This window comes from Microtus oregoni, unplaced genomic scaffold, assembly GCF_018167655.1.
Source record: "Microtus oregoni isolate MIOR12 unplaced genomic scaffold, Mior012 000025F_ref0000491, whole genome shotgun sequence".
In the NCBI taxonomy this organism is placed as follows: Eukaryota; Metazoa; Chordata; class Mammalia; order Rodentia; family Cricetidae; genus Microtus; species Microtus oregoni.
The window spans coordinates 14,762,063-14,832,793 of record NW_024543084.1 but is presented as its reverse complement, the minus strand read 5'-3'; the positions used below and the strand labels follow the sequence as shown (position 1 = coordinate 14,832,793).

General features: G+C 52.0%; 2 protein-coding genes across 2 annotated transcripts in view; one reads left to right on the top strand and one right to left on the bottom strand.

Annotated features, from left to right (window-relative positions):
• Ptges (prostaglandin E synthase) overlaps nucleotides 1-7,920 on the top strand; it is a 14,559-nt gene extending 6,639 nt beyond the window's left edge. The window contains exon 3 of the mRNA XM_041674849.1: nucleotides 5,062-7,920. Coding sequence (XP_041530783.1) covers nucleotides 5,062-5,311 — 250 coding nt within the window. The 3' untranslated portion in view covers nucleotides 5,312-7,920. The remainder of the gene's footprint in view (nucleotides 1-5,061) is intronic.
• Nucleotides 7,921-18,031: 10,111 nt separating this feature from the next.
• Nucleotides 18,032-55,155, bottom strand: Prrx2 (paired related homeobox 2). The gene is made up of 4 exons (XM_041675092.1): nucleotides 54,788-55,155; nucleotides 21,238-21,425; nucleotides 19,878-20,056; nucleotides 18,032-18,474 (listed from the first exon to the last, which is right to left on the bottom strand). Exons 1-4 carry the CDS (start codon nucleotides 55,029-55,031, stop codon nucleotides 18,339-18,341), a joined length of 747 nt encoding a protein of 248 aa, XP_041531026.1. The 5' UTR covers nucleotides 55,032-55,155; the 3' UTR covers nucleotides 18,032-18,338.
• Between the last annotated feature and the right edge of the window lie 15,576 nt (nucleotides 55,156-70,731).

Below are 70,731 nucleotides of genomic sequence, written 5' to 3'. Positions count from 1 at the left end.
TGAGGAGGTGGGGGCGGCAGGATCAGGAGTTCGAGGCCAGCCTTAGCTGTACAGTATACCATAGAGGCTTGCACAGCCAACATGAGACAGGAAGGGTTAGTGAAGGAGGCCCTGAGTGAACATGTATTGTTGACATGGGCATGACCATGCCAAAGGCTTTAGCCTCAGACCCATGAGGATGACAAAACCTTCCTCAGGTGAGGCCCGGGGATGGGCAAAGCCTTCCTTTGGTCCCAGTGCGAACGTTGGCAGGATGTATAAAGACTAGCAACTGTAGCCTCCTCAAGGGTTTACAGGCAGAGACTGATCTGCTACACAGACCTCCTGACCCCTCCCCTGTTCTGTAAGCATCCAGTGGCGAGCAAGTGGCCCGCTGACCCCAGCTTTTCTGTGTCTCTTCTTCCTTTCATTCCCTTGCTGCCCCAGGCGGGGTTGTTGGGCAGGTGCCAGCCACATTCTCGTCCCCGGACACCTGCCCACACTTGCAAATGGAAATGTGTTCACCTGCAGCTGTGTGTCAATTCGCACACAGGACTGTTCCCCCTGGGGGGACACCTGACCCAAATTTTATCTGTTTCTTACCGTTTGGGCTTTTAGCCTAAAGAAAGAAGCAGTTTGCCAAGAGATTTGGCCCCCGGGTGCCGACTTCCTATGTTCTGAAAATGATATCCCGCCTGTCCATTTATCAGTAGGGGACACGGACTCAAGAGAGGAAGGGACACCTGCCTGTGGGCTCAGTTCCTTGGTAGCAGCCAGAGTTGGGGACCTCTGGCGGAAGCCCTATTCCTCACTAGGGTTAGGTAGGGTGGGCATAGGTCCAGGTTGTCATTTTGAGATAGTTCCATGGCACTGCCTGGCCTCTGGGTAGAATCTAGAGGATCATCAAGGCTTCTGGTGACTTTGCTTGGGCCAGGTGACCACGGTAGGTGGGGGGAAAGCAGAGTTGTCAGCCCAAGGAGAATGAGGAGCAGTCACGGTTGTGTCCAGGCCAGGGCTGAGATTTGGGGGTGGCGACGATGAGGGTGGTGGTAACAAATTTAAGGCTGCTTTTCCTTATTTTCTGGGTACCAACACCCACAGCACCCCAGCACTCCGAGGAGAGTGTTGTTATCTATAGAGATGGAAGGGTGTGCCGAGGTCTGGCCCTGAGGCTGTAACGCCTTCTGTCAGGAGGTAAAGCTTCAACCCCGGCCTCAGCCCCCACCCCTTACCGATTTCCCTTCCCTTTGCCTATGGCACCGAGCAGCTGTCCTCCTTGCACCCTGAGCTCATGTACCTGTGCAGCATGGGTGACGAGCTGGGAGAGAGGTAACTTGTTACCGCCAGCTGCTGTCACTGCCCTGACCCGGGGTCACCAGAGGTCTCTCCCCACTGAGCAGTAAGACAGCTCTGTTACAGAGGGAGGGTGAGGGGCAGGCCCGAAGCCACAGGGGGCTGTGCAAGTCTCGTCTGGTGGGAACTGGTTTTGGGTGACTTTTGCCTCAGAATGTCATTACTGAAATGACACATTTCTCCCTGCCTCCCAGTACGTGACGCCTTCCACGCCTCTGTTTGGAGACTGTAGCAGGGGAGGAGAGGTGAGCCTTATTTTTTCAACATCCGGATTTCCCCATTCTTCCCTGCCCCAGGCACCGCTGCCGTGGCATTGTGGGGCCCATTGTAGCTTCTAACAGATGAGGGAGGGAGGCCCTGGGTGGGAGCTCCCAGCCACCTTTCCCACGTGGGCCACCCCTTTGCTGCCTGGTGAGGAATCAAGGAGGTGGCCCGCCTCCCCAACCAGGGACCTGCCACAGAGCAGGGGTCACTCCTGTCCCTGATCTTCAGGTTTGGTCACATTTGTTCTCAACCTGGTTTGGTTTGGTTTTTGAGATAGAGTCCCCCGTAGCCCAGGCTGGCCTCTGACTCTCCAGCTGAAGGTAACCTTGGACTTCTGCCCCTCCTGGCTCTACCTCCTAAGTGCTAGAAATAGAGGCTTGTGTCACCACCTCTGGTTTATGTGCTGCTGGGGACTGAAACCAGGACCTTTTAATTGCTAAGGCAAATGTTATACCAGCTAAGTCATATACCAAGACTTTTTTAAAAAAATCATTATTTTTCTTTATGTGTATAGGTGTTTTATATTATATACCTGCAGTGCCCAAAGAGACCAGAAGAGGGCGTCAGATCCCCTGTAACTGGCATTACAGACAGTTGGGAGTCACCATGCAGATCCTCTGCAAGAGCAGTCTATGCTCCCAATCGCTGAGCCATCATCTTCTGACATTTCTTCAGGATAGGGCCTTTCGTAGCTCCAGACTGACTAGGGTGTTGAGGCTGACTTTGAATTCCTGACTCATGGTAAACCTCCTGCCTCAGCCTTCCAAGTGCAGAATACAGGGAGGTTCAAGAGAGGGTGTCTCTCTGTGTAACCCTGGCTGTCCTGGAACTCACTCTGTAGACCAGGCTGGCCTTGAACTCACAGAGATCCACCTGTCTCTCCCTTCTGGGATTAAAGGCGAGCACCACCACCACCACCACCACCTGGCCTTGACTCTCACTCAACACACCTTGCTTGTACACTTGTGTGAGCCCAGGGGCCAGCCTCGGCTGCCATTTCTCAGGTGCTGTCCCACTGGTTTTTGAGACAGCTTCATAACTTGGAACTAGGTTAGCCCATGGGGCTTCCTGTCTCCACTCCTCTGAGCTGGGATTGCAGGTGGGTACAGGAACACATAGTTTTTCATGTGGCTTCTGGGGTTTGAACTTGGTTCTCCATGCTTACACAGCTGACCCTTTACAGATGGAGCCGTCTCCCCAGTCCTCAGCTCCCATGTCTTAAGGAGCAGACAGTCTGGCACCCGAGCCCCTCCCCTCGAGCGTTCCCCGGCACTGTGACAATCATCCCATAGGCCCTGTGGAGGCAGAGCTCATCTGCAGGCATCTTTCTGCAATGGACTTTCAAGGTGTTCCCATAACTAAGACACAGAGGCTGTGTAGATACTGCTCCGTGTCATAGGGTGCTGTGATCTGAGGGAAACCTGCCCCATCTCTGGTGACCCATGTGATGAGAAGGAACTGTCTTGCGTGGGGAGTCACCATGGCTTCCGCTCTTAGGTTTCCCACCCTTCCCTGTCATCAGCCCCCAGAGTCCATCCAGGCCCATCACCGGTGCCATGCATCCCTGTGGTCTATCCCCCAGCAAGCTGAGAGCTGATCTTACCAGCCATACAGACCTGCTTTCCCTGTGTCCAGTCACAAGTTCATGATCACGGTGAGGAGAAGGAAGGGCATAGGGATGGGTCTCAAGGGGAGAGAGGCTGACTGCCATACCTGAGAAAGTTCCAGGCCCTGCTGGAAAAAGGGTGTGTGTGTGTGTGTGTGTGGCGTCTGTGTGTACAGAATCATGTGGGGGGTGCTGTGGTGTTGGTTTATGGGTATGTCTGGTGTGTGTGTGTGTGTGTGTGTGTGTGTGTATGTGAGAGAGAGAGAGAGAGAGAGAGAGAGAGAGAGAGAGAGACTTATACAGCCCAGGCCTGCCTCAACTCACTAGCCTAGTATGACCAAGATTTATTTGTTTTTATTTTACATGTGCTTACTTGCATGTATGTATGTGTGCACCATGTGTGTGCCTGGTACCTGGTACCCTCAGAAGCCAGAGGAGGGCATCAGATCCCCTGGAACTGGAGTCACACATGGTTGTGACCCACTCTGTGGGTGCTGAGATTCGAGCCTGACACCACCAGCTCTCCAAGCCCTGACCTTGAACCCTTGACCGTAGTTATTTTTCCCACCACACCTTATTCTAAGCAAAGCTGGGGATAAGCAATCCACCTGCTAAACTACATTCCCCCCCCCCCCCCCGCCCTTCTTAAGAATTTTTATGCCCTTGGCTGAATTTCTTTTCCTCCGGTTACCAGGCCTCTCTCCTGCTCACCTGCTCACTTCCCTCAGCAAACAGGTCAATTCTGAATTCTTGTGCTGTTCTTACCACAGGGCCTTTGTGTATGCTGGGTACTTCCCAAGAAGGTTCTTCCTCTGCCTGGCCAGCTTCTCATCATTTAGGCTCTAACACATCTCTCCAGCCCTGACTACTGCCCCCGTCCCCTGCCACCCCACCCCCACCCCCGCAGCATTGGGGCGCTGGGTGCTCCAGGCCTCTACTGGGCTCTACCTCTATTGCCCTTCACTCAGTAAGCTGCTGGTGGCTCTTGCTAAGACTCATTTTCCAGTGGGAAAAGAAGGCCTCCGTAGTGGTTCACCACAGCCGCGCTGGGGCCAGGCTGGGCTTGCCAGTGGCCTGGTGCCGCTGGTCAGATGGGCTGCAGCTGGAAGCCGGAGTCCTCAGACTGAGTGATGGAGCCTGTCCTGGGGAAGGTCATGGCTCGGCCATTGTTTATCTAAGCGGTCATCGATGGCTCCAGGCATTCGCTGTCCCTAGTTCACGGGCTTTGACTGCCTGGTTCATTTTTAAATGAGGCAGTATAAACAGGGCCGTGGAAATTGAGTGACAGCCAGTGAGAGATTTCTTCCTTGGTTATTATTTATGGTAAGGTTGGATGCAGCCTTCCTGCCACACGCTTATGAAAGAGTGGGATAGCACGCGTGAAGCAGGGAAGACTGGCCAGAGTCCTGTGCTTAACTGGGCTGGTGAATGGAAGAATCCTATGGTTAGCCCGGCAAAGATGATGCTTAGTCCGCTGTTGGGGCGGAAAGGGACAGAGGCAGCACCAGGCAGGGTCCCAATCCTGCATTCAGAGGGCAGGCATGTCTCAGCCCTGTCTCAGGGAATCCCTGTCACTCACCCAACCCTATCCTCTGAGTCCTCCTCCCTTGGTGTCAGAAGGGACAGTGTGGGGAAGGTGGGATGGACTGGGCCCATAGGAGCCCCGTTACCCCAGCTGTTAACTGGGCTTTGAGCCTCAGCCACATCTGGGTAAAAGCTCAGCATCACTGCCCCTCTTGGCCCTACACATTCTAGCTTATGGGCCAGCAAGGGATTGGGTATCTGGCAGCCTCAAGAGTTCCCTGGTGGATTGGGAGTCCCAGAACTAAGCCTGCTGACTGTACCCCTCTGCCCCCCAGAGCCCACCGCAACGACATGGAGACTATCTACCCCTTCCTCTTCCTGGGCTTCGTCTACTCCTTCCTGGGACCTGAACCTTTGATCGCCTGGATCCATTTCCTTGTTGTCCTCACAGGCCGTGTGGTGCACACGGTAGCCTACCTGGGCAAGCTGAACCCACGTGTCCGCTCTGGAGCCTATGTCCTGGCCCAGTTCGCCTGTGTCTCCATGGCCCTACAGATCCTCTGGGAAGTGGCCCATCACATGTGACCAGTGGCTGGAACCTCTTCATCTACCACACTGTGGACAGAAGCCACCGAGGCTGAGCCTGGCGACTTGGTGTCCCTTCTAAAAGAGGGATGGGCTCAGGTCCCGGGTTCCTGGCCACCTAGGTGTGTTGGATCCCTGAGCCCAGTGTGTGTGCGTGTGTTTCTTAGCCTCTTGGGGTCTGGATGCCCAACTAGAACCACTTACAGATGAACTGTCAAGATGGACAGAATGTCCTTGACCCTTAAACATTACCCACACCCCCTCGTGCCTCGTGGTGGTGCACGCCTTCCATCCCAGTACTGGGGAGGTGGAGGCAGGCGGAGCTCTGTGAGTTCCAGGGCAGCCTGGTCTACAGAGCGAGTTCCAGGACAGCCAGGGCTACACAGAGAAACCCTGTCTCAAAAAACCAACCAAACAAAACAAAACAAAAAAAAAAAATCGAAAGGACAGAGGATTCTCTAACAAAGCCATCATTCCGTCCAGGGCTAAAAATGAAGACTTCTCAAACCTACCCACAACTCTGGCCAGCCCAAAGAGAGACACCTGGCTGGTATGTGTCCTCACAAGAGACCCAGCGGCGGCCAGATCCCTCTCAGACTGCGCAGCTGGGGTGCTTGCTATTTTTCAGAGGTGGGCAGGTCTGCACGTCCCTGTTGACAACTCTCCGTTCTTTGTTCCGAGTGCCTTAGTACAGGCTGAGGAATGGTGAGTGCCATACAGTAAGCTCTGCCTGCCTGCTCAAGGCCTTCGCTCCTCCGAAAGGCAGTCGGTGATGGGCTTCCGCCGGCCAGCTACGGAAAGTGAACTTTGGGCTTGTTCAGTATCTATGAGGTTTGAAGATACCAGACGTCTACCCCTGTGGAAAACCTCACGTGTGTGTGTGTGTGTGTGTGTGTGTGTGTGTGTGTGTGGTGTCCCAGAGTCCTCCTGAGACCTGTTCAGGGTTAGTCATTAAACAGCAATGTGTGACCTGTGAATGCCCCGTGTTTCCTATTTCCAGTGTCCTTGCTGTCCCAGCTGGCCTGGTGCCTGCTGGGAATTTTTAGGGTTCTGGTGTTTGTATGTTTTGCTTGTTTGAGACTGGTTTCACTTAGCCCAAGTTGGCCTCAAACTTACAATGTAGCCGAGGACAAGCTTGAACTAACAGCCTGCCTGTACCTCCGAAGTGCTGGGATTATAGACCTGCACACCACGATGGGTTCGTTTCTGGCACCCAGACAGCACAGACGGCCTATTTGTGGAAATCACACACCATCAGGCTGCTCCAGCGAAGTCCTTTTCTTCAGCGGATCCCTGGTAACGTGGCCTTTGGCTTGGGATCCAGAGATGTCCAAATCCTGTCCTGCCTATAGCTTCCCTATAGCTCTGCCACCTGGATGCTGTTTTCCTGCTCCACCGGTGGAGACACAGGAGTGGCCGCCTGGAAGCTCAGGGGGCTGCCCCAGTGGGTCCCATGCCCCTCCGTGGTGAGATTTGCTTAGTGAGACCTAAGGAAAGGCCAGCTAGCCTAGGCTTCAGTCCCACCGGGCCACAGCGCCGTAGTGGACAGCACTGCCCTCTTGTGGTGAGGTGAGACCTTTGGTCTTGGAGTGCTCGTCTAAGGAAAACAAAAACCATAGATGGGTTCTCTGCCCCAACTCCCCTCCCTGCACTCCCACCCCTATTTTGAGTGAGCATTAGGCTGGATGTACCTTCATAGGTCATTGTCCCCCTCACCACCCCACTTGATACTTGAAATAATTTTAAGAAGGAGGCATTCCAGCATTTTAGACAAGATTAGGGGCGTTTAGATGGTATGTCCGAAGACTTGGTTCCTGCGTTTTCATTTTATGCATATGGGTGTTTTGTATGAAGGCATGTCTGTGTCTTATGTGTGCCTGGTGCCCATGGAAGCCAGAAGAGGGTGTTGGATCCCCGGAAGCTGGAGTTACAGACAGTTGTGAGGCACTATGTGGGTGCTGGAAATGGATCTGGGTTCCCAGAAGAGCAGCCGCTGCTCTTAAACACTGAGCCATCTCTCCAGGCCCATTTTAGCATTTTAGCCGAGGGATTCAGGGTCCAAGAAGAGAGATGACTTACTCTGAATTCCTGGGCTAGGACAGGAGAGAACTCAGCAGGGTAGGGCCCAGGGTGGATAGAGGCTTGAGAGGCCAAAGCTGGGCAAATGAACATCTGTCCATTTCTGTGTTTTTCCTCTTGAGGAAGGTGGGCTTGTGACTGCCAGGTGTTCTAGTAAGGACCTGCCAGCGGCCTGGTGCAGGAACATGTATCACCCACGACGATTGCATGATCTGGGGTCTGTGTGATGGAGCCGGCCCCCTTGGGGGGAGGGGTCTGGGTGATGGAGCCGGCCCCTCGGAGGGGACTGGGTGATGGAGCTGGCCCCCTCAGAGGCCCTGAGGGTCCACTCCTGCAGTACTTCCTCAGTCCTGCCCCTTAGCACTGCAGTGGGAAAGACAGCATGTCAAGGGACAGTGACGGCCCCCCTTGCAGTAAGGCTGAGAGCACTGATCAGGGGTCCTGTGACCCCAGCTGCCATAGTGACACTGACATTGGTCGGAAACTGGAAGGAAATTCAAGTGGCTGGGTGTGACAGAGCACACCTTTAATCCTAGCACACAGGAGACAGAGGCAGGGGGATCTCTGAGTTGGAGACCAGCCTGGTCTACAAAGCGAGACCTTCTCATAAAAGAAAGCCAAGAAATCCAACTGTGAGGGTGGGAAGAAGTCAGTCCCGGTGTGCTATGGTGTGAAGCTGGGGCTGGTGGGAAATCAGGGTAAGAGGCCCCAAGGGTGGCCAGGGAGAACACAGGGTGGGGTGGATACCTAAGCAAGTGACCCGGTGGGCCACATATGACCCTTACTCTTCAAGTGCCTTGGACAGTGGACAGCTATGCTCATGAGTAAGAGAGAGGTGGGGACAGTGGCTCCAGCGTGGTGCCACTGGGCAACTGGCAGGAACCGGGAGACAGGACCTCGAGACCTGTTCTTTTCCAGCCCTCACGGTAGGGAATGCAGGGAGTGGCCTCTTGACTGCGAACCTGGGCTCAAGATAGGCAGCAGCGTGGCTCCAGCCCACAGCACAGGGTAGAGCAGGTGCACTGCCCAGGGAGGCAGCTTGGCCAGTACCATCTGCTGAGCCAGCCAGAGGTGGCGGCACACAGTGCCTGAAGCTCCCTCCAGTCCTGGTACTACACCAGCAACTCTTGCCTTCTCTTCCTGGCCTGGTCTCTTGTCTTGTCCATTCCCCAAACTCCACCCAGACAGGACCAGTCCCTCCTCACCTAGGATCAGACACAGGGAAGGGTGTAGCTGGGCTTGGAGTCCTGGGGTGGAAGCAGCAGCCTGGAGCCTTAGAGTCCTAGACTTAGGAGCAGGGCAAGGACTTAATGGGGCCTCTAGGAGCCTGGGAAGCTGGAGCTGTCTAAAGTTGGTGCCCAGGGTCTTGGGAACATGCCCTAACCTCTGAGTGAGCAGGGGAGGCCAGGGCCAAGATGGGGTTCATACAAACCCAAGGGACAGTAGTCAACTGTAATATTTTTTTTTTTAACTAGCTCTGTAGACCAGGCTGGCCTCAAACTCACAGAGATCCGCCTGCCTCTGCCTCCCGAGTGCTGGGATTAAAGGCGTGCGCCACCATTGCCCGGCTCAACTGTAATATTTTTTTAAAAAAGTCTGTCTGTATTCTTTGTGTGTATGTGGGTACATGTGTCATGCATGGTACATATGTGGAGGCCAGAGGACAACCTGAAATCAGTGCTCTTCTACCTTGTGGGCCCAGGGATTGAACTGAGATCCTTAGGCAACAAGGCCCCGCTTCGGTCTCTCAGGCCTCCATCCACCCTGGGCCCTACCCTGCCGAGTTCTCTCCTGTCTCAGTCCAGGAATTCAGAGCAAGAGCCTTTACCTGCTGAGTTATCTTGCTGGCCCTTGCAACCTGTGTCTCCCACTCGGTAGACGAGGCTGGCCGTGGATTTGCCTGAGGTCTGGGGTTATTGACATGTGGCAATGACCCTGCCACTCCACCTTCCTGGACACCTCACCATTCAGTCAGCCAGCTCTGGGTGTTGGGTAATTAATTTCCCAGGGTGCACTGCATGTGCTTGCCCAGGTATCTTCACACATCAATCCCTGCTGGAGCCACAGGTTAGTGCCCCCCACACCAGCTCACATAGATGTCTTTTTGGTCTCATCTTGTAGCCCAGGGTAGCCCTGTAACTCACCACGTTGCCTATGTAAGCCTAGAACTCAGTGTGGGCCAGGCTGGCCTCAAAATCAAACAGCCAGGCATGGTGGTGCACACCTTCAATCCCAGCACTCAGGAGGCTGAGGCAGGTGGATCACTGTATCAAACAAACAAAAACGGAATAGTTTCATTTTTTTTTAGCCTAAGCTTGCCTCCAGATTTAGGCAATCCACCTGCCTCAGCCCCCTACATTTGAAAATCACAAGCGTGTGAGGTTTTCTTTTTTTAAAAAAAAATTATTCCATGTGTTATGAGTGTTTTACCTATAGGATGGATGTGTATTAGGGGTGGCCTGGTGACCTCGAATACCTGAAGGCATCGGGTCCCCTGGGACTGAAGTTTCAGGTGGTTGTAAGCCACTATGTGGCACCAAATTTGGGTCCTCTGCAAGAGCAGCCAGTACTTTTAACCATCGAACTGTCTCTCTAGTCCCAGAAATGTTTGTTGTTGGTGTGTTTTGTGTTTTTATCGTTTGTTTGTTGTTTTTAAACCAAAGGTAATTAGCGAAGCAAGGTCTCACATTCCTAAACCTCCCTTCCCCAGTCTCTTCGAAGAGATTAGCCAATCACATCAGATCGCGAAGTCCCGCCCTCCCACCAATGGGATGAGCCACTGCCTCCATGGGGGGATAAAGGAAGCCTTACTGGCCCAGTTGTGTTGATAGCCTGGTTTTTGTTGCAGCCCATTCTTTTTGCAGAATGAACTGCTTGGCTGAATACTTTGGTTTTATTTGTGTGCGTTCCTTTGTGCTGTTTCTTTGTGATTATTTCTAATGCAGGCAAGAGTCATCATGCCCAAGTTTCTAAAGTTTGTGAGGCTTGCGGTACCTACAAGCACTCTCTGAAAAGATGGTGTTAATTTGGATAGGATACATATTTTTGAAGTCTTGTTCATTTTTGTCTCAGGGTAATTTACAAGGGAAATACAGAAAGGAGGAGACCACACATGGCCTGCCATTCAGAGGAAAGAGCTGATCATGTGATGGTTTTTGACTTTCCTTTTTTTATTTTCTTTTGGGGGTGGTGATTTTCTTTTTCTTTTTCTTTTTTTTCTTTTTTTTTTTTTTTTTTTTTTTGGTTTTTCGAGACAGGGTTTTTCTGTGGCTTTGGAGCCTGTCCTGGAACTAGCTCTGTAGACCAGGCTGGTCTCGAACTCACAGATATCCGCCTGCCTCTGCCTCCCGAGTGCTGGGATTAAAGGCGTGCGCCACCATCGCCCGGCTTGGGGTTGGTGATTTTCAAGACAGGGCTTATCTCTGTAGCTTTGGGGCCTGTCCTACAACTCTGTAGACCAGGCTGGCCTCGAACTCACAGAGATCCACCTGCGTGCCACCACCGCCTGGCTTTTTTAAAAAAATTATTGAGGCTGGAGAGATGGCTCAGCAGTTAAGAGCACTGGCTGCTCTTCCAAAGGTCCTGAGTTCAATTCCCAGCAACCCTATGGTGGCTCACAGCCATCTGTAGTGAGATTTGTCGACCTCTTCTGGCGTGAGGGCATACATGGAGGCAGAATGTTGTATACATAATAATTTAAAAAAATTTATTGAAAAATTTAAGCACATTCTGGAATGTAACAGACAGGTTGTGTAAGACAGTGGCCCAGGCTTCGGGGCCCACTGGCCTCTCCTTAAAGCACACGCTCCCTTTGGCACGATTTCCATTGTTGCTGCTGTAGCCTGGTACACAATGTCGGTAGCTCACTAGCTGCAGATTTGACCAACTTCATCTTGCGAAGTTAGGATGAAGAAAATAATAAGGAGGGGCTGGAGAGATGGCTCAGTGGTTAAGAGCACTGGCTGCTCTTCCAGAGGTCCTGAGTTCAATTTCCAGCAACCACATGGTAGCTCACAGCCATCTCTAATGAGATCAGGTGCCTTCTTCTGGTCAGCAAGCATACAGACAGACAGAACACTGTGTACATAATTAATAAATAAATCTTAAAAAAAATAATAAGGAGTCTCTATGAGATAATGTTGTTTTTGCTGACTTGACTAAAAGTGAGGGTCTTCTGGGAAGAGGGTACCTCAGTTGAAGAAAATGCCTCCATCAAGTTGGCCCGAAGGGGATTTCCTTCACTGATGACTGACTGTGGAGGGTCCAGCCCACCGTGGGCGGTGCCACCCCCTGGGCTGTCTAAGAACAGCCAATAAGCAGAGTTCCTCCATGGCCTCTGCTCCAGGCTCCTGCCTTGAGTTCCTGCCCTGGCATCCTTTCTTGCTGGACTGTGAGCTGTAAGGTGATAAAATCCCTTTCTTCCCCAGGTCCATTTGGTCAGGTGTTTATGCAGGAGCTTTTAGCAGGAGAAAGCAAAGCAGGGCCCTTCCCCTTTCTGTTTACCAAACAGAAACTCACAATGTGGAATCATTCTGGGGTTTTGTTGTTGTTTGGCTGGTTTGGTTTTTCCAGACAAGATTTCTCTGTAACTTTGGCTGTTCTGGAACTCACAGAGATCGACCTGCCTCTGCCTTGCAAGTGCCGGGATTAAAGGAGTGCGCCATACCACCCAGTCATCTTGTCTTTTATTTTTGCTTTATTTGTTGACAGGCTAGAACTTGGCTGTTTTTTTTTTTTGTTTGTTTGTTGTTTTTTTTTTTTTTTTTTTTTTTTTTAGTTTTTCGAGACAGGGTTTCTCTGTAGCTTTGGAGCCTGTCCTGGCACTAGCTCTTGTAGACCAGGCTGGCCTCGAACTCACAGAGATCCGCCTGCCTCTGCCTCCCGAGTGCTGGGATTAAAGGCGTGCGCCACCACCGCCCGGCTTGGCTGTTTTTTTAACACACTACTTTATTCCTAACTCTTCCCAGATCCACCCCGCCTCCCTATTCTTCTTCCTCTTCCTCCTCTTCCTCCTTCTTCTTCCTCTTGATAAAAACCCACCATCCCTGAACCAGGTGTGAGAAGCCAAGCTCTCTAGACAGGGTAGCTCATTCCCTTGTCCAGTAGGAGTATCCTTCCTTCCTCCTTCCCTCCCTCCCTCCCTTCCTTCCTTCCTTCCTTCCTTTTCTTCTCTCTGCCCCCTCAAGACAGGGTCTCTCAATATAGCCTACCTGTCTTGAAACTCATTATGTAGACCATCCTGGCCTCAAACTCACAAAGATCTGCCTGCACCTACCTCCCAAGTGCTTGGATTAAAACTGTGGGCTACCATGCCTGGCAGGAAAAGTTTTTCAAGATTTATTTATTTTTTTTTGAGATTGTTATTTTATGTGTGTGTTTGCCTGCATGTGTGTCTGTGTAGCACGTGTGTGCACTGCCCATAGAGGCCAGAAGAGAGCAACAGAATGAGGTCTCCTTTGACCCAGGCCTGGAGTGGCAGACAGTTGAGAGCCATCATGTAGACACTGGGATTGAACTCACGTCCTCTGGAAGAGCAGCAGTTGCTCTTAAGTGCTGAACCCACTCTCCAGTCCCTAAAGATTTATTTTTATTTTTAGATATAAATAAATATATATATATATATATATATATATATAGCCAGGAATGGTTGCACACTCCTTTAGTTCCAACACTAGGGAGACAGAAGAAGGTGGATCACCACGTTTGAGGCCAGCCTGGTCTACAGAGTGAGTTCCAGGACAATCAGGGGCCCACAGAGAAACCCTGCCTCAAAAACAAAACAACAACCAACAATGTTATGCATATTTCTATGTATGTCTGTGTGTGTGCACGTGCCTCTGCATTAGAGAGCATCAGATCCCCTAGAGCTGGAGCTGGTTGTTGGACCTGAACTTGGGTCCTCTGCTAGAGCAGCAGCGCCGTGCTGTCTTTCCAGTCCCATAGGGGGAGCATTTGGACTTCTTTGTCTCTCCTCACTCTGCTCCTCCGCAGTAAAGACTGCTGGATGTGTGGCTCAGCTGGGAGGGTACTTGCCTAGTTAGCATGAGCAAAGCCCCACGTTCCATCCCCAGCACCACATAGACCAGCTGGGAGGAGGCCTGAAGTGCCTTGCTCAAGGCCCTGAGCCACAAACTGTGGTCTTTCGCTGATATTATTTTCAACTCTTTGTCTCTGTCTGTCTGTCTGTCTGTCTGTGTCTGTTGTGAGAAATAAAAGCAGACACAATGCCCCCCTTCCTTTGGTCTAATAAGCAAAACCAAGGGAGAATGGAGTCCAAGTCCTCCTGGGCTAGGCTGGGGCCTCAGGTGCCGCGGCTGCATAGAAAGATGACAGCCTGGGACGAGTGCCCAGGAAGCTGCTCGCACGCGGCTCTGCAGCCAGGCTCAGCAGGATGGTGGTGTTTAACGGCCTCCACTTCGCTGAGAGGCGGGTCGCCCTCTCTCAGCTTCCTAGCACAGCATGTGCAAACCATTAAGTTGGTTTATTTTTTCTAGAGTGCCAGAGTGGAAGTGACACAGACAGTCTCACGGTCACCCGTGGGAACATGACCTCCAGCATTTTCCGAAGCTGGCATTTCTGGGGCCCACCTTCCAGGGCCCCCTCAGTGGAACCCCGTGTCGACAGCCGTCAATCTTCAGTTCTTTGTGGTACTTTGCTTTGGGGGACCTATAGAGTAGAAGTGGGCAGGGCTAGGAGTAGAGTGGGGTGGAGGGATGGTTCCATGTTAAGGAGATCTGTTGTTCTTGCAGAAGACCCAGCTTTGGTTCCCAGTGCCCACATCAGGGAGCTCAGGACTGCCTGTCACTCCAGTTCCAGGGGATCTGACGCCCTCTTCTGGCCTCCACAGGCACCTGCAGGTCCGTGGTGTGTACACACACACACACACACACACACACAAGTACATACATATAAATAAAAATAGATTTAAAAAATTTTAAATAGAAGGATGGGATGTGTCTCCAGTCAACTCTGGCTCCCTGACTTGGTACCCGGGAAGCCTGTTTCCACATCCACTCATGTTAAGCGAGGGGGAAAAAGGGTATCTCTGCAGCCTGTGAGTTGGACTATTGCTGATACAAGTCCTCAGGTAAAGGGAGAAGTGAACACTGTGTGCTGCAGACCAGTTAGGCATAGCCAGCTTCTAGAAACTTGCTCGAGGCAGGTCCTATATTCAGGTCTCTCATCTCGGGTATCCTTGGCATTCAAGCCTCCCTTTGTTCCTCAGCCACCTAGTCATCCACTCAGGCCTGTCCCGCTTCTATGGCATCTTCCAATTTGCCCATACTGCCTCCATATGGTTCAAACCGCTGCCCAGGAGGAGGCCTGGACATCTGCCTCAGTTTCTGACGAAGGCCAGAGGGCATGTTCCTCCTCCCAGCACCCCACTCCTCTGAACCAGCCTTGGCCCAAAGAGAAGCCTCTGAACTGCCTCAAGGTCTGTTGTGCTCGCTGGGCCCCTGAGGCACTCCTTCATAGTCTTAGGCTAATGGTGTGCTCACTCCCGTAGCGGATCACCCCCAGGGTTGCGGAGAATCCCCTGCTCTCTGCCCTAAACCCTTACTCCCCATCCAGAAGCTGGAGCCTATGTTGAGTGCGGTCGTAGACTCAGCGAATGAGTGACAGAGGCCCAGGGAATGCACACCCAGAGCAGAAGACATGGCTCCGGGGTCTGGGACACAGTGCAGCATGCAGAGAGCCCCGCATTCGACCTCCAGAACCATATAAACCTGGCACTGGCAAATCCCTGTCATCTCTGTACCTGGGAGACAGAGCCTGGAGAATCAGGAGTGTTGGGGACTGCGGACCGCCGGACCCTGAATTTCTTGTAAACAACTTGTTTCCCTCTGCTCTGAGCAGCCTGCAGCTGCTCTGAGCACGAGACCCTGAGGGCAGTTCTGATGAGTCTGCAGCTGAACTATCCGGGAGTTGGGCGTGGCCAGAGCCCTATAGAAGCTTCCCCCAGCACAATAAAGTGGGCATTCTTGGCACTTTTGTCTCAAGGATGTCTCTATGGCCCCGTCTGTCTGTCTGTCTCTGTCTGTGTTTGTATGTTTTTAAATCTTAGTGCATAGTGTGAAGATGGAACGGAACCGGTGTAGTTTTATACAGGAGTTCAAGGCCAACCTGGAACTCCATAACACCCTGTCTCAAAACACAAAACATGGACATAACTGCTCATGCCCCAGCCCAGAGCACAGGCCTCCTCTGGCTTTGGCTGGGTCCTTACCTTCAGATGGGCTGTAAGACAGCAGCAGAATGCCCATTTCTCTGCCTTCAGTCCCAAACAAGCCCATATGACTGAGGTCCCTGTTGCCAAGGAAGTAAGTCCCACCACATCCAGGATTCCACCCTTCCCGGGAGTGCTGCACCTCAAAAGACCATAAACCCACAAGGGCAAGGTCTTTGTGCCGGGATTCCAGGGGGGGTAGAGAAGAAAGCCGAGGGCTGTAATGAAGAGGGTGGAGTCTGAACCCTCACTTCACCCGGAACCTCCGCTCCAACCTTCAGAGGCATTTCCTATAGCCCAGGCTGGCCTCCAACTCACTGTAGCCAAGGACGACTTTGAACTTCTGATCCTTCAGCCTTTCTCAACTGCTGGGATTCAGGTGTGCACTGCTATGTCTACTTTTAGGTGGTGTTGGGAGTGGAGTCCTGGACTTTGTGCATGCTGGGCAAGCACTTTATCAGCAAAGCTACGCCCCCAGCCTTCTAGAGAAACACTGATGCCCAGGGGCTGAAGGGATGGCTTAGTGGTTAAGAGTGCTTGCTGCTCTTTCAGATGGATGGATGTTTGGTTCCTAGCACCCATATCTAGGCAATTCTCTGCATATAACTCCAACGCCAGGTGATCTGATGCCCTCTTCTGGCCTCTTTGGGAACTGCACTACATATGTATCTCGTGTGTCTCACTCTCTGTCTCTGTCTCTCTGTCTCTGTCTCTGTCTCTCTCTCTCTCACACACACACACACATACACACACAATGATGCCCATCTGAGTGTGGTGGTCCATGGCCATCACTCAGGAAGTGGAGTCTGGAGGACCAGGAGTTCAAGGTCATTCTGATTTACAGTATGTCCTGGGTATAAGAATAGCGTGTTTTAGGCTGTCTCAAGTGCCACACTTCATGGAATATGAGCTAGAGGGGCAGATATGGGAAAGTTATCCCACTGCACTAACCATATCTAGCTAGGCTATGCCAGCATTCTGAGGGGTCCCTCTCACCTGCCACTCCTGGAACAAGTCATCATGGTGACTAGGGGCTGTCTTGGGATTTCTGTTGACTGAAAAGCTGTACTCTCCCGGGGCTGGGGAGTCTCTGTCCCCCTCTCATTGCCTGCGAACCTCCTCGATGATGACACTGGCTGGTAGCACATGGCCCCTGTCATCCCACTTCGGCCTGGAAGGGAGGAAGGGGTAGACCTCATGGCCTCAGCTCTCAGCACTGTGTCAGGAGTCTGTCTAGGACCTCAGGGCTGGGCCCGTCTGTGATTTTTTTTTTTCGAGACAGGGTTTCTCTGTAGCTTTGGGGCCTGTCCTAGAACTAGCTCTTGTAGACCAGGCTGGCCTCAAACTCACAGAGATCCGCCTGCCTCTGCCTCCCAAGTGCTGGGATTAAAGGCGTGCGCCACCACTGCCCAGTGTGATTTTTTTTTTAAGGTTAAAAACGTTTTTTAATGTATAACAATGTATGTCTGTGTGTGTACCAAATGGGAGCCCACAGAAGCCAGAGGAGGATACTGGATCTCCTAGAGCTGGAGTTACGGAAGCAGCTTACTGTGTGTTCTGTGAACTGAACTCAGGTCCTCTGGAAGAGCAGCAAGTGCTCTTAGCCACTAAGCCATCTCTGCGGCCCTGTGATGATTAGCTTTAATTGTCATTTCAGCACAACATGGAGTCACCCCATGAAGAAAGTCTCAGTGAGGGCTGTCTGAGTCAAGCTGGCTATGGCCATGCCTGTGGCAGGCCGTCTTGATTACATAAATTGATGCAGGAAGACCCGTCCATTGTGGGCAGCTCCTGAACTACGGAAGCCGAGAGAGGGAGTCAAGCAATAACATATATATTCACTGCTCTTGACTACGGGTGTTACCAGCCACTTCAAGGTCCTCGGCTTCGTCACAGTGGTGGATGTACCTGGAATTATGAGCTGAGGTAATTCCTTTCTCCCTTAAGCTTCTCTTTGCCAGTGTATTTTGTCCCAGCAATTGGAAAGGAAACTAGGGTTCTCTCAATGGCCAAATGACCAGAGGATGCCACACTTCTGCACATGCTCAGTGGAAAGAATTTAAACCTAGCATCAGTCCCCACACTCTAGGCGTGGCCATACCAAAAAGAGATGTCCCCTGGCCATTCACCCAGCAAGACTCCTCCAGAGCTTCCAGGTGTCCCCACGGGTCTCAGAATAGGAGATGAAGCCTGGGGCAGGTTCTGCCTTCTGCCCCCTCTCCCTTCTGGGGACCCTGTGGGGTGACAGCGCAGGCAGTGAGCCCCACCGAAGCTGCTGTATGAGCCAGTCCAGGCCCAGTGCCACCCGCAAACTGCTACCTGTCGGGAGGGCTGTGATCCAGCCAGCCAAGCGCTGGCACCCTCTGCGAGCACCCACTGTGCCCTTCTGAAGTCTCGTGGAGCTTAAGAAAAATGGTTTTATTCCTTAAAGACAAAAGCTTTTTGGTTTTAATACATAAGTGAGTTCCTTGGCGGACTCCTGTTCCGCCCTCCGGCCAGGCCACTCCAGGGACCTCAGGCCACAGTCTCGGCCACCATAGGCAGAGAGATGTTCACCGGCGCTTCTAGCACCCAGCAGGCCTCTGGAACTCAGGAAGCTGGGGTGAAGAGAAGGCACAGGAGAGGCTGCCCAGTCTCCCTGGGGACAGACGCAGACAAGGCCACTTCCATTGGTGCTGTCTGTCACTGGGTCAGGAAGGAGGCTCGACCCAGTGCACACTGTCAGTTCACTGTGGGCACCTGGCTGTGGTGCAGGCTGAACTCTTTGGCCTTGAGGCGCAGGCTGGCGATGCTGTTGGCCATGTTGACCCCAGGGGTGGCAGGACTTGAGCCTCCGGGGCTGTAGGGAGGCACAGAGCTGGGAAGACAGGAAACACAGGAACCCATTGGTGCATCTGGCTAGTCCTATTTCCTTTGATGAGTTCAGGGTGGCTCCCGCCAGGGTGGCAGGGTCAGGGGAGGAGACAAGCATCCAGAGGTAGGACTGGGTCAAAGGAGCCTGCCTAGCCCAATGCAGTGGCTCACACCACTATAACCCTAATATCTGGGGTGCTGAGGCGAGAGGATGGCCTAGGCTACGGCATGAGACCATCACCTTTTATTTGTTGGCATTTCTCTCTACATGGAGACCCTCCTGAGAGTGGGACGCGTGCTCTCTGTCCCATGGCACAGCTCTGGGTGAGGATGGACCAGGGAGGGAGGCTGGAGACCCAGGAGCCACACAAACTAACGCACAGGTGAGGGGATGGAGCTGTGGGATATGACGGCCTGACTCCTAGCACCCACTCCTTTCCACCTGACCATCTTGGAGGGAGCCATTTTAAAAAAGACTTATTTTCCTTTTTATTTATGTATATGAGTGTCTGCCTATATGTATGTATTACACCATATGCTTGCCTCCATGTATGTTATTACAGCATATGATTGCCTGCATGTATGTTCTACACCATATGATTGTCTGCATGTATGTCATTACACCATATGATTGCCTGCATGTCATTATACCATACGATTGCATATGACTACATGTATGTCATTACACCATATGATTGCCTCCATGTGTCATCACACCATGATTGCCTACATGTATGTCATTACACCATATGATTGCCTGCAGGTTTGTCATTACACCATATGATTGCCTGCATGTATGTCACTACACCATATGATTGCATATGACTACATGTATGTTATTACACCAAATGAGTGTCTTGTCCCGGTGGAGTGTAAAAGGTATCAGATCACCTGTACCTGGAGTTACAGACGGCTGTAAGCTACCACATGAGTGCTGGGAACTGAACCCAGGGCCTCTGTGAGAGTAGCCAGCACTCTTAACCTCTGAAGCCATCTTTCTAGCCCAAAGAAGGAGTTTATTTTATTTGTTTGTTTGTTTGTTTTAAGCAACAAAGCCACTCCTCTATATGGCTCTAGACCCAGCCAGGATTACAGGACGGGAAAACTTGCCCTCAGCGTTCCCAGACTGTCTCCCGCCTGGAGGATGGACACAGGCGTGGGTCTAGCTACCCTCAGGGTAGAGCCCACACTTTGCTCTCCTCCAGGCAGGTCTGGCTTCTCCTCTCTCCACACGCAGGTGCATATATACGTGCACATCAATGCTTGTGTGGACACACGCATGCTCATAATCCTGTGCATACCTGAGCACTCACGCAGGCTCCGTAAACACTCACACGTATGCACACGCATCCATACACCATGCAAGCTCTCCCCAGAAAGGTGGCCCCAAAGAGCCCCCAGTCTCACCTGTAGGGAGATGATGCTGGCCAAGACAGATAATCCGGGTTCAGCGCCGTAGGTCGGGGGGCCACCGGCTGCTCAATGGCGGTCTCCTGGCCATAAGACTTGAGCAGCGAGGCAGAGCGGGTAGCCAGCATGGCACGTTCGTTCCGGCGAAACTTGGCACGGCGGTTCTGGAACCAGACCTGAGAGGGAGAGCGTGGCAGGTGGGGTCCAGCAGATTTTGAGGGGAACTACATCCTTGTGGATCTGGGCACATAATGTGCTGTCCCAGCCCTGAGCTGGTGGCTTCATTCTCTGACCTTTGGACTCCTGCTCTAGAATGGGGGTGATCAACAGTGCCTGCATCATAAACCGGGAGCAGGACATGTGAAAAAGAAATCAGTGTGTGGGGGGGTGAGCCCTTGGGTCCTGGGATAACGTGGGCTCCCAGGTGGGCACCCAGGACAGAGCTGGCAAAGGACAGCTGAAAAGTCAATAATTTCTTCTTTTACTGTTTTTTAAGACAGGGTTTCTCTGTGTACCCTTGGCTGCTCATCTCTCTCTCTCTCTCTCTCTCTCTCTCTGTGTGTGTGTGTGTGTGTGTGTGTGTGTGTGTTTGTGTGTGTAGGTCTGTGGTCAATGACCACTATTGCATCTCTATTCTGCTCCACGATTTTCTTTTTCTTTCTATTTGTTTGTTTATTGAGACACGGTCTCCCGCTGAGCCTGGGCTTGCCTGGTCTAGACTGGCTCCGATGATCCCCCAGGGTCCTCCTGTCTCCACCTCCCCATGGCGTTACAGGTGTACAGTGTCCCTCCCAGCTCTTTAGGGTGCTGGGTATCTGCGCTCGGGTCCTCATGCCACGGCAGGCACTTTGTCTGCTGAGCCGTCTTCCCACCCCAGCTCTGCGTTTTGTTTTTTGTTTTTTTTTTTCTCTTTTTTTCTTTTTTTTTTTGGTTTTTCGAGACAGGGTTTCTCTGTGGCTTTGGAGCCTGTCCTGGAACTAGCTCTGTAGACCAGGCTGGTCTCGAACTCACAGAGATCCGCCTGCCTCTGCCTCCCGAGTGCTGGGATTAAAGGCGTGCGCCACCATCGCCCAGCTCCCGCTCTGCATTTTTACACAAGCGTCGGCTCCCTGAATGGTAACAGCCTGCACTCTTTCTAGGTGCATTTTCAGGGAGAAACTGATCGGGGTTGGACATCTCTCTCCTTCCACGTCACCAACTGTAGCGAGGCTTTCATCTGAACTTCATTCTCCTGGCTCGGGATGCTCCGAGCTCACCCCCACCTCCCCAGGCAAGTACCTACCCCCCTGGCCCATCAGTGGCCAACGGTCTGGATGGCCATTCCTTTTCTGGGAGCCTCTGGATGGGTCCCACTTACCTGGACACGTGCCTCGCTGAGGTTGACGCGCCGGGCCAGCTCCTCACGCACAAAGGCGTCGGGGTAGTGCGTGCGCTCAAACACTCTCTCCAGTGCCTGCAGCTGGCTACTGTTGAACGTGGTTCGGTTCCGGCGCTGCTTCTTCTTTCTCTTGGTGGCACTGTCTCGGCCCGGGCTGGGACACTCACCTAAGGAAAGATGGAGGGTCAGCAGACTGGCTGCACGGTGCCCACAATGTCCCTAGTGACATATGGGGTCCCGTGGCCCTGTCCGGGGATGTCCACAGTATCAGCAATCTGTTCCTCTTACACTGGCTTTCCTGTGTCTACTCTGCAGATGGCCTCAGACCTGAGGGGTGGGACATATCCTGCTACCTTTTGCTTATGTTCACATATCACTCACCCACCTATTAGTGGTATGAATGAACTACCCATTCACACACCCATCACCCATATATCATCCATCCATCCATCCATCCATCCATCCATCCATATACCCATCTACATATCCATCTACCCGCCTGTCAATTCATCCATCCATCCCCCCACCCATCCATCTATCCACCTCTCCATATATACATCCATCCCTTATCCATTTGTCCATTCATCCATATATCAACCCATCCACCCATCCACATATCCATTCATCTACTTGCCAGTCCATCCACCCACCCACCCACTCATCCATCCATCCATCCCTCCATCCATCCATCATTCCCTCATCTAGCCATATATCAATCCATCTGCCTGTCCACCATCCATCCATCCACTCCCTCATCTAGCCATATATCAATCCATTTGCCCATCCATCCATCCATCCATCCATCCATCCATTATTCACTTCTTTGAGACAGTGTCTCTCTAGATAGACTTTGTGGTCAGCAAGCTCCCCAGGATCTGCCTATCTATGCCCCCACCCTGGTGCTGCAGTTACAGGTACCCAGGATTTTCACAGAGATGCTGGGGACCTGCAAGCTTACATAGCAAGCATGTTGCCTACTGAGCTACCTCCCAGCTCCTAAAATGTGTGCTTTAATAGCCAAGAAACATCGTCTACCACAGTGCCATGTCCAGCCAACACAGGAGCCCCAGCTTCTCCATCCTGTGCCCATGGTTCACACGACTGCAACACACAACCTTAAAGGCTAATACGCATGCTGCCATGCCATATGTGTGGGGCTCTGACTGGGTTGTTTTATTTACTAATATTCTGGAACCTTCCATCTCTGCACACTTGATTCTGTTTTCCCTCTTGTTCCTCCTTCTATTTGCAGGAGCCAGTTTTTTAATGAGCTTTTTTATATTGTATTTTGTGTACATTGGTGTTTTGCCTGAGTGTATGTCTGTGTGAGGGTGTTAGATCCCCTTGAACTAGAACTACAGACAGGTGTGGGCTGCCATGTAGGTGCTAGGAATTGAACCCGGGTCCTCTGGAAGAGCAGATCTTAACCACTGAGCTGTATCTGTAGCCCTTTAGTTTCTGCCCCATCCCCCCAGTATTGTTCTTGCTTTTCAAGTATAATAAAATATGTGTAGTAGAGGAAGTGTCGTTTGCACTGATCATGCATCCCAATAAGCCTTCCTGGGGCAGTTGGTGAACGGGACCGTCTTCTTGCTTCTCTTCACGGCTGCATGCTATTTACCCCTTATGCAACTATGCTGTAGCTTGTTCACAGGGTCCTCACAATAGACACTTGGTGTGTTTCCAATCTTTTAAAGCTAAAAGAATATTATAGCCGGGCGGTGGTGGCGCACACCTTTAATCCCAGCACTCAGGAGGCAGAGGCAGGTGGATCTCTGTGAGTTCGAGGAGAGCCTGTTCTACAAGAGTGAGTTCCGTGACAGGCTCCAAAGCTACAGAGAAACCCTGTCTTGAAAAACTAAAGGTGATATCACAATGAATCCCCCATGCAAACAGAAGCATCTGTTTTCGTTGTGCATCTTGGCTACACATGTTTAGAGGTGGGAGTAGTGGCCAGTGTGCAGGTGTGGCCCAGTACCCTATAGTCTGTCCCGTTCCTTTCCTCATCACTACTGCTTGGGAGGCCTTGGTGTCTGCTGCTCAGTCATCAGAGCCTGCTGTCAGGCCATCTTTGGGACTTTGATCCATACTTTGTACTTTGTTTCTTTAATGACACATTCCTCCCTGGATTTGATACTCAAAGAAAACTCCGTAGCTCATAGCTTGGGAGCAGAGCTCTTGCCTGGCAGGGGGAGGCTCTGGGTTTTGTCCCTAGCACTGCAGAAGAGAGTGAGTGTGTTCCTTGAGGGAGAGGGAAATGAAGAAAGGCCATCAGGATGGTTCAGTGGCCAAGGGCACTTGCAGACAAGCCTGACTGCCTGAGTTCAATCTCCAGGACCTGGTAGAAGGCGAGAACTGAACTGACTCCTGTGAAAAATGTCCCCCGACCTCCACGGGAACACTAGGGCATACGGATCCCCCACCCAACTATCCACACACTCACAAAACAAACAAAAATGTAATTTTTCCTTTTGAGACATGGTTTCTCTGTATAGCTGTAGCTGTCCTGGAACTCAATTGGTAGACCATGGTGGCCTCTAACTCACAGCGATTCTCAGGCCTCTGACTCCTGAGTGCTGGGATTAGAGACCACTATGTGCATCCCCTGATCCATTTACTTATTTTCAATACTGGGGGTGGAACCAGGGTCTCGTGCTCGACACGGAGCTACAGTCAAGCCCTGCAGACAGTTTTGTTTATCAGGGGTGCTAGTGTGACTAACAGCCAGTCAGGGTGCCCAGCACGCAGGCCAGCCCTGCCCCCATGTCCAGGCATCCTCTGCTCCAAAGCGCAGCAGCTGACTGGGCAGGAGCTAATCTCCAGAGTGTTCCCGTTTGGGGAAATACTTGCAAACATGAGCCGAACGTAAGGGAGAGGCAGAGGTGAGGGAACGCGGTATAGCTGGTGCAAGCAGGCCTTGTCACCTGTTCCCTCCCCCTGCCCCCTTGTCACTCCACACCCCTGTCTGATCTTATGTGAAAAGGCTAAGATGGATGAGTGTGCCTGGTCCTGGGAATGTCCCCAACCCCACCCCTACCCCCACCCTCCAACCCCTGGACAGGAAAATAATCCTAAACCAAAATAACTAAGCCCGGGTGCTGAAAGAAAGTCAGGTGGTGAACAAGAACACAAAAGTAGAGATGGAAGCTTCGGGAACATGAGCCATCCCCAGAGCTGACTTCCGCCCTCCTTCAGGCGATGCCACTTGGGCATACACCCAATGCAGGAGGCATTTCAGCCAAAAAAGGAGAATTTTTCTGGAAGTTTCTGGGCAATTGGAAACCGGGGGTGTTTAAATGAAAACCATTTTTTGCAGGCTTCCTCGCTGAGGGACTGTGGGAAGAAACCATGACACTTGGGGCCAGACATGCTGGTGGTGACTTACAGCAAAGGTTCCCAATGCCCAGACCCCTTCCCTGATGCCAGCAGCGGTCCATCAAGGGGCTTTAGTCATTGCCTCCCCACCCCCACTCCCTGGGTCACAACAGCAGGTCAGTTGGATGCAAAGCATTCCAGGAAAATCAGTCTGCACAAGAAATGATCTTAGTATCCTCCCACCAAAGTCCAGCATGGCTGTGAGGTGCTGAGCCACTTCACACATGGGGAAACTGAGGCTCTCAGGCCCTCTAATTCAAGGCTGTGTACCTGGAGTTGGGACCCATGTCAGCTGACTCACTCCCAGGCTTGGTGACACTGTCTGCCACAGCTCTCAGAGCCCATGGTGATGAGCCTCTAGCCCCATTGTCTCAACCAATTCAGAGATCCAGAGCCTCCCTGACAGACCTGAGCTTCCTAGAGGAAGTCTCTAGGGGGTTTAGGGACAATGGCTTGCTCTAAGACTCAAGCTGGTGTGAGTTGCAAAGCATTCTTAGTGCAAGAGCACAAACAGCCATTGCTCAACAAATGAGCCCTCCTGCTCTGTGCCACAGCCTAATCCTGTATCTTTCCCAGTACAGTGGTGGAAGGATGGAGACTCAGCTACCGCAAAGCCCAGGCAGCAGCCTCCCGAATCACAGCCTTAAGCACACAGCTCTTGTGAGGGCCCCTGTCTTGCCTGCTTGTCACAGGTTCCTGCTCTGCCTACTGAGAACAGGGATTCCCGCTGGGCTCCAAGCTTGGCTTCAGATATTTGGAAAACAAATAAATTCTTTTCAGGCCCCAGTTGGTGTGCAAGTCCCAGCTCATCTGAGTGACCCTCCTTGGCTGGTATTCACTGGGTGGGCTGCATCCCAGCAGAGCCTGGGCAGCCTCCTCTGGTTCCAGGACCACTCTCTGCTTTCTGCGTGTGACTAATTACACACATTTAAAGATCCCTGTGGAAGATCACACATTCAAGGGCAGCCTAGGCTACAGACTGAGTTCAAGATCGGCCCGGGGAAGTTAGTGAAACAGACTCTAAAGGAAAAATAAGAGGGCTTGAGGATGCAGCTCAGTGGTAGAGCACTTACATGAATGGAGTCCTGACTCTACCCCCAGAACAGAAATAAAACAAACAACAACAAAAACCAAAGGAGCAGCTGGGTGGTGGCTGTGGTGACACGCGCCTGTAATCCCAGCACTCCAGTGGAGGTAGAGGCAGGCCGATCTCTGGGTTCGAGGCCAGCCTGGTCTACAGAGCTAGTTCCAGGACAGCCACAGCTGTTACACAGAAAAATCCTGTCTGAAAAACCAAAACAAACAAACAAATAAATCCAAAGAAGCATGCAGACAGAGAATCTACACAACCCAAACTCTCATGAGCACCACTGCTCTGCTGAGCTTGGGCCAGGACCTTGAGACAGGAGGCCTCTGCGGCTTTTGGTCTCTTATAACCTAAGTGACACTGTTCCCAAAGATATCACGATGACCAAGTGATGGGCACACACACCATTTATTTTCCTGATTGTGACCCAATGACATTAATAGCCCTGCTTGCTGCCAAACACCCAAGTGTCCCTCTCCACTTATACGCTCCTATTCCATGTAATTTAGGGTCTAAATAGCCTGGGGGGAAATCGCTGAGAATTCTTCAGAAGACAGATAAACTCGGTCTGTCCATCCTGTCTTTCTCAAGCCCTGCAGACACTTCAAACAGTCGTTCATGCCTGACCTTTGGGCTGCGGCGAGCTCCAACCCAAATAAATAACTTTTATTAATTAGCATTCATTCTGACCAAATAAGCACCATCCCACGTGATCTCTGCCAACATGATTGGAAAAATAAACCACTGGTCCCGGGGACCTTGACGAGGATTTAACAAATTAACAAGAGACTGTCCTCAGGGGCCGGGGGGGGAGGGGGGGCTGTGAGAAAAGTCCATATTATAGCCAGGGACACAGCAGGCAGGGACAGAAGGGGACAGAGTGGGGGGCTGGTTGAGGTTTTTCAGGAGCTGCTTGGTAGAAACCAGGTTTCCTCTGGAGGGCCCCTGGAAAAGAAAGGTACATCTTTTGCCTTAGGTGCCACAAATCGAGCCTGAGAGGCAATGGGCTGGGGTTGGTCATCAGCAGTGCTGCTTAGCACACAGCAAGCGCTGGAACCCACTGGGAAGACCACTCAAACCGGGTGTGGTTGTGTACACCTGGCATCCCGGCACCAGGAAAGGAGAGGTTGGAGGATCAGAAGTTCCAAGTCATCCTGGGCCACAGAGTGAGTTTGTGGCCAGCCTGGGCTCCATGAACCTTTGTTTCAGAAACTAGAAAAGAGGGGGCTGGAGAGGTGGGTCAGCAGTTAAGAGCACTGGCTGCTTTTCCAGACGACCCAGTGTCAATTCCCAGCACCCACATGGTGGCTTTCAACCGTCTGTAACTCCAGTTCCAGGGGACCTGACCCCCTCACACAGACATGCATGCAGGCAAAATACTGATGCACATAAAATAAAAATAAATAAATTAAAAAAACCTCAAAACTAGTGGGGAGGTTACAAGAGCAGAGGACAGATATGAAGAAATGGAGCAAAGAGTGGGATCAAGATGCATAATAAGAAAAGGACACAGGGGCTGGAGAGATGGCTCAGCGGTTAAGAGCATTGCCTGCTCTTCCAAAGGTCCTGAGTTCAATTCCCAGCAACCACATGGTGGCTCACAACCATCTGTAATGAGGTCTGGTGCCCTCTTCTGGTCTTCAGGCATACACACAGACAGAATATTGTATACATAATAAATAAATAAATATTTAAAAAAAAAGAAAAGCACACAGAATAGATATAAAGGAAGGAAAGAAGGGAGAGAGGGAGGAAGGGAGGAAGGAAGGAAGGAAGGAAGGAAAAGAAATGTAAAGAAAAAAGGAAGGGAGAGAAGAAAGAAGGAAGGGAAAGAAGGAGGGAGGGAGGGAGGAAGAGACCCAAAACTAGAAAAGGACTAGAGTGAGCGGCGTGACCTTTGGCTGAGGAGGGGGACCTCGGGCCGAGATCTAGATGCTAGGCCATCACTAGCAGCGCGACCGGCTCTGCCGGGCAAGTCCTTTAACCATCCCCATCCCTGGGATCAGATCTACAAAGTGGGAACGAGTCAACTCTTTTAACCCCACACCAACCCTTCACAGGTAGCTCTTGGCATAACTTTACATGTGGGGAAACTGAGGCACAGTGGGTTAAGCGACTGGCTGAAAGCACATGGCTGTAAATGCCAGAGCTGGGGTTCCAAGTTAGGGACCAGCTCACCGGCCAGGGTTTTAATCATCTCCAGAGGTGGTTGCGTGGGCAAGATGGCTACCGAGTGCTCATGGGTCTCTCTAGAAAACCATGTACAGAGGAGGGAGGGGGGGACGAGGCAGGCAGCTCTTCTTCCCAGACTCTTGTAAGCTGCAAGGGAAAATCCCTGTACGGGGTACACAGGCCTGACTGTGAGGCCGCCCTGGAGCCCAGAGAAGACAGGAAAGGAGAAGGGAGGAGGAGGGACTGGGTAACAGACTCAGTGAAGGAGATGCCTGGGCTCTGAGGGCTTCCTACCCCAGGAATCAGCTCCACTACACCTGGGCTCACGAGCTAATGTCTCAAATCAGAGGCTTGTCCTCAGGCTGAGCTGGCCTTTGTCCCCAACACTTAGGATCAGGAATAAGGTAGAAAAGGAAGATCCCGGGTTCCCTGGTAAGACACAGACTAACTTCCCACCAACACGTGGGCCTCTCTGGTGACAGAGGCCTGTCTCTTAAAGGCATGATGCATTGTACACATTTCTTTCCTTCCCTTTTTTCCTCTTGTTTTGTTTTTCGAGATAGGGTTTCTCTGGAGCTTTGGAGCCTGTCCTGGAACTCATTCTGTAGAAGAAGGTGTTTTTCTCCCAGCTTCCTATGCGTGCACCTCGTTCAGCCCTTGCCGACAGGGAGGTGAGATGCATGCCAACCAGGGAAAAAGCTGAACTTGCCAGGTGGTGGCATGCACTGTAGTGTGGGCACTGGGGAAGCTGAGGCAGGAGGCCTTCGAATTCAAGACCAGCCTAGGCTATCCAGACAGACCCTGCCTCCAACAACCCCGCCCCCATGCATGCCAATCAATGCTGTGAACATTACTGAAAGAGGTAGAAATACAGCCCACAAAGTGGACTGGGGAGGCAGCTCAATGGCTGAAATGTCCCTAGTAAAGCCAGACAAGGTAGCAGTCACTGGTAATCTCTGCAGCCCCATGGTGGAGAAGCAGGGGTAGAGCCCAGAAGAACCCCTGCAATTACAGACTGGATGCCCTGGCACACACAGTGGAAACAAAACATCATCAAACAAGGCAGAAGGTGAGGTTGCTTTCTGACCTCCACCCAGGCACCTTGTCAGGTGCACAGCCTGGCTCATTCACAAACACATACGTAGATCTCTCTCACACACACAAAGATATATAATATTATATATTGTATTGTATGGCATAAATGCATTATATATCATCTATATTACATGTATATAAATTATATCATATGATATACAATATTATATGTATATGAATTATATGTATATAATATATATGGGGGACAAGGGAAAACTCGGGTTGGGAAAGAATGAAGCAAAGGTGATAGCTATGAGTCTCCCTGGCTCAAGGTGCTTGAAGAGGGGGTGTCAGGGAGCAGGGAACAAAGTCGATGGCAGTGGCCCAGCGGGAGAGGTCTGAGTGCTCCTGGTACTCTCAGACAGAAGACAGGGAGCATCCTGTGTGGGTCAGCCACAGTGACTGACTCAAAGAAGCCAGACACAGGCAAGGCCAAGCTCCTGGTGCCTTGGGGGACAGGGAGGTGCCACCTGGCAGAGGACTCTGCATGCTGTTCTCAAGCACAAGGAAGACCAGGCACACAAAAGTCACCACAGGCTTGAGGCTTCCAGTGGGGTACCAGTGCTATGCCACCGAGACCTATGGGGTCACAGACCCCTGCATACCAGGTCTCCGTTCCTGTGACCCTGACCCTAAGCTCTGAAGAGTGAGGGATCTGACTGTCACTGAAGTATATGGGGACCAGGGGGGCTGTGGGGAGAGGAGACTGCCCCAGCTCCAAGTCCAGTCTGAGAGTTTTAATCTATGGCTGACGGCCAACTGTCAATTTAGTATAGGACCTACTTTTTTTGTTTGTTTGTTTGGTTTTGGTTCCAGGGTTTTGGAGCCTGTCCTGGAACTAGCTCTTGTAGATCAGGCTGGCTTTGAACTCACAGAGCTCTGCCTGCCTTGCCTTCTGGGTGCTGGGATTAAAGCATGCACCACCACACTTGACTATCACATCCAGTCTTTAGTTTTTGTTTCTTCTAAGACAGTGTCTTACTGGGCTGTTTTGGAACTCACTATATAGACCAGGTTGGTCTCAAACTCACAGATATCCACCTGCCTCTGCCTCTCAAGTGCTGAGATTAAAAGCATCTGCCACTATCTCCTGGTTCAGTTATTTTATTAATATTTAATTTTATTCTTAAGTGTATATATGAAAAAAAGTGTGTACATGTGCGCTATGTGTGTGGATGTCCATGGAGACCAGACAAGGGGGTTGAATCCTTGGAGCTGGAGTCACAGACAGCTGTGAGCCGCTGAATGTGGGCGCTGGGAACTGAACTCAGGTCTTCTGGGAGATCAATGAGTGTTCTTAACTCCTGAGCCATCTCTCCAGTTCTTTATTTTGCCAATTTGTTTGAGAAGTGTTTCCCTCTAAGCTCAGACTGGCCTCAAACTCATAGTGATTCTCCTGCCTCAGCCCGACTACAGACGTGAACCTAATGCCTGGCTAGGTTTGGTTTGAGCAAATCCACAGGTAGCTCTGGGGACCCATCCCAGCATTCATCCTCTGAAGGACTCAGAGCCCGAAGGGGTCTTAGAGGTCACCAACAAAGAACCTCGTCTGCAGATGGGGAAACTGAGGTACGATGAGAGAAGCGACTTGGCCAAGGCTCTCCCAAGGAAGTCGGACCCCCATGCTCTGTTTTCCTGGGCGCTGGGGATTCCTGGGTGGCTGCAGGAAGCTGAGCTGTGGGCTGGCAACTGAGCCAGGGTGCAGCTGGCAACCATCCAGACAATAAATGCTGCCCCTTCCAGAGCATCCAAGAAGGAGAAAAACTGGCCCATGGGTGTCCGGGGCTAGGAGAATCCTCTTCTCAGATCCTGGGTTTCTTCTGTCTTCTGGGACAAGCGGTATTTCCACCTCTTTCTCAGGCATGCAGGGCTTTCCCGGAACCTTGCTGAGTTGGGGGTATACATCCCAGACCCCACCCCACTTCCCTTTCCCCAGGAAAACCTGTTTGCAGCTGGCTAGTACTTTGCCCGTTCTCATCACAAACCTCCGGACCCTCCCCAGGACCCACTCCCCGAAGCTGTTTCTGGACCCCGGGAGCCTGTTCTGGTCCAGCTCCATCTCTGAGAGTAGCCCAGATATGGCATGCCCGTCACTCTGTCCTCCCATCCCAGGCCAGTGGGACCTGCTCTGACCCTCCCAGAGGCCAAGCTCCAGGGCACAACTGGAGGTTTCCATGACCCAGCTGTGAGTCCTACAAGGCGGAAAAATTGCTTTGCAAGCTTGGCCCAGTCCTGCTAGGCGAGGCTCCAAGAGCTGTCTCCAGCAAGACTTTCTGCCCCTGCCTCCACACAGCAGGGGGCCTGTGGTCGGGATTGGACTTCTCCCCAACCCTGTTTTTTTGGCTTTTGCCTCCTCCACTTTCATTACATTCTTGACGCTGGGTTATGAAGCCTTTCCTTCTAAAACAGGAAGGCCTTGCTATTAAACCCAGTTTGCAGAATGGGACAGTGAGGATCATAGAGGGAACGTAACTAACTCGAGCCACACAGCACTGGTATCTCGTTCATTCTTTCTGTCCCCTCGATGACTAGTAGCCAAAGGACATCTGTCCTTGAAGAACTGCAGAGACTGCTGCCATGCTAGTCCCTTCCTCCTGCACGGAGCCAGCAGGTAGCGCATGCTAGGCCTTCGGCACGCCCAGTGGTTGAGTGCAGTGGGATTTCTGCTGCTTAACGGCCATTCTCTACTGTAGCAAATCTGAGCACTCGGCCCATTCACCGATCCAGGTAGCCTAGACATGCGTGTCCCTGTGGCGTGCCAGCAGGATGGAGTACCTGTCTGCAACAGGGGTCTACCCAGGACCCAGGACACCAGCATGGGGGGATGTGCAGAGTCAGGGTCCAAGAAGCTATCTTCCAACATCTCTAACACATTCCCAGCACAGTCTACCCAAACAGCCACCCTCCCTCTTGAGTGTTCCCACTCAGCCATGATTCATCCTCCCTGTGGGACAGTGACACTGAGTCTATGCTGAGAGACACTGTGGCACCCGGGGACTCGGCTTCCCAAGATCACCTAGTTCACTCTTTTGAGACAAGATATCATTGTGTAGCCCTAGCTGGCCTGGAACTCACTCTGTAGACCAGGCTGGCCTCAAACAGAGATTTGTGTGCCTCTCTCTGCCTCCCAATGCTGGAATTAAAGGTGTGCGCCACCACCACCCAGATTCACTCTTGGTTTTAGAGCAGGGCCTTGTGAAGCTCACAATGCCCTCCAACACTATGGAACAGATGGCCTGGAACTTCTGGTCCTTCTGTCCCCACCTCCCCAGTGCTGGGACCGCAGGCGTGAACTACCAAGACTGGTTTCTGTGGTGCTGTGGCTGGAACAGGGCTCGTGTGTGCCAAGCAAGCACTACCAGCTGAGCCATATCCCGAGCCCAACTTCGTTAATCCTTTTTGTTTGTTTGTTTTGTTTTTCTGAGACGGGTTTTCTCTGTGTAGCTCTGGCTGTCTGGAACTCACTCTGTAGACCAGGCTGTCCTCGAACACACAGAGATTCACCTGCCTCTGCCTCCTGAGCGCTGGGATTAAAGGTGTGTGCCACCACTGCCTGGCTGTGCCCTTTGCTCACCCCTAAAGCAGCTTTCCCAGCCGTGAGTCAGGCCTTCAGCAGCAGGACTGATACTAAATCTTCCAGATTCTTCCAAGGCACACAGGCAGCATTGGGATGTACCAATGCTATTCTGCTTGTCAAAAAAGCAACCTTGGAACAGAGCGTGGTGGCACACGCTTTAGTCCCTGAAGGAAGCAGAGGCAAGCAGATCTCTGGATTTGATGCCAACCTGGTCTACAGAGTTCCAGGACAGCCATAAAAGCAACCTTTGGGCTGGAAAATGGCTGAGAGGGTAAAGTGCCCGCTGTACAAGTCTGGGTTGCAGCACCCGGGTAGAAAACTCCAAGTGGCCATGTATGGCTGCCACCCAGTTCTGTGGAGGGCAGAGAGAGGAGGATGTTGATGCCTGATATTACAACCACTGAAGTATGAATTCTCATTGATCCAAGAGAGGAAAGAACGCCAGTTGTGTCTGCATACATCTGTGGTCCCAGAACTCAGAAGAATTGGGGGTTCAAGGTCATCCTCCTCCAGGTAGAGGGTTTGAGGCCAGCCTGGGCTATATGAGGTCCTATCTCAAGATGAAACAAACCAGGGGCTGGAGAGATGTCTCACCGATTAAGACCATATGCTGCTCTTCCAGAGAACCAACCAGAGTTTGGTCCTAGCATCCACTGGCAGCAGGGATCCCGTGCCGTCTCCTGGTCTCTTTTGTCTTACTGACGTTGATAGCTCAGCAGTTAAGAGCACTTGTTACTCTTGCAGAGGACCTGGGTTCAATTCCCAGCACCCACATGGTGACTCATCCCTGACTCCAGTTTCCAATGCCCTCTTCTGACCTCCACAGGCATTCAGCGTGCACATAGGCATGTATCCTCGCAGGTGAAATACACGTAAATTAAAATGAATAAATCTAATAAAATTTTAATTAATGATTAATTAAAACCAAGAATGCAAACCTCATTCCTCCAGTGAAAAACAGCGCATGTCTCAGTAGCCATCTGTGGCCAGGACTACACGGACTGAGAGAGAGGTTTCCATTTTTACAGAGAGCCATGCAGAGAGGGGCTCTGGAGATCGGAATTCTCCTTTTCAAGAAAAAGAAACAACGGACAGCAGTTTCTCTAGACATCCCTCACTACAGTAAATATCGGTTTTGTTTTGTTGGTTTTATCTTTTGGAGACAGGGTTTCTCTGTGTAATTACTCTGGCTGTCCTGAAACTCACTTTGTAGACCAGGCTGGCCTTGAACTCACAGAGATCCTCCTGCCTCTGTCTCCCCAGTGCTGGGATTAGAGACGTGCGCCACCACCACTGGGGTGTATTTATTGTTTCTTTTCGTATCCTTCCTGTCCTGTGTCCCTTGCCACACAGCTGCCATTAATCTTCTGACAGCTTATGTGACAGCCCCATTTTCTTTTTTGCTTAATGGGCCAGGATTTGGAACAGACATACCAGGGACAAGGTGTGCATCTGCATGGGCTGTGAAGCCACAACTCCAGGACTGTCATTCCAAAAGACCCCCTCCAGCCTGCAGTAGGGACCCCATGTTCAACGCCAATGGCGGCATTCAAGTCCTGGCTTTCCCCGCCAACTCTGTGAACACGGGGCTTCACTTTTCTGAGTCTCGGGTTCCTTAGTAGGAACAGGGACAGAGGTCTCTTAGCACGCTCACAAGCCTGGCATCCAGGATATGCTAGAGTAGCACAGGTCGCATTCTATCAGTGGGTGTTTTTATCTTGACATCTCATGGAGCTTATTCAAGGTGACCAGAGGGACCTGAGGCGTCTCAAAGAAAGTGGCATGGAGTTAGGCTGACACCAGGTGCCTGACACTCAGTCCCAACACCCACATCTGTCTGGTGAAGAAGTCTTATTTGATTAACCACTCGATCCCCTCTTGCAGATGTCTCTTGTGAAAAGCATTGTCTCTTCTTCCTTCCGCTGGCTTTCAAAACCAAGTCAACTGGGGCCTTTCATTCACATCAGTTACCTCCAGCATTTTCTCATGCCCCATGCCCCGCTACCCACAGAAGCCTGAGGGTGATCCGCTGAGCACCATGGGGAAGATTGCTGAATGTCTGGACCAGGCCGTGGGGCTCAATCCCAGACGGACTCGCTGCTGGGAGACTGGAGGCAGCTATGGGTGCGAGCTCAGGCTTCAGCCTAGCAAAGAAGGCAGTAGAAACACTTCCTGTACCCACGCTGTTCTTAAAACAGTGCCTGGGGCACAGCACTCCACAGTTAGGGTATTTATTTAGCTGAAGGTGATGTGAACCCATTCAGAGTCCATTCTGAGTAAAACAGCCACCATCTTCAGCACCTCAGCTGCGCCCACTAACAAGAATAGAGGTTGGGCTTGGCCACTGCCAGTGCCTCATTGGAGGACCACCTCACCTGAGTGGTCCAGCCTGCCGTCCCAGCTGTTTGCATGCATGCAATTTTGCCCCAAGAGTATGTGGTCCTGGGGTCTCCAAGAGATGAGGAAGTACCTAGGTTGGAAGAGGTTAAAGTGTGTGTATGAGTTGGGGGAGCCGGGAGAAAGGGAGAGAGAGCGCCATCTAATGGAAGCTATCTATCATCCTTGTCTGGTGAAAATTTCCCAGTGTGGCTGCTTTGGGGTCCCCCGTTCTTGTAAGCAGCCTCTTGCCTGCATTCTGTAACTAAGCCTAGTATACTCCTTGGCTACCCACGGTGAACTTTTGTGAAATGGAGCTTATGAGGAAGGGGTGGGTGTTGCTTGTATCTCCCCCTAGGGAAGGAATTCCAGAAACACCCACGTTTGCCATGCTGTCTGTGCAACCTTTATGCAAGTTTCTTTAACTGCCTTCTCTAAGTGGATGTTTCTAACTTGGAATTTGCAGAGAAAAATGTGCTTGGGACACAGAAGTCACCTAGATGGCAGCTCTTAGCATCTCAGAGATCAGCTCTCTTGCTTCCCAGGCCACTTCATGGCCAAAGGAGTGCAAATGCTGACATGCACATGTGTATGAGTGCGCATACGCGGACACACACACACACACACACACACACACACACACACACACGGCAGGGCCCGCAGGTGTATCGATGGGCCAGGCTTCAATGAGACCCTTGTGCTGGTCCGGTGAATGACAAACAAGCCCACGGCAGAGTCAGGGGTTCAAATCTGCACCGGCTTCTCTCATCCCCTCCCCAATTGATAGTCCTTGAGGTGACTCAGCTTTGAAACAGCTTATGCAGGGCTTAAGTAAACAAACTAGGGGCGGGAGGGTCCCCAGCCAGAAGGGAGCAGGCGCGGTGGGAGACTGGTTTTCAGGGCTCCCCTTTGCTCAGCTTACTCCAGGGCCCAGTCCCCGCCACGCCGGCCTGGGGTCGCAGGGCCCCGGGGACCGCACCCGCAGCCGCCCGCCATGTGTGCGCCAGGCCGAGCGTGCGAGCCGCCGGGGCGGCCAGGGCGGCGCCGCCACATCTGGTTCCAGGCGCGGCCCTGGCGCCGGCCTCGCCGCAGCCCCGCGGCCCAGACACCGTTAACAGCTTGGCGCGCCCCGCCCTGTCGCATCCCTGGTACCACCGCCACCCTCCCCACCCCCCACCACGGCCCAGGCGGGGAAACTGAGGCTGGAAGACAGAGGCCATATGGCGAGAAGGAGCAGTAAAGACTCCATCCTCGGCTGTAAGGCACCCTGTGCACCCCCAAGGCCAACCCAAGGTGGCAGCGGTGCAGACTCTCCTTCTCCGAGACCATTAGTCCCTGCGCCTCGGGGATGTAAGACGCTCCAGGATCGAGGGTGCCCCAGCCCAGCAGGGGGGCAAAACCAGATTCATTGGTGCTCGTGAGGGCCGCGCTGCCTACAAAGTCTTTGTGGCCGTAAGGGGAAGAGCCTAGTTGGTTTGTAGAGACGATTGCGACCTTTAGGGGTAGTCCCCCACACTCCAGTATCTGGTGATAGATTGGAGTGAGCTACAATGGGCTACTGAGAGGCTGGCAGTCCTGGCGCCTCCCGCTCCTCCTAGTTACACAAATGTGCTTGCAGATACAATGGTTTCTTGGCCCCGGAGCTTTTTAAGGAGATGGGCCACATCGAAGCCAGCGCTCACCTTTTTCTGAGCTGCGTCCTAGCAGGCCAGAAACGCTGCAGAACCTTCCCACTCATGCACCCCAAATCCACCGGGAGGGCTCGCTCAGCCAGGTATCATCAAGTCTGAATTGTAGAACAAAACCAATTTGCTGACTTGCAGCGGGTGAGATGTTTGCCAAAGACTGTTTAAACCCCCAGCCCTGAGAGCAGCATGCAGACAGACATTTTCCTACTTTCCAACCGAATTCACCAGCAGGTGCAGAACTGGAAGGACTCATTTTCTCCTTCAGGGTGGGGGTGTGGGAGACAAGGCTGGGTGATAAACCAAACAAGCAACTGACCAGCAGGGACTTGAGAGCCAGGATCATTCTACAAGTTGTCTGTCACTTCTTCAGTCTGGCTCTTCAGAAAGACCACTTTATGTGGTTTCTGGGGAAAACTCAAGTGATCAAGTCTATGTAGCAACCACTAACATTCTGAACACTGCAGAGGGCCCATGGCAGACTGTGGCCACTGGACTCTGTCACCTTGCCTCATTTCCATACCATGCCCATGTTCTGGTCTCTTAGCCTAGCTCCGAAGTTCTCATGGAGGCACAGTTGGTTAGCGCCCTTCTGTACTGAAGGCTGAGAACACCTCTTGAGACTTACAAAATGACCTTGGGTCTTCCTGAGTGCCAGCCCCGGACTGGACCTGACCACCTGCCACTGTAGAGTGTTGAACATCTCCATGGGCTGCAGGGTTACCCCAAAAGCTCCGCTGTGGGTCCTGTGGCCCTACCCTAGACCTCTCTGAGCTAGCCTGGATGTGCCCCATCTTCTTGGCACACCTTTGTTGGAACAACCTGAGTTCAATTCCCAGAATCCACAGTAAAGAATGGAATCAACTGCTGAAGTTCTCCCTTGACCTCCATACACACACACACACACCCATGTTCTCTTTCTCTCTCTCTCTCTCTCTGTCTCTCTCTCTCTCCTTACTTCCCTCTCCCCCCCCCCCAATAATAATAAACCATAATCTGGGATGGGAGCTGGCGCTATAGGTAAGACTGTTCGCTGTGCAAACTTGATCACTTCAGGTGGATCCCTATAGCCCACATAAAAACCCACAAGCACCAGTGTGTTCCTGTAACCCAGCCAGAAGGCCGAGACAGGAGAACTGAGTCAGCGGGGGCCTCACAGGCCAGCTTGGAGTACACAAGAGAGACCCTGCCTCAGCTAGGTGGAAAGGAGAGACCCAACTCCCGAAAGTTGCCCTCTGACCCCCCACATGTGCACCGAAGCATGCGTGTGTCCACATTCACACACATAATTAAACACTTTATTTTGTTTTGTTCTTACTATGAAGCCCTGGTTGTCCTGGAACTCACTATGCAGACAGACTAGCCCCCAACTCAGAAGAATCCTCCTGCCTCAGACTTCCAAGTGCTGAAATTACAGCATGCACTTCCATGTCTGCCACTTTTTTCTTTCAGAGAACAAAAGGCAAATTTATCAGATAGACCGCAAGGGAGCAGAAGTGGGGGGGGGGGGGGGCTGGCAGCAGCAGAACTCCCAGCTGCAAGTTTCTCTCTGGACCCTCTCACTGCCATTTTCAGATGTCACTCTGGCGGCTATCAACTCCAGTGAGCAGAAGAGTCTGTACACACCAACACCTGCATGAGGACAGTCACAACGTCATGAGCTGAGGTAGGCCACTGGCATGTTCTCCGGTGGGTCTTGGACAGCCCATGACAGAGGGCTGTCGCTCACACCGAAAAGGAGGCGCTGTTCTTCCACTTGTTGTGGGGTGCACCCACAATCCCTGCACTGCCAAGGGTCATCCTGGGCTAGAGAGTGTGCTCTAAGCCAGCCTGGGCTACACAGACCATGTCTCAAAACATAAACATAAAAAGTTAGCTGTGGCCTGGTGAGATGGCTGGGTAGGTTAGTAGCCTGAGGACTTGAATTTGATTCTTGGAACCCACATAAACGCAGAAGGAGACAGCACCTATTCCCACAGAATTGTCCTCCTGCCTCCTTACTCTTGATGGGGCACACATACCAACAATAACAATATTTTAAAATTCAAAAGCCGGTCATGGTGGTGGACGCTTGTAATCATAGCACAGAGGAGGTAGAGGCAGGGGGATCATCGTAAGTTTGAGGTCAGCCGGGGTTATATAGCAAGACCTGTCTCAACAAGGAAGAATGCACAGGTCTGGAAATATGGTTCAGCAATTGAGAGTCCTCACAGTTCTTTCAGAGGACCTGAGTTCAGTTCCCAGCAACCATGTCTAGCGACTCCCAGGGCATCTAATTCCAGTTTCAGGGGATCAACACCCCTGGCCTCCAAGGACTCTTGCACACACGTGCAAAACAAACACACATGTACATAAATAAACAAGTAAATCTTTTGAAGAGGAGGAGGAAGACGGCAATGACATCGAAGAAGATGTATATGCATCTTCATATCAGAAAGAGAAGAAAGCCAAATGTGAAAAAGACCCATCCAATCTTCAGTGCAAAATAATATAAAACCATGAAGACCAACCGGGACAGTGGTTCCCTGGAAAGAGGAGAGGGAGGGGAGGACCCTGGGCACAGAGGGTTTCCAGGGCAACTCTGCTAGAATAGCAGACACTGAACAACAACAGGTGGCCCCTTCTGACTGTAGACACAGGGGTGGCGTGTGCCTGTGAAGGTCAGCTGATCATAACTGATGCTCCACCCACCGTGGCAAGGCGTATAGAGGGGGTGAGCAGGAGGGTATTTGGGAAATCGTTCTTTTCTGCTCAGCTTTGTGAAAATTTTAAAACGCCTCTAGAAAAACAAAAAGTCTGCTTGGAAGCCAGTAATCCCAGCACGTGGGAGGCAGAAGCAGGACGGACAGGTGTTTAAGTCCAGCCTGGGCTACATGAGAGACTCTGTCCAAAAGGAAAAGAAAAAAAATCCATTTAAAAGGGGTAAAAAGAGGACTTCTGTCTAGCATTGTAGTTCAGTGGCAGAAAGCTTACCCAGCATGCATGAGGCCGTGGGTTTCATTCCCAGTACACTAAGGGAAAAATTAAAAAAAAAAAAAACAAACCACTCAGGGTTTTCATTACTGTGCAGAAACACCATGACCATGGCAACTCTTATAAAGGAAAACATTTAATTGTGGTGGCTTATAGTCTCAGAGGTTCAGAACATTATCATGGCAGGGAGCATGGTTGGGAGCACGAGCAGAGAGTGCTGCATCCTGCAGGCAACAGGAAGTTGACTGACTCACACTGAGGGAGGCTTGAGCAAAAGAAACCTCAAAGCCCGCCCCCACAGTGTCACACTTCCTCCAACAAGACCACACCTCCTAATAGTACCACTCCCTATGAGGACCGTTTTCTTTCAAAGCACCACAAACAAAACATCACAATATCTTGCCTGACTCCCAGAAGCAGGGACACTAAACTAAAAGGATTGCTACATTTCTGGAGCCTCAGCCCTCCCACCACTGCAGACTCCAAGCTGACGTCATGAGCAGAATTTGAGCCTATAGAAGCCAATGGAAGCCTCCATTCTGTCTAATGCCCTGCACGAGGCTGTCTGTGCCCCTCACCTACCTACAAGGGTCTCCACCAACCCTTCCAGCAAACCCTCAGCCCTTAGGGGGGAAGGCAGGAGAGGGAAGGGGGGAAGGACTGTCCCCAATCAAAACCTATGACAGGTGGTGCTTATTTGCATAATTTGCCCTTTTAAGGGCCTGGCCCCTAAGCTGAGCCCTTTGATTTCATAAGCACATGCCCAACTCCTCTTTAAGCAAGAAACCCCAGCCTCTCTTCTCCAACAATCAATGTTGGAATCTCTCCAGACAGAAGGGGCAGCTGGATGCCACTCAGGTTCTGAGGCTCTGGATGCGCAGGGACCTCTGTCCTGCAGGCCCTGGCATGGCACTGTGAGAACAGAGTGCCCAGCTACCACAGGCTCCTAAGGTTGACCTAGCACAGCCCTGAAGTGATCCATGAGGCCCCTAGCATTGGCAGCTGGGTGTCAGTTTCCTCCCTTCCCTGAGCCATGCATGCAGCCAGAGTGAGAAAGAGCTGGGGAGGACCTGAGCAAATTAGCTTAGGCAAAACCAGAGTGTGTAACTGGGAAATGTGGGCGGGTGGTGTCAGGCATAGCTGGGCCCAGACTTCTATCACGGGCCTTTCTGTCTCTGTCTCTGCCCTTTCCTACAGAGGCAGGTCATACAGACCTGTGTGCAGCCTTGAACAACTGGCTCTCCTGCCTCCACCTCCCGAGTGCTGGTTTTACAGCTGTGTGCTACCACATTCGGCTTATGCTGCGCTAGGGCGGAGCCCAGGGTCTCCTGCATGCTCCACAAGCGCTCTGCCAATGAACACACTATCTCAGTCCTTGAGACAGATTCCGAGTAGTTGTAGATGACACCCTGATCCTGCCTGAGCTACAACATGCTAAGGCCCTTGTCCTCACCCTGATGAAATGAGGGCGGTGTGCCTCCACCCCTAGAACAACCTCTGTATCTGTATCTGTGCAGAACCACACCGGATGGACCCACTTTGGGAATGCTTTCTCCTGGGTGCCCAGCCCTGTCCCTGCCATATGCCAGTTGATGGGTCCCTCTGGTAGCTGCAGGGCATATGGATCTTTGCAGCCTGTCCTGGTAGTAGGGGCCCCTAAGACAGAGACTATTAACTACTGTCACAAAGCAGGGTGCAGCTGAGACTCCATGCCGACCGAGACATCACCCGGAGATCTCACAGTGGCTCTGCAGGCCATGTCATAGGAGCTACTGGAGGGGAGGTAGGGTCACGACCTGAGGTCTGCACCTGGAGCAGGGAACCCTAAGATTGAGCTCCCCCCCCAGGCTTTTGTGTCTATCTGCTGTGCCAGAGGCTGAGGGCAGAACTGGTGACCCTGTAGCTGTCCCCTGGAACAGGCGAAGCTCTCCTGCAAGGGTGGACTCACAGCTGCACCTCCCACATCATCTTGGCCCCCAACCTGCCAGCCAAAGACCAGCTAAACAGACCCTACTCTCCCTGCCCCGCCCCAGGGGTGGGCTGGAGGCAGAGGGACAGTTTTTGCCTTAATATGGAGTTGGTTTGGGTTGGGACACTCCCTCATCCCTATGCTGAGAAGATGAGGGTCCCTTGGGACCAGCAGCTGCCAAGGGCGTGTCTGTGTGCACAAAGAATTCTCTCTTTCCAATGCAGGCGCTGCCAATAACAGTCATGGAAATAAGAATAATGGCAGGTATGGACGCAACAAGCTGCGGGGCACGAGTTCCCTTTATCACAACCCTTACCTCTGGGGCAGGTGTGGCCACCACCTCACCTTTCCCCTGAGGCTCAGAGAGGAAAGCCTCTGGCTCCAAGGAGCCAAACTATACTGGCCTCCCTGGACCTCCTCTTCTGTGGACTTAGACACACAGACAAAGCCCTGGGCCGACAGCCCCTCGGGGAGATACTGCTCTCTGACTCCACCCCCCAATACCCACATCACATCCATCTTCAGAAATTGGGACAGTGGAGGGAGGGTCACTTCAGGTCTCCAGGGTGGCCACCAAGCCGAGAGCTACGACTGAGCTCCCTAGAGACCAGAAGTCTTGTGCGTGTGTGTGTGTGGGGGGGGGGGGGGGCTCTGAACTGATCCGTGTGTGTTGAGGGACACCCTTCCCACACCTACCCTCTTGGGAACAGAGCTGGTCTGGCAAGCCTCCCTGCCTGGCAGAGTTCCCACCTCGCCCATCCATCCCGCCTCAGACCTCACTTTGACATCTGGTTCTGATTTGGAGGTTGCGGGAAAGAGGCAGCCGGGGAAGCCAAGAGTGGGCAAAGGAGGTTCACCTGGCTCTTTCCCTTCCTTCTCTGATGCCCCTACTCTATGCACTCCCTCTGTCATCTGCTCCCCAAACTCTGGAGCTGCTTATCTCTGCAGAGGGCAGCCTGCTCTGGTCACTACTTGGACCCTTGAGTCCTGGGTAAAAAAGGAAGCGGGAGGGGTGGTCAGCACTGCAGTGAATGCAAATACTGCATTGACCAACGGTGCTGGCTCCCCAAGGCATGTATATGGACATATGTGCATGCATATTCTAGACATGGTACAAGGCTTCCTGCAGCTCTGGGGACACACGTCGAACCAAAGCCATCTTATCCACAGATCTGGAAACAGCAATTTATCTCTAATTTGAATTTTTAACCTCAAACACCACATTATAAAAATAATTCTGCTGTATTTTAGGGATGCCATTTGTCATGAAATTAGCTATAGTTACATGGATGCCACGGAGAATAAAGCACCATGCCTCTGTCTGCATGGGAGCAACCAGTAGGCCCCGCCTCAGCCAAGCAAGGGGTTGAAGCTCAACAGCGCTGTCACTTCTGGGGGGACCCGGGCCACAGGACAAGCTAGGCACATCCAGCGAATGTGTCCTGTGGGTGGGGACCCTGGGCTGGAAAGTTAGGCACTAGCAAAGTCACTGGGCAGGTGGTGGGAGCGGGAAACCTCTTCTCGCTCAGCCCCAGTCACCCACAGAGAAGGTCTCCTGGCACCTCTGAGGGTTCCTTATGTGGGGGGCGCCACACTGTCCTCCTGTCTCAGAGCAGGGCCAGGCTGGGCTGGGCTTGTGAGCAGCCCCTCCCAGAAGGCTCAGGGTAACCGTGACACAGCAGCTGTTTCCACATCAGACCTTTGTTAATTATGGGAGTGGTTCCCACACTTCAGACACCCACAAATGTGGGGAGGTATCCCCAATGCACATACATCAAAAGTGGGAATTTTTGATGAGAGAAAATGAGAAATATCCTCTCTGTTCTCTCTCGCAGCATTGAGGGCGGAGGGCAGAAGTCAGGGCCTCAGCCTCTGTCGTAGGAAGGGCTCTACCATGGAGCTACATCTCCAACCCTCTCTCTTCATTTTTATTTTGACACAGGATCTCATAAAATGGCCCACACAAACCTTGAACTCGAAATCCCCAGCCTCTAGAGTAGCTTCCACTACAAGCCTGTATCATCAGCAGGCATGGCTCTAACAATCGCCACTCTTGAAGGATATGCTCTTGGGACATCTTCTGCCTCTTGTTCCTGCTTCGGAGACAGTCAGGCACCTTCCCCACGTAAAGCCTCTGTATCTCTCCTCCCTCCCCCAGCGCCCTCAGGACCCCTCTCTTGCTCCCTCACTCGGCTCTAGGTCGCTTCTGAAATGCTACCCTCCTCCAGAACCAGCTCCCTCAACTGTCCCTGCTGGTGGTAGCCAAGGCAGCGCCTTTACCGCGGGACCCAGCATGGGCTTGGCATGAGTGAGACACCCAAGACAAGCAAGGAACAAGGAACCGGTTACCGAGGCACTGCTCTCACTTCCCCTGCCCTGATATGGAAACTAGACCCCTCCCCATCCCCCTGCCAAATCTGCAACCCCAGCAACAGTTTTCTTTAAATAACAAACCTGCTTTCAGCTGCTGTTAGATCTGGGCCTTCTCTTTTTCCCTTCCCAAAGAAACCAGAGTGGCAGTTTTTACTTGTTGTCTTCCGTAATTTCCTGCTTAGAGGTAAGACACTCTCCTCCCTGGGTTGTGGTGCCCAGGGAACCAGCTCTGCGGGAGAGGCTGGCCTCCCAATTAAAATAGGTTGTCTCAAGAAATTCACTACCCCTTTCCTCCAGTTCTGTACACCCCCAGCCCCAGCCAGGTCCAGCCGGGGAGTCTAGTGAATCTCTCGAAAGCAGATTCTTGGTGAAATGAGGGCAGATAGAAATCCAACCCCGACGGGGCCTGGGCAGCATCAAAAAGAGGATGTTGTAGCAACCTGGCCATCGGCAGCCATGCACAGAGGGACATGGCCACTGCGGTCCCTAGGAAGAGATACTGAAGTCACTTTGGGTCCCTGAGCTGTGAGTTGGGGGACAGTGCTCCACCTCACCACAGGCTGCCAGGACAAACCAGCCATGGGCAGAGTGGCAGGGAATCTACGCTACCCCCTGCTGGACTCCAAGCCCTCAGGGGAAACATATGGCCAGCTCACTGGCATGTAGCAACAAGGTGCCTGTGTGCAGAATGAATAAATGATCAAATAGGTGAATGCCACCTAGCTTTCTTTTTTATTTTATTTAGTTTTTGTATGGGTACTCTGCATGTATACTTACAGGCCAGAAGAGGGCGCCAGAACCTACTACAGATGGTTGTGAGCCACCATGCGGTTGCTGGGAACTCAGAACTTCTGGCAGAGCAGCCAGCTCTTCACCTCTGTGCCATCTCTAGCTTTCTTAAATGAGAGGGCAGAGCTGATTGTGGCAAGGGAGACACAGTCTCGCATCATTGTCTCTCAGAGGATGGCAGAGATTTTTTGTGTGGTTTGGTCACGAAGGGAAGGGAAGCAAGGTGCCAGCATGCAGCTAGTGCTGGCATGTTCCCGGCCCTTTTCTTCTTGGTGTGGGATGCGGGCCTTCCTTCTCCACATTTGAGCTGTGTGGCTCAGACTTACGATTCTGGAGGGTATGTGGCCTCTTGGCCCCCAACTTTCAATGGTGCGTGCAGCAAAGGACCTCTCCGGCTTCTGGGGACCAGAGCTGGTGGTTGAGGGAGTTTTTGCAGGGCATCTAGCTTCTATAGGGGCAGGAGATTCATTCTCCCTCTCGCTCTGAAGACTAGGCTGGCCGAGTGTGTGCGCGCCAGTGCGCGCGTGTGTGTGTACACGTGTGTGTGTGTGTGTGTGTGTGTGTGTGTGTGTGTAAGGGGGTAGCAGGAAGTCCTCTGAGCAATGCGGCAACATCACACCGCTGGCCCAGGGCCTGGGCCAGGACTCAGACGGGGTCTGTAATTGTAGTTCTCTGAACCCATATCGCTCCTAAATGTCAGGGTTGTGGTGCCTGTCAGCCAGTGGCCCCACCTCCTTACATACAGACCCTCAGATTACAAATCCTTATCAGTGAGAAGGGAGGGTGAACAGCTAAGCCTGAAAGATACAAAGAAAAGGAGCGGGATCTTGGTCTCACGGGTGTAGGATGAGGTCAGGCAGGGATGCCATAACCTGCACCCTGCTTACTGGGTGCCCACTGGCTAGACCAGCCACTGGCAGCCCATCTTGAGAGCATTAGGGCTGCTGTGAACAGATGTTTTCTGTTACGTGTTATTTGTTAGTCTAATGAAAGGAGGTGCGCTGGCTTTCAAGACCTCGCTGGTCTGCGGGGGTTTTATGTGGGAAGCCTTCGCAGAGCTCTGGCGGCGGGAAGGCTGCAAGGCCCCTGCCAGGCGCACCCGCCCCGCGGCTCTGCTTTGATTCCGAGGTTTGCAGCCATCCGAGTGGTAATTCCAGCCCTGGTTAAATGTCATTTTTAATAACGCCATCCCTGGCATGTGAACGGTTGCGCCCAAGGCAAGAAGGGAGGCTGGCATGGGGGAACAGTAGTGGGGAGGACAGACAGGGAGGAGGGGGTCGAGGGGCTGATGAACAAAATCTGGAAAGAAATGGCTATCCCACTGGGGACTGCAGATACTCATGCCCAGGGACGGCCCCACTCCCCACCCCCTGCCAGGAGAGCCACAGGAGGTGTGATGGGCAAGACAGGGAGGGTAGCAGAGAAGCGGGTCTCAGGATGACGGGCCACAGAGTGCCAGAAGTGATAAGGTTCTAACTGAGCCCAGCTGGGCCCTGGGCACCACAGCAGGAGGTGGGAGCACAGTCAGGACACTGAGGGTGGGGATCCATCCAGGACTCTGGCCCATCACAGCTTTATCCCAACCTCTTAGGGTGCCTCGGGCAATGCCAAACACAGCAGGCAGATAAAAGCAGCTATCCCGGCTAGCTCTTGGAACCCTTTCTCGTGCAGTCACCCCCCAGATCCTCCGACTTCATGTTTCCATGGCACCCTATGCAAATGCTCCATCACCAAGAGGGCTGTTTCTCAATCAGGAAACGGAAGTGATAAGACGCAATTGGCTCTGGACGATCAGTCATTAGCAGGGTACCAAACTCATCTGGGGGCCGGGGCTGTATCTCAATTGGTGGGTGCTCTGCCTAGATGCACAAAGTCCTGGGTTCAATCCAGGACTGGGGTGGGGGAAGCAGGAGGATGAACAAGCATTCATCATCATCCCTGGTTATATAATGACTTCCAGTCCAGCCTGGGCTACACAAGATCATGGTCCTAAAAACTAAATCAAATTAAAATAAGCGCAAAGTCTTGCAGAGAGGAGACTTTTGCATGCAGGGACCAGGGACTCTGATTCCCAAGTCTGTAATTACATTTCAACCAGCTTCCCAGGTGAGCGCTGGAATCTCATCAAATATGGCCCGAAACAGATGGTACAGCTACCATTTCATACACAGGATGCAGAGTCCAGGCTCAGAGGCAGTGCTGGGTAGGATCAAGTGGACACTCTGATTTTCTGGCCCCTGTCTAGGGCCCCTCTTACATCTTCTTGGGCAGCAATGTCACAGAGACGACATGCTCTCACCGCCACATTCTGAGCTACAGAGGAGTTTGTTCTGCTCTGGGATCAGAGGGAAAAGTGTCCAGGCCACCCAGTCCCCAAGCCTGACGCTCCTCTGCTGTCTTCCACCGGGCTCTTCTTTGAGGACCACCTCCCAGGCCTCAGCTCGGCCCCTACCTCTGCTTACCCTTTTCTACCACTAAAGCCTAAAGATATCCTGGCTGCCCATCCCACACACAGGCGAGCAGAATCCATCTTAAAGAAAGCCCCAAGCTAATCTCTTCCAGAGCATGCTTCATTTTTAGGGCACAATAAAAAATATCATTACCCATAAAGGGCCCCATGTGGATGGCATCCTGTCATCGCCGCCACCCCACCCCCTCCTGAGAGTCAGTCAGGGAACAAACAGATGTGGGAGGAACCCAAGCTACAGGCAAGCAGGACACCGGTGTACTCAGATCTCTGGGGAGAATGGAGAAGCAGAGGTCACAGCCTAGGGGTTTCTCTGCTGTGCTTGGTAGACCAGTAAGCCATGGAGACTGTGGCCTCTTATGTGGCAGCAGGAAGCTATTCCTCTCAGTCTGACAAACCTTGCCCTCTCTGATAAATCAGTGGGTGCCAATGGTGCCCAGTCTGTGGCCCTGACCACCATAAGAGGATATGGAGGCATGCCCACCCACCCCTAGGCTCTCTCTGAACAGGAAGCCCCACAACTCTCTCCTACTCAACACCTCATAAGAGCACTTAACCCTCGGCCCATGTAGCCAGCCAGGTAGCTCTGCCACTCTATGGGGACCAGAGCCAGCCTCGTCCAAAAAGCCTGGTAGGATTATTTGGGCCCGCTGGAGCCTCACCGTGGGTGTGTGAGCATGCACACACCAGGTGGGGCATGTGTGTGCGGGTCTGTGTGTCACTCTGCGACTGTGAGTCCATGACAGGCAGCTCACCATGTGGTCCCCAAATGCTAGCAGGTGACAACGTTCTCACCCCTAAGCTACAACAGAGAAAAATGGAAAGGCAGTTGGTAAATTTCTGTTAGCTGGGGAACTCTCTCTACTGTAAGCAAAAGGCTCATTCCCTGATGGAAAGACGATGCTTTGGGAGGACGGATGCTGGAGTCAGTCTTTTCTGCTCCATCTGCTCTAAGTCAGCTCCCAAGAGCATGGCTGAAGGACCGGATATGTGGGCAGGCCAAAGGTGGGTGGATTGGGTTGATGGACAGGAACTGGGGAGCTGGGAGGGGGACCTCCTGCCACGTTCCTGAACTGGAACTCTCTACAGCTGTCTTGGGTCTGTGTCTGGAGATAGGTGTTGGGAAAGGAAGAGACAGGAGAAGGAGGTTCCCACTTTCTCATCCCTAAACTCCCCCAAAGCCGGGCAGCCATCACCCTCCCTCATGCCCATGTCACAAGCTTGGATGTGCTCCGTTCTCTTTCCCTACCCGGACTACCTCATGGCCTCCGAGTATATCCACACCGGTCAGGAGATGTGAGGCAGCCCTGGGCCTGCATCTCAGTACCTCCAAGGCAAGAAGGATGATTTGGGACTGATCAAGGGCTTTGGGACAAGACACACCCAGGTTGGAATCTCATGTAGGACTAGTGTGACCAACGCTGTTACATAGATGGTCTTCTCTGAGCCTCCATTTTCCTCTCTATAAAATGGGGGTAACCAAAGGACCCATGTCACAGGACTGGAGGGAAGTCAAGGCAGGTGAGAACCCTGCCAACACACAGCACTTGCCTCCACATAGTCCTGCTTGCCGTCTCTCAGCCTCCCAACCAGGCATCCAACAGAATCTGCCCCACTGTGGATTCAGGGTTTCATGTAGCCCAGGCTAACCTTGAACTCACTATGTAACTGAGAATGACCTTGAACTCCTGATCCTCCGGCATCCACTTCCCTGATGCTATGATTACAAGTGTGCACCCAACTCGGTTCTACGTGGTGCCTGGGATTTAATGGGAGCTTTGTGCTAAGCAAGCATGCTACTCACTAAGTTCCATCCCCATTCCCCTAGGATTCCTTCGTTATGACATTTTCAGGAATACATCAGCTTCCCTTAAGTCACCTCAAGTCTGCCTCCACCTGGAGTCAGCCACACTTCTTTGGAATGGAGGCATCATGAAGCCACAGAGTTCTTCCTGGTCTTCCCTGACATCTTCCCTGACTCACTCCCTCCCTCCCTCCCTCCCTCCCTCCCTCCCTCCCTCCCTTCCTTCCCTATAAACCAGGCTGGCCTCGAACTCACAGAGATCCTCCTGCCTCTGCCTCCTGAGTGCTTGGATTAAGGGCGTGCGTTGCCACCACCCCTGGCTGACATCCACCCTTTCTATCCAAGTGCTCAGAAACCCCGTACTGCACATAGGTCCCTACTCATCGGTCCTCCAGTCTCGTCCCCACCTCCTCACCCCTTCAGCTCCCAAGCCTCATAGCCAGTCTCCCCAGCACCCATGGAGCTCCTATTCCTAGCTTCTCCCACCTACATACTGGGCTGTGTTGGAGAAAAAAATGCCTGAACTTAGAATCCCAATGCCAGCCGGACATCTGTCCCAGCTGTGACCAACCTTGGGCAGGTGATTCCACCTCTCTGGACCTTCAAATTATGAGAACCATAAGCCCTGTAAATATCTCAAGGAGCTGCCTGGAAACTCTGCATTGAGTGAGCACCTACTACATGTCACAGAACTGCTTAGGACTTGCTCCACCCCCATAAGGAACACCCCTTGTTCCCATTCTACAGATGACAGGCTGGCAAGATGGCTCAGTGGGTTAAAGTGCTCGCTTATGAACCCGCCAACCTTAGTTCAATGTCCAGACTGGTTTGATGTCCATATTGGTTCCTAGAATGCACAGTGAAAGGACAGATCCAGCTCTCTAAAGTTGCCCTTTGACCTCCACCCAAGAGCCATCACACACACACACACACACACGCACACACGCACACACGCACACATGCGCACACACACACACACACACACACCAATAACAACAACAACAACAACAACAAATGAATTAAGGTGCAAGCCCACTTTGCAGACTGCTGCACTCAGGGTTCAGCTAGACCTTGAGGGTGGCTGTGAAGAGGTCAGACCGAGGCACCAGGCAGTGTTTCCAGCACCACCCCTAGGAGTTCCTAGATGGAGGAGGATGAGCACCCTGAGTCTAGTGAGGTGCTGTTCCTGAAGGTGAAGACAAAGGGGGCTGATCCCTGTCCCAGCTGCCCTGACAGTCCGCTTCAAGTCCCTCTCCACACTCTGGGCACACACGAGGCAACCTCTTCTCCTGCCTGAGGTCCTAGGTACCAGGCCCAGCTCAGGGCTGTGTCCCCAGGAACAACGACCACAGGACTTCTCTAGCTTGGACAGAACTATGGGGAGGGACCCCACAGCTATCCGTGTGCATCACCCACTCATGGTTCCAGTGGGGTCCCAAAGGAGATGGTGACTTGTCTGGAGTCACTCATGGGAAGAGCAGTGAAGGCCGGGAGCTGGACTCGGGTGTTGTCGTCCCGATCCTGTACTTTCTGAGTGCAGTCCTTCGGGAAATGGAAGAATGGCAGAGGGGGGGAGAGCAGCCTCAGAGCAAGCTCTCCTCTCAAAGGCACGTGCAAGCATATACAGAAGGAATGTTGTATACATAATAAATAAATAAATCTTAAAAAAAGCTACAGAGAAACCCTGTCTCAAAAATCCAAAAAAAAAAACAAACATGTGTATTAATTATGAATTACCACATAACCTAATAATTCCATGAGAAGTACAGAGGCCTTTGCAGGTTTACCCATGCTCAAAGAAGCACGGCCCATAATCACCGTCCACTGTCAAGTGGACAAGTGAACTACAGTCCAGCCACACAGTGAAACACCATTCAGCCCTGTAAAGGACAGGAGTTTGAACCTATGGCACATGGGTGAACTCAGAACGAAATAACCAGACACAAAGGGACAAACACTGTAGAGGGACCTCATGTGGTCAGGTTCATGGGAAAGTAAAATGGGGACCGGACTACAGGGGAGCTGGGTGTGGCAGAAAGGGACTTCTGCAGTACAAGGATATTCCTGGACTGTGCACTTACAAGTGGGCCATGGTAAATCCCAGACTAGCCATGTGTTAGCACAGCAAAGATGAACTGAAGATGGGGCACGCTCCGTGCCTACAACCCCAGTACTCGGGGTGGAGGAAGAGGATAAGGAATTCAAGGCTAATCTCAGTTATGTCGCAAGTTTGAGGCCAGCCTGGGTGACATGAGACAGTCAGAAAACCAAAATGACAATGAAATGAAAACTGATAGATTGGAAGTCTATCATCTCTGAAACCCAGTGATTCCTCAGCACTTCCAGCTGGCCCTTTGTCCCGTTTAGCACAGAGAAGGTGCAGGTCCCCCCAGTTACCAGCAGCCACTCAGCTTAGAAGGGCCCAGCTCCCCCAGGACCTTATCGGATTGCAGGTGTCCCATCACCTAAAATGTACCCACACAACCCTTGTGAGATCCACTTAGTCTCCCTGGCAACCCAGCATCCTAAGCTTCTCCAAACAGGTACCAGCACCAAGCAGGGCCCAGCCTGCCCTGACTCAGGCCTCTCTGCCTAGCTCCTGGGGCCATGTTTATTTTCTCAGCGTGTCCATGGCCTGGTTTCCGCCTTGTCCACAGGAGGGAATGCTTTCAAGAAACTCGAGGTTATTAATGTGGTTTCTTTTGTTGTATGCCATCGCAAAGGCAGAGAACGAGGGTTTATTTTCCTAACGTGCTTGGCATAGCTCAGCATTTGGTTCGGGAGGAACTTGAGACCCCGGTTTGTTCTGAGTCACTAGCGAAGCCTCAGCCTACTCAGCCAGTTCTGTGGGGAGCAAGGGCTTGGAATGTCATTGGCAGACATGGGCTGGGGCTACCAGTGACTTTCAAAAAACAGAAGGATTTTAGTTTGTTGCTCAATTGGTTGGTTTGGCTTGGTTTTTTTAACTGTCAGGATGAAAACAAGAGTTCTCTCTCCCCCCACCAGTAACCTGTATGTTTCTACTAGGGGGCATCTCCACCCTGCGGAAGCCACAGGAGATTGGCTTTCAAGAGTGCTTGTGCCCTGGAGGTGCCGAAGGCTCAGGATTGGAGTTAAAGCACAGCCCGCTGCCCACATGTGCTGCCCTAGGGGGGAGTCCTGGCACCCCAAGGTCTGTCTATTTTCCTCCCATCTTTCCATGCCCCCCGCCTTCCTCTCTTCTAGTGCTTGGGATGGAGCCAGGGCGTTGTGTACTCCGGGCCTCTAAGCTCCTCCTCCACCTGGTACCCTCTTTCCACCAGTTCCAGCCATTCAGGCTGGGCTCAGAGGGATGTGGAAAGGACAGGTCCCTTCTTCCTACTCTTTAGAGGCCTTGGGACTGTGAAACCAAACCATGGATGCGGAAAGGGACAATTAACCAAGGGGACGACAGGAAGTCGCCTCAGCCTCTCCTTCCTCTACTTTCTGTCTGTAGACTCCAACCCAGAGGGACACTTGGCATGGTACCCCTGAACCACTGCTGTCCCAGGAGCAAAGGCTGGCTATAATTTCCAAGACAAGGAGTGATTTCTGGAGCCCAGTCTTGGATCTCCCACCTGACCCCACACCCAGCATGTCCTATGTCCTCAGACACCCCAGTGTGCAAGAAGCTGCACCCCAGGAAAAGTCTGGCAGCTCTCATGAGTTTGGCCAGATACCAAGGCCACAGGGGACACCCACTACCCACCCAGCTTCCTAGAGCTGCCAATGGCACCATCTGGGTACTCACACACTAGCTGACACTGGCAATCTGGATTCTCCGGGGTGTGCGTGGGGAGGGGCACCCATTTAGGGACCTTGTAGACCGGTGGTTCTCAACCCTCCAACACTGCAACTCTTTAATACAGTTCCTCATGTTGTGGTGACCCCGACCATTAAATTTTCGTTGCTATTTCATAACTGTAATTTTGCTACGATATGAATCATCACGTAAGTATTTTTGGAGATAAAAGTTTGGTGAAGGGTTCATAACCCACAGACTGAGAATCTCCGTGGTCGGCTATGTGACAAAGAAATCAGAGCTTGTACTGCCTGTCTCCTACCAGGGCCAGCATCTCCGTCCTCTTATACCAGAATGCCAGTGTTCTCTCCTTCGTCCCCATCACCTTGATTTTATTCTTCCCTTTGTCCCATGCCACAGCCTCAGTCACCAAGCTGAAACCAGAGACCACAGAGCATATCACACTTCACTTTTCTTCTGGCCGGAACTGGCCCCCTTCCCTCTACTTTTCCATCCAGGATCTAAAACCCGACTCCCGGGACTGTCAGCTCACTCATCATCCATCACCCAACACCCGAGGGAAGAGAGCGGCCGGGCCCCTGCGAATGGTGGGAAGTGGTCACCAGCACCAAAGGCAGGGGCCTCCTGGGGCTGAGCGCCATGCATGGCTGCCCAACCCGGTCTGGACACAGTGGATGTTATCAGGCGGTTTTTCCTGGATGTCCCAGGACACACATGTTCACAGGCTTGGTTTCAGAGAGTGCCACCGTCACCTCTGGCTTCCCAGCTTGCCTGAGTACCCCTCCCCACCCTGAGCCTAGGACAGGAAGTGAGTGTTTAGGGTGGGAGGGGAGGTGGGGAGATGCCAACTCCTCTCTCATCACCTCTACACACACTGGGGATCTATAGACAGTCAGGTGTCTCAGCACAGCCAGCAGGGCAGTAAAGTCCCAGAGCTAGGGGACAGAGGTGTTAGCCTCAGAAACCCCTCTCCAGCACCTAGGTGATTTTGGTGATTCTGGCCATCCTCCCGCCCTGCTCCTCACCTACAGGATCCAGACTGGGACTTTTGTGTCATTGGAATCCTTCATTCCCAGTCGCCCCTCCCCCAAGCCTAGCCCCACATCTTTATTTCCCACCAACTTCTCCACCTTTTTTGAAAAACAGAGCTGAAGACGCTACAATCCTGTGTGATTGTGTGTGTGTGGGGGGGGAGGGGTATTTGGATGGGTTGTTTGTTTTTAAAGCCCCTTCCAGATGACCTTTAACCTTTGCAGGGGAAACAGGCCTAGCTGGGTATCCTCCTCTGAGAATTCCTCCACCCCAAACCGAACCGAAGGGTGTGGTTGTGCAGGCAGGCCCACCCCACAAACCATAAGACCTGTCTTAGCTCAGAGGGGCTGAACCGAGTTTGACTCAGTGACTTGACCTTTTCACAGCCTCAGTTTCCCCAACAGCACCAGCTTCTGAGGGTAGGTGGGTATGGGATGCAAGGGCAGCGAGTTTTCATGAAGTCACACGACTGTAAGTGGATCTGATTCAAAGAGGGTCCCCTCCGAAGGAGGTGATTTTGAGACAACAGCAGCTCACCACTGGGCAGTACCTTCTGGGACTGTAGCTCCCATTGTGAACAAGTCAGCAGCTGGGATCCCGCAGGTAGCGGGTTCCTGGAGCTGGGGCCCACAGCCACAGTATCGCAAACCGTGTGTCCCACACCCCAGTTCCACGGTCGGGGTCCCGCAGCTCAGGGATCCTGTAAGCCACGGGTCTCTGTAGCTTCGATCTCGCAGCTGGGGGTGGGGGTCCCAGTATCCGAGGGTCCCATAATCTTACAAGCCGAATATTCCTCAGAGTCTGGATCCCCACAGTCAGTCAGTCCCTCCGCCCACCCCGGAGTCCCGCAGCCCGGGGATCCCGCAGCCAGGGAGCCCCCCTGCCCGAGTTTCTCAGGGAAGGGATCCCGGTAGCTCCCAGTCCCGCAGCCCAAGTCTGCAGCCCCCCGGCTGGTTCCCACGCCGCACACTCACCGTCCTGCGGCGCCGCCTCGCTGCCGCTGCTGCCCCCGGACGGCTCGCGCGTCGCTCCCTCCCGCGCCTCGGGCCCCGCCACCGGCCCGGCAGCCCTGCGCCCGGCCGCCGCCACCTCCTCCAGGTCCAGGAGATGGCTCACCGAGAAGTTCTTGCGCGCCTGGGCGCAATCACCGGGTGCGGGCGGGGGCACCGGGCCGGGCGCCGGCGGGTCCAGGGCGAAGGCGGCGGCCGCGCTGTCCATGCCCCGGCCGCGCCTCTGCCGGCCGCCGCCGCCTCCCGTTGCTCGCCGCGCCCGCGCTCAAGTCCGTCGGTTGGGGACGCGAACTTTCTGCCCTCCCCTACTGGCGGACCGCTCGCTAGCCAGCGGCCCGGTCCACACGCCCCTTCTCGGGGCGGACCTCGCCCCCCCTCGCCGGCTCTCCTCCCCGCGTCCTGCGCCGTCCGGCGGGAGGCGGGGCCAGGACGAGGTCCTCGGACTCCCAGACTTAGTTTAGGGTGGCCGAGTCCCGCAGGGGGTGTCTCTTTAAATCCCCCAACCAGGGTTCCCGGAGGAGACGGGTGGGGAATCCGTCTCTGTATGTTGCATGGGGCATGGATGCGGGGGTGGGGGTGGAGAACACTCCAAGAAAGTTGACGGATCCGCTCCCGTCCTGTCCACTTCTCCTCAGAAAGGGTCTCATATATTCCAGATTAGCCTTAAATTTACTACGTAGCCAAGAACGGCCTTGAACGCTTCCCAGCTTCTCCCTCACTGTCCCCACCCTAATGGAAAGAATCAGAGGTTTTTGAGGACCACCCTGTTTCCTCCACGCTGAAAGGAAGGTTCTGAGACGGAGGCCAATGCCATTTCTCTCATCTCCCAGTGGGTGACACTTTTGCGCCTGTCCCCAGCATTCCCCTTACGGAAAACAAAGCTGGGAGGGGTGAGTTTCCCTGCTGGGGTGCACAAGGGAGAGATTCAGCAAGCCGGACAGATGAGAGGTGGGGGTGGCAGGGCAGACAAGGTCTATCTTTTAACTTTTTCAAGAAAGCCCAGAAAAATGGCACTGGGTGAGAATAGTGGAGACTCTCAGTACTCCAGATACTCGGAGTCTTACCCCAAGACCGTCCTGCTCTTCTGTACCCTTGCTACCGTCAGAGAGACGTGAAATCTTAGCACCAAACAAAAACTCACCAGGAGGTCTGGAGGAGGGAGTGTCAGGAAACCCTCCCAAGATTCGCCTCCAAGGACACCATGAGACTCTGACCCACCCACGTGGCACCCTGGGTCTCTGCCCACGGATTCAGGGGGAATGTAGCAAAGGGTCTGATGGATGATCTATCTTCCATTCCATTGCATGACAGACGGGACGGGAAGCAGGAAGCCAAGGGCTCCTTCTAGAGCTTGGGAGAACTACTAAAAATCACTCTGTCCAAGCTGTTGCAGGCCCAGAGCCCAAATGTGCCCCGTTAGGGTCTGAAGGAACACTGTGGCCACTGAGGCATCCTTCACCTATTCATGAAGTCACCGTTCTGAGCATGTGGGGCAGTGATGACCTGCATCAGTGCACCATGGAGATGCTCTGGTTCCAGCCCCGAGTTCAGTGTTTGAACCCCCAGCAAGCAGCTTAGCCAAACAAGCTGTTGAGAGGAGTGAAGAAGTGGGAATGAGAACTGGGGAGATGGCTGGGTTGGTGAAAATGCTTGCAGTGCAAGCACGGAGATTCAAAACCCCAGTCAGGGCCAGATTAGGGCAGCACCTGCAACTCCAGGCCTCCTACAGCAAGATAGGAGGCAGAGAGCTGGAGAAAGATGGCTCCGCGGTTGAGAGTGTTTACCGCTTTTACGGAGAGCAGGCAAGATTTATGTTGGGCAGCTAACAATTACTTGTAATTCCAGCTCCAGGGGGATCCAACTCCTCTAGTTCTCCACAGGCACCAGCTCTTACATGACAGACCCACACAAGACACAGAGACACATAATTAAAACATGAAATAACTCTGTTTTAGAAAGATTAAAAAGAAATAAAAACATGGAAAGTAGAGATGGGAGAATCCCAGAAGCTCCTGGGCCAGCTAGCTCTATGCTGATGAGGAGAGGCTGTGTCTCAAATGAGACAGAAGGGAGAGATCCACCATCGTTGTCCTCCGATCTGTACATGATGCTTATACACACCTGCATTCACACACAGAGAAATGCACACACATGATAAACACATGTGCAGATCAATTTCAACGTTAAGTTGAGGGAGCTGAAGAGAAGGCTCAGCCATTAAGAGCACTCACTAACTGCTCTTGCAGAGGTCCTAGGTTCAGTTCCCAGCATCCACATGGCAGCTCACAACTGTAGCTCCAGTTCCAGGTGTTTAACGCCACTGCTCACTCCAGATGCACAGACATACACGCAGGCACACATACAAGCATGTAACAAATAGTTTTAAAATAAATAAGTGTAAGAAAATAAGTTGATACGTATGTGTCTCCTGGCACCCAATGAGCAGTAAGAGTTAATGGTCTTTTTGCTAAGTTTGAGACAGGGCCTGTCTATGGAGTCCTGGCTGTCCTGGAACTCACAATGTGGACTAAGCTGGGCTTGAGCTCACAGCGATCACCTTCTGCCCCCCCCCCCCCCGGAATGCAAGGATTAAGGGCATGCATGTGCCACCACACTCACTAAGGTTCTTTGGCTGTCTTGCGCAGTTCTGGGATTTTGGAACGCAGGGACTGGCATGTTCTGGGCAGGTGGCGCCCTCTGAGCTGACTCACGAGCCCAGCAATTACTATTTCTGGAGCATCTATCTACTTTGAGCTGTCAGTCAAGCGGGTGATTTTATCTTGGACCCCGGAGCTTGGCGATACAGACTCAGCACTGCTGCCTGGTTGTGCAGCCTTAAAGAAGTCATTCCTTTTCCTCCCATAGTCCACTCCATCAGCCACAAAATAGAGCAACCAGCAGAACTGACCCACATGGTCTCTGCTCCTGTCAGTCTTGGGATGAGGGCTGGGTGGAACCAGGTAGCAGGGAGGGACAAAAGGCACCAGCTGCTGCAGCTTAGCTAAGCCCTGGGAAGTCAGCCTAGGGAACTCCCATAACATAAGAAAGGAGGAACGGATGGAGGGACTAAAAGACTAAGAGAGTTATAGTGATTTGAATAGATTCTAGGTGCTAACCCAGAGTTGGTGTGCATAGATGACACAATCTCTCTTCAGCCAACCCGCTGGTTAGGGCCTCTGCTGGACTCCACAGAGCCAGCGGCTCTACTGGAAGCTAGATTCTGGATCTCACCTTGAGGGACAGTGCTGGCTGGTTCCCATCTAAAACCCACAGCCAAGGGAAAGAAGGGCTGTATTTTCTTTATCTAGAGGGGTATCGAACTGCTGGGATTTCATTTTATTCATTTGGTTGTTTTTATGTTTATTGATGTATTCTGCATGTGCACACATACACGCGGAAGTCAGAGGACTTTTGATGTATTCTATGTGTGCACACATACACACTGAAGTCAGAGGACTTTTGATGTTTTCTATGTGTGCACACACACACTGAAGTCGGAGGACTTTTGATGTATTCTGTGTGTGTGCACACACACACGCTGAAGTCGGAGGACTTTTGATGTATTCTGTGTGTGTGCACACACACACACTGAAGTCGGAGGACTTTTGATGTATTCTATGTGTGCACACATACACACGGAAGTCAGAGGACTTTTGATGAGTCAGTTCTCTCCCTCTACTGTGTGGGCTCCAGGGATGGAATTCAGGTACAGACTTGGCAGTAAATGCTTTACCTGCTGGGCAATCTCTCTAGCTCCATTACTGAGATTTTAAAAGCTTAAGTTAAATTAAGAGAATTAAAGTCACTATTACCTTATTCCCAAAGAGGCCTGCCACATAATGGTCAACACTTAATACTTTAAATCTTTATTTTAATTTTTTAAATTTACTTACTTTATATGTGTGTGTGTGTGTGTGTGTTTTGCCTGCATTTATGTATGAAGGTGCCTGGTGCCACCAGAGGCCAGGAGAGAGTATTGTATCTACTCAACTGGAGGTGTGGTGGCTGTAAACCACCACGTGGGTGCTGGGAATTGAAACCAGGGCTGACCTATCCAGGCCCGACTTTAAATAGTTTTAAAGTTGACTTAGTCAGACAATGGTGATGTGTGTCTGTAATCCCAGTACTTGGGAAACTGACGCAGGGGGATTGTGAGTGTGAGACCAGTCTGAGCTATATAGAAAGTTCCAGGCCAACTTGGAATATATACCGAGACCCTGTCTCACTTAAGAAATTAGTTTAACAAAGGGGGATTAGAGAGAATCAATTTATTTAACATTGAGTTGAAGGCCTAGACAAAGTAATAAGACAAGAAAAATCGTCCTAGTTACTGTTCTACTGCTGTGAAGAGAAACCATGAGCAAAGCAGCTCTTATGAAAGAAAGTATTTAATTGGGGGCTTGCTTACAGTTTCAGGGTTTAGCCCATTATTAAGTAGGGAGCACGGCAGCGGATAGGCAGGCACTGGAGCAGTAGCTGAGAGCTACATCCTGATCTGCAGGATGAGAGGAAGACTCTGGGCTTGGCATGGGCTTTTGAACCCTCAAAGTCCACCCCCAGTGACACACTTCCTCCAACAAGGTCACACCTCCTAATCCATTTAGTCCTTTCAAATAGTGCCACTCCCTAGGGACTAAGAAGGAACCTATGGGGGGGGTCATTCTTATCAAAACACCACAAATAGGAATGACCAAAAATGTTGGTGTCTATACATCTAACCAAGTAGAGGGACATTGTTATAGACATCATAAAAATTTATCTGTTTTACAGACCGCTCTCTATATCTTCAGTCTTACCTACTATATACATATACATATACTTACATACATATATGTTTTTTCTGAGACAGGTTCTCACTGTGTAGTGCCTAGGACAGTCTTGAACACTAAATCCTCCCCCAACCTCCTGAGTGACGGAATTACAGGTGCACACCACCATCCCTGGCATCTGTCACACACACACATATATTGGGTGGTTTGAAATGGGGTTTCTCTGTAGCTTTGGAGCCTGTCCTGGAACTCACAGGCTGGTCTTGAACTCACAGAGATTCTCCTGCCTTGCCTTCTCAGTGCTGGGATTAAAAGCGTGCTGTAGATCAGGCTGGTCTTGAATTCACAGAGATTCTCCTGCCTTGCCTTCTCAGTGCTGGGATTAAAAGCGTGCACCACCACTGCCTAGCTGAACCAAATTCTCTTAACTGCTCAGTCATCTCTCTACATATCACACAAGTATCTATATATCACACTTTTGTGTGTATGATGTTCATGTCTGTGTGTGTCTGAGTGTGTGCCGGTGCTTGTGCTTACACTTGCAGGCTAGAGGAGGGTGTCAGGCACCTTATTCCCTTGAAAACCCTTCTGTCCCTGCTCCTCACCGCCCTGAGGTTTCAGGGGCCAGCCTGGTCATATCTCAGCTTTTATGTAGGAGCTGGGGATTTGAACTAAAGTCGTTATGCTTGAACAAAAGGCACATTTACTCACTGAGCCATTCCCTGAGCCTCCCCAGTTATAATTTTTAAATTATTTTATTATTTTATGTGTATAGTGTTTTGCCTGCTTGCATGCATATGTACCATATGGTGCCTATGGCCAGAAAAGACTGGATTCCCCCAGAACTGTGAGTCACTGTATAGATGCTAGGACTTGAACCCAGGCCTCCTGCAAAAGCAGCCAGTTCTCTTAACCTCTGAGCCATTGCACCAGTCCCCTCAACCACAACTTTAACTGAGAGCCTCGCAGCATATTACCATCCCCTATTGCTCTGTGTCCACGCAAGGAAAAGATGCCTAGAGATAAGACATCTGGGTGTGATAGACAGGGAATGGGCTCCCAGAAGTGCTGACAGCGTAATGTCTGAACCCTGTGGGTGTGTCATCGAGGAATTCAGGCAGGAGCCAGACTGGAGCTGCTAACCAGGTGCTCTTGAGCTGGGGAGATGGAGCTAGGCGATCCATCTGGGATGAATGCAATCACAGAGGTCCCCCCAATGGAAGAGGACTGTCAATGTGGCCACCCCCAGCTTTGCACATGTACTGTGGAGGCCTGCAAAAGGGGGAGAAGATGGGCTGGAGAGATGGCTCAGTGGTTAAGAGTACTGTCTGCTCTTCCAAAGGTCCTGAGTTCAATTCCCGCATCCACATGGTGGCTCACAACCATCTGTAATGAGGTCTGGTGCCCTCTTCTGGCCTGCAGGCACACACACTGACAGAATATTGTATACATAATAAATATTAAAAAAAGGACGGGGGAGAAGACAAGGACACTCACTTGTCTCCAGAAAGACCCTCAGGTGTGTCCCGTGAGCACTTCACTGAGCTTTCTGTTCCAGTCGTCAGAACCACAGTATATCACACCTGCGTTGTTCGGAAATCAAGCTGGGCCTGGGTCTCAGCAGGAGCTCGCTGTGCTGCACGGGCTGGATTCTGCCTCCTGTCACCAGTCGTGCAAAAGGAAAGGAGAAGGGACGTGTGAGCTGCTCCAGCAGCAAACAGAACAACGAGGAAACGAGAAGAGACCCACAGTGAGTCAAAGGTTTTGTAAGAAAGCTTTCTTACAATTCTTGTTCTATTTCCATTTGTGTGTATGATGGGTGTTTCCCCTGCATGGATGTCTGTGCATCATGTCTGTGCACTGACCAAGGAGGCCAGACTCCAGAACCAGAGTTACAGACAGTTGTGAACTACTGTGTAGGTGCTGGGGATTGGACCCAGGTCCTTTGGAACAGTAGGCAGTGCTCTTAACCACGGAGCCATCTCTCCTCACCCCCTTGTTTTTTTAAAGACTTACTTATTTTATTTATTTCACTTAATATGCATCATCCCCGCGTGACTTTACATGCTGCACATGCATGCAAGTGCCCGAGGAGGCACGAAGAAAGCTTTGGACCCCTGGTACTGAAGCTATAGGTGACTCTGAAACACCCAGCGTGGGCGCTGGGAGAACAGGTAGGGTCCTCTGGAAATTGCTGAGCCATCTCTCCAGCTCTTTGGTCTTTTTGTCGCGGAGACTGTTTACAGTCCCTGAGCTGGATGGAGTGTGGGTCTGTGTCTCTGTGAGCTAATTTGTCTCATTCTTCAAGACAGCGCCTCACGACACTTGACCGTCAATCATTCAAAGACCAGACTCCATTCGCAGATAGGGAATGGAGGAAGTCCCAGGTGGGTCCTGTAGTTCTTGGCCACCTGGTGACACTCAACAGCCCGACATATGGGAGAGCACTGAGCATGGAGAGCTCCCAGCAGCTCCCACAAGGATCCTCCTTCCTACTGCTCCTCTGGGGAGTCCCAAACACTACAGAGACGTGACTCTGAGGTGCCCAGGCATGACCGTGACAGATCGGAACGCTCTGTAAATATTGTGTCAGGCTGGGATCACAGCAGGGCACTCTGGGCCAGCTGAACTCTGGTCTTCCCTGTGAGACAAGAGCGCAGCTGAGTGGGCAAAATGCTTGTGTTTTCTTCTATCAGCTCACTGCCCCGAGCTTTCTGAGCCTTAGTTTCCCTCATGAGGATTTCTAGAGGATCCCTGGCTTCAGTGAGAACCTCTGAGTTCACGGCCAGGGCTCAGTTAATTTAGTCAGCTCTCTCCTTAGCCACAGCACCCCTCACCCTGGAGTCCATCAACAGGAATCGAAAAGATACACAAATGGGTGGAAGGACTCACGTATGCTGGAATGGCTTGCAACTTGCTACATAGCCAAAGACAACCTGAACTGTCTCGTCTTCTGCTTCCACCGCCCAAGTGCTAGGATTACAGGTATGCTCCACCAGGCTGAGTGATGGGTGCTGGGGATGGAACCCAAGGCTTTGTTATTGCAAAATAAGTACTTTGCCACCAGCTCATAGATAGATAGATAGGTAGATACATACATACATACATACATTCATAGATAATAGATATCTAAATACATACATACATAGATGATGGATTATAGATAGATACAAACATAGAGGATATGCATATATGATAGAGATAGATAGAAAGATAGAAAGAAAGAAAGAAAGATAGATAGATAGACAGACAGATATTATATCTGTGTAGTGGTATGGTGGTACACACCTGTGACCCAGCAGTTGGGGGGCAGAGGCAGGAGGATCTTGAATTCAAGACCAGCCTAGGATACATATAGCAAGACTCTGTTGCAAAACAATTACACGTAAAAATTAATAGACTAGTGTTAACATGTAAGATGTTTTTCCGTCATTAGCCCTAAGCAATACTGTATGGGACTTTACTCAGTGTTTGTATTGCTCTGGGGACCCCTTGTAACCTAGAGGCAGGCAGAGGGCAGGCTATGCAGTTATAAGCAGGTGTGACCTTACTGGCAGAAGGGACTTGACCATCTGTTGACTGGGCATCTATGGGCCATTCTCCATGACACTGAGGACAGCTGTCCTTCCTGAACAGATTCAAAGATGAAGATACACTCATGATCGCAGGGGCTCAACCGTAATGGATCTTACTCTAAGCCAGGAAACCTCAGGAAGCTCATCCACTCCCAGCCTCCTCAGAACCTGCAAGGGATGGAGACACAGGCTCAGAGACACGGGCTCAGAGACACAGGCTAGGAGACACGGGCTCAGAGACACAGGATCGGAGACACAGGCTTAAGCTCGGTCACCCTGTGCTTTGCCGGGCTCCTAACTACCAGGCCAGGAGGTTCTATGGGAATTTCAGGGTGGAAATACATGTTTTCTTCTTGGAGAATTATCTTTAAGAATAAATGAATAAATAAAACAACCAAATAATGAAAGTCATTGTATTTCCCTTTCTGTCTTGACTACTGGAAATCCTAAAGTCAATGATGGGACATATCACAGTAAGTCTGTCTTTTTGGAAGGAAGGAAGGAAGGAAGGAAGGAGAGAAAGAAGGAAAGAGAAGGAAGGAAAAAGAAAAATACCCAGGTGACTCATCCCACAGGGCTATAGTGAGCATCCACTACATTCTGGTAAATCTTAGGTGGGCACCAGGACACAAACCCTAGTGCCCAAGTCCCGCCTAAGTCTGGGACTAAACGCTGCAGGACTCAACCACTCCAGTCCTATAAAGGTGTTTTCCCAATGAGGCTGTCACCCTCAGGACTTGCGGTGGTGGTGCACACTTGAATGCGCCAAGTCTGGGACTTACCCCCACCTCTGCTCAAACTCCTGCCTCTTCCTCTGGTAAATCAGAAATCAGAAGAAGGGAGCCCCTAAGCGGTGAGGCACAGACAAGGCTGGGGGTGCCCAGGACCTCCCTGAAGCCCTGGGGCGCTGCCCTGATCTCTCCTGGGCAGCAGCAACATCTTGCTGTGATTACTCTCTCAGTCGGGGGAGGGGGGGAGGCAGGGCCTGCAGTGCACAAGGAACCGAGTTGGGGTGCAGAGAGGCTTGGGCGGGGCCCAAAGCTGCAGACAAGGCTCCCAGCTAATTGGGGCTATAATCGTTCCTCTCTCGTTTATAGCTTACTCCTGAACCCTTGCCAGGAGGGGCGGTCCCCGCCTACCCCATCCAGGCAGGCGCTAAATAATTAAGCCAAGGGTCTAATCTGCGGGGAAACTCCCTGCGGGCTCCCACTTCCTTAGTTAGTTGATTGCTGATATTGGGGTGGGGGTGAAATATGACTAGTTTTACGATCAAAGAAAACAGAGTTTTAAAGTGGGGGAAAACGGGTAAAAACGGAGGGGAGGCCCCTTCCAGCTTTCCTTCCCCCGGATTTCGTGGTCCGCTTAAGTTTCTTGAGGAGTGCAGATTAACACGCCCTTCTGTGGGGAGCCTTGAATTTCTCTCTCTCTCTCTCTCTCTCTCTCTCTCTCTCTCTCTCTCAGCAGAAAGACCCAGCCTCAAATCCCTCCCTTGGTCTTTGCAAAGGATCGAAGCCTGAGGACTTTTAAAATAAAACAATCTGTAATAATGAAATTTCCTTTCCTCTTCCTCCTCCTTTTCCTTTTCCTCCTCTTCGTGGGGAAGGCATCATTTTTCTCCCAGTGGATAATGAGTGGTTAGTGAGAATGGTTTATTTAAAACTCTGTACATCATCACCTTGTCAGGATCTGGGACAGGAGGGGGGTGAGGTCTCCGACTTCTTTGTTTCAGGGGTCCATGTGGCTGGCCTGCGGTAGGGCCACTGCCTTTGGCCCTTCCTGGGGATTTTTTTTTTCTGAGACGGGGTTTCTCTGTGTAACAGCCCTTCCTGTCCTGGAACTAGCTCTTGTAGACCAGGCTGGCCTCGAACTCACAGAGATCCACCTGCCTCTGCCTCCCCAGTGCTGGGATTAAAGGTGTACACCACCCCCGACCGGCTCCTCCTGGAGAATCTTGAGCAGGCTTTGGCAACTGCTTCCTGAACACCCAAACACACCCATCACCCTTGCCCATCTCATCACCCACAATCTTCTCTACAGGTTCCCCACCTTCCCCTTCCCCACCCTTTCTGCCTACGGCCTACAATACTCAACCTTGTCCCCCCAGATTCCAGATTCCTAAAGGGGTCCCTCCTCTTTCAGGAGGAAACACAGCTCAGCGCATGCGTGCTTTGCCCAGATCTGAAGTCAAGGGGAATCTTGCCGGGAGCTCCTTGGCCCCTGGACTGCTGCTGACTTCCCAGAGTCCTTCACTTCTTCCTCTGCTGAGAATCTCTCTGAGAGAGAGCTGTGTTATATGGAGCTGTGGCCGCGGCTGGTCTGATCTGCCCTGTGGTGTGTATCCACGGTCCGGTACCAGCTGCTTTCTGCCCCCTTCCCCTGGCACTCTCAAAATTCTCTAAATCCCGGGTTTAGTAACCATCAACGGGATTTTGTTGTTTGTGTTTGCTTATTTTGAGACAGGGCCTCACTTTGTAGAACAAGCCTCTAACTCATAAAGAGTTTGGCCTGCTTCTGCCTCCCCTTGCTTGAGACCTAGGGTGTGTGACACAAAGTCCCACCGAAAGCCTTCTAGGGCTGCCGGGGACAGGCACATGCGTACAGAGGAACTTCTGAGCCTGTCCTAAAGGAAAACCGAGGACACAAAAGGTGAGGAGTATAAGCAGCAAAGGGGACTAGGTGGAGGGGCAACTGGGAGGGTTAGCGTGGGATAGCCCCACAGAGCGCCAGCTGGCCCTACTTGCCCCCAAGCAGAAGCTACAGGCAGTTTTTTTTCTTTTTCTTTGCCGTGGTCTTTGTCTTGCTGTGCCTTACTTTCCCCACCGTACCAGAGAGCTCAAGTGACCTTTCCAAATTTCTCGGGGATGTATAGGGATGTAACTCATCCTTATACACCGAGGCCCTGGACGTGCACAAGCTCCGCCCTCTGCCTGCTGGGGGCGGAGCAACCATAACTGTGGGGCGGTAACCAGGCAGAGTAGCGGTGCTGGGTTTGAGCCTCTCTGGCACGTGGAAGTCAGGGCCCCAGCTGTCCCGTGTGGGTGCTCCTCTGACGACAGAGCCTCTGCAGGGAATGACGCTGATTTGAAGGAGGTCACACAGAAGGAGCTGGCCTTTAGGAGCTGTGTTGGGTTTGAGGGGAGCAAAGCTTACCCCAGAGACAGTGTCCCGCCAAGAGGCTGGGAATGTGTTCTCCCTCACCGCCCTGCCTAGGGAACAGGAGAACTGACTGGGGCCTGTGGGCCTCGGATCTGGGAGGCAACTGGCAAGTAAGGCTGGATTGCTCTAGAAACTGGCTGCAACAGAGGCCTAGGCCATTGTGGAATAGCCTCAGGAGTCAAGACTGGCCAACTACACACCCATTCGTGTCCTCCAGAGGACTGACCTGCACTGGGCCTTCTTGCTCCACAGGACAGAGAGAGACCCTGTTACTTGGGTTCACCCTCGACGTGGATTCCCGCCCACATTCCGGACAGCCTCAGCCCCAGCCGTCTGGCTCTTGCCAACTGCCTGCTGGATACATTGTAGACTCCCTAGAGTAGAGCCCCATGCCCGGCACCAGCCAGCATGAAATAACTGCTAAATGAAGTCATTCCGATTGAAGTGGCCCACAGAGCATGGCTAGACAGTATCCAGACAGACCCAGGATCAGGTCCATAGAGCCAGCCCTGGTTCCATCACAGCTTGCTTCCCTCTGTCCCTATAGCAGAGGAATGACAAAATCTACACCTGAGTGTCACTTGTGCCAGCCAGGGCAAGCGTCTGGCAAATACTGGCTGTGCACGGGACTGGTGCCAAGGTCTATTGATTTCTGGAATTCTCTGGGACTTGGTCTTCCCACCTGTAAAATAGATATGGGTTTTTCTTTTTTTTATTTGTTTGTTTGGGTTTTTCTCCTAAGGTCTCCTGTAGCCCAGGTTGGCCTTGAGCTGATCCTTTTGTCTCCACCTCTCAAGGGCTGGAATTACAGGCAGACACCACCATAACCAGGTTTTATGCATTGCTGACGATTGAACCTAGGGCCTCACGCATGCTTGGTAAGTCTTCTTCCTACTGAGCCACACTCTCAAGCCCAGACTTAACAACTCAACCGAACCCCAAAGCGTGCCTGGCCACACCATTCTCCTCTTCCCACCTCGGCACCTTCGAGGCTCTCTGACCCTTGTCCCTCTGTGTCTCCACCATAGTGTCATTGTGGGCTTGGGTTCCAATCCCTGCCAGCCTGCCTCTCCGCTTCCCCATGTGCCTAAGGAGGCAGCTCCCTTCTGCTCTGCTGAATTCCCTGCTCCAGCGGTGACATGGGCCAAGGGAAGAGGGAAAACAGCAGGCTACATATTGGTTCCAGATGTGGCCCTCTCCCAGCCCTCTCCGGCAATTTAATTAAGTTCCCCAGACAGCCAGGAGAGGTTCTTAATGATCAGATTTCCCAGCTCACTCTGCTGGCAGCCATGGGCCCACTCTGTCTCCCTGACGGATGGCGACGGGTCCTTCCTGCCCTGAGTCATCTTGCCAACAGGGCAGAGTACAAAGGACTGGTCTTCCAGGAGCAAATGCCCCTAACCCCAGCTCCTGCCCATCCTTCCTTTCCCCCGTCAGGGGTCCAAGCCCTCTTGCTGGCTCTTGGCAGGCCAGATGAGGTCATGCTTTGTTGAGCAGCCAGAGGGTGCCAGCAGGCCTCTCTCCTGAGCTCTGTACTACCATCACCACCGGGCCCCCTGCCCCCGGGGATGCCAGGGCTTGAGGCCAAGTAGGCACCAGTGGAACCATTGAGGCCAGAACTCTGGGCCCACTCATCTGCCAGCAGTAGGGCAAACCTCAGCGTCCTGGGCATACCCTCCAGCTCTCTGGGCAGTCTGACCAAAGCACAGACAGCTACAGTCACGCAGAGGTGGAGGTGACTTGCTATTTAGGATGGGCAGATCTTTTGGGGCCAGGCTGGGCCATGTTTCCCACACATGGGCTGGAAGTCAGTCAGCACCCATGTCTGACAGACTCTGAAGACACCCCTGGATTCTGGAGTGGGGAAGATACTATTCAATCACCCAGTTCATCCATTGCTTGGACAGATAGGCCTTTGGGCTGAGCAAAGGCTAGGGAAATCCCCAGCCCAGAATCCTTGCTCTTCCCTGGCCAGGGACCCTGTGACTCTATGCATGTCACCTCCTGTTCTCCTGGGTTTCTGGGCCCCTAGGGATACAGCTGATGTTGGAGCAGTTGGGGCACTCAGAGCCTGTGATGTGTCTGGGGATGAGGAAGAGGCCGTGGGGCTCCCTCTCAGTGTGCAGATTACAGCCCCAGACTGCCTCCCGGGAGCGGAGCCTGGGTCAGCTCAGCCAGAAGTGGCCCTCAGAGCTCCAAGCCACGACCCAGAACCACAGACTCTTTACAGGGGCTGGAGGGCTGAGCAGTTGAAGCTGGATGGGGGTCTCACCTTAGAGAAAGGCTCTGGACAGATGTCCCAGGAGAAGGGTAGGAAATCTCTTCTCATTTAGCGCCCAGTGCCTCAGTTTCCCCTATGAGCCCACAGAAGGAACTTATACATTAGAACCCTCTGTCTCCTGCATTGGGACTGGAGCTGAACAGGGCCGAATGAGCCGGGTCTGCTGGTCAGTGGTGCACTGGGTCATAAGTGTGGGGAGGCAGAAGGGACAGAAAGGGTTGTCAGAGGGTGTGAGCCATTACAGCACTTCAGGGCTAAGCTCATCTGCTCGTGCCTCAGGCCCCAGACAGGCTCGCAGAATGAGGCCAGACCTCTCTGCCATGATGGGACAGTCCTATAGTGGCAGCTATGGCTTCCAAATACTTCACTTGAGGGAAAGAAAGGCTACTAAATCCCCAAGGAAGGGTGTGGAGGGAAGGAAGGGTGGAAAGAGAGGGAGGGGCCTTTGCCCGTTTCCCACTCAGGGCCTTCTAAGGGGCACAGCTGGCTAAGGACCAGCCTCCAGTGAGAGGTCTGATGGACTTGGGATGGGGCCAAGGCGCCACCTGTCCTGGCAGCTGCCCCTCCCAGACACAGGTGAGGGAGCACCAATGAGAGGGAGTGAATTAAATATTGTGTCTGAGAGAGTGAGCCAGTGCACGTGTGTGAGCGTGCGTGCATGTGTGTGCATAAGAGACTGAATATGACTATTCCCGTGTACCAGTGTGTCTGTGTGTAAGAGATAGTGCGCATGTCTACGATTGAGTCTGACCAGACATAAGAGCAAATGTCTGTGTGTGAGAACCGGTGAAGGAGTGTGAACACCCAAAAGCACACTTGTGTGTGAGGGAAACAGGACAGAGAGATGAAGCCAGGATGGAGAGTGGCCTCCAAGGAAGTAAATCCAGGTTCTGTGCTTACATCCCAGACTGGCCTCTCACCTTCTAAACCTGCAGAGGTCACCTCTCTTGGAGTCTCTTATCTCCTGGGCCGTGACACACACACAGTGTGTGTGTGTGTGTGTGTGTGTGTGTGTGTGTGTCTGTAGAGGTGGGTGGGTGTCTTTTCTTTTTTAATTTATCTTTATTTTATGTGCGTTGGTGATTTGCCACGAAGGTTGGGTCCCTGGAACTGGAATTACAGACAGTTGTGAGCTGCCGTGTGGGCGCTGGGATTTGAACTCAGAATCTCTGAAAGAGCAGCTAGTGCTCTCCACCGCTGAGCCATCTCTCCAGCCCCAGAGATGGATGTCTTTTCAAGAATAGATGAGGGGCAGTCCACCCTCAGCCTAAGGCCACTATGACTATGAGTGGTCTGGCCTTGCTGGAGGAAGTGTGTTACTAGGGGTGGGCTTTGAGGTATCAGAAGCTCAAGCCAGTTCCACTGTGACTCAAATCTATTCCTGCTGTCTAAAGATCCAGAACTCCAGCACCAGGTTTGCAATGCGCTGCCATGCTTCCTGCCATGATGATAATGGACTAAACCGGTGAACTCTAAGCCGGCCCTAATTAAATGCTTTCCTTTATAAAAGTTGCCATGGTCATGGTAGGTATTTCTTCATAGCCATAGAAACCCTAAGACAAAGACATACTCACTGTGGAAAAGGAGAAAAATCCATAGAAGTACAAAGAAGGGCAGGCCAACAAGATGGCTCAGTGGGGAAAGGAACTTGCTGCTCAGACTGCAGACCTGAGTTCAATCCCCAGTACCCACCTTCCCAAAGCTGTCTGCTGATGTCTGTATGAGCTTGAATATGCAAGCATTCAAGAGTATGCACATATATGGGCAATACACGCACACACATAATGTTGTTTAGACATTAAAAATAATTTTTTTTGGTTTTTAGACAGAGTCTCATTTGGCTGTTCTGGCTGGCCTAGGACTTGATATGTAGACAGGATGGGTTTGAACTCACAGAGAATGTCCACTTGTCTCTGTCTCCTGAGTGCTGAGATTAAAGGTGTGGCATTGGTTGTTGTCACTATGGATGGCCAGCTAGAGAGGCTGGTCACTCCTTGTGCTTGTTGACTCTGCCTGTGTCCACCTATGCATGTCCTATGTCTATATATCCTGTAGATCATCTTTACCGTTTTATTGATTTTTGAAAGTTCTTTATATATTAAGGTTATATGAACATTATTCAGTGTA

Excerpts from the sequence above, each read along its gene's own strand:
- Prrx2 (XM_041675092.1), bottom strand. The coding sequence starts at position 55,031 with ATGGACAGCGCGGCCGCCGCCTTCGCCCTGGACCCGCCGGCGCCCGGC. Across the intron at positions 20,057-21,237 it reads TCAGCGAGGCACGTGTCCAG|GTCTGGTTCCAGAACCGCCG; the intron begins GTAAGTGGGACC and ends TCTCCCTCTCAG. Across the intron at positions 18,475-19,877 it reads CCAGCATCATCTCCCTACAG|CTCTGTGCCTCCCTACAGCC; the intron begins GTGAGACTGGGG and ends CTGTCTTCCCAG.